Source organism: Hemiscyllium ocellatum, chromosome 26 (assembly GCF_020745735.1).
Source record: "Hemiscyllium ocellatum isolate sHemOce1 chromosome 26, sHemOce1.pat.X.cur, whole genome shotgun sequence".
NCBI lineage: Eukaryota > Metazoa > Chordata > Chondrichthyes > Orectolobiformes > Hemiscylliidae > Hemiscyllium > Hemiscyllium ocellatum.
In genome coordinates this window covers 22,610,489-22,682,577 of record NC_083426.1, presented here as the reverse complement: position 1 = coordinate 22,682,577, position 72,089 = coordinate 22,610,489, and the positions used below count along the sequence as shown (strand labels likewise).

The following is a 72,089-nucleotide window of genomic DNA, read 5'->3' as shown; positions in this document are numbered from 1 at the left end:
TTTCCTGTCAGTTTTGCCCAATGCACTTGACCTCAAGTAACTTCAATTGCATCTTTTTCTTGTTCAGCTTCCAGCTCAGCTGACAAACATGCTCTTTTAGGAGATTCTGTTCATGATCTACAATGATGTATTCTATTGTGTCGACCGGTAGATTATCTGCACTAATTTCTACTCCTGCAAAGTCACTGGTTACCCCATTCTGCCTCTGGAGCAGTGTAAATACAAAATAGTATGTACAACTACATACACCTTCCAAATGGCATCCAACATCAAGCTAGAAAACTGTTACTTTCCAAGCTCCACGTACCAATGACAATCCTCCACATTTAAGCTGAGTAAAGACCTTTGCTTTGACAAATTGAAGCAAAATTTCTTCAGTAGTTGATATGGGGTAGTGTGCCATCTTAAAAGATCAAGTGAAATCCTTTAGGATCAATGTACACACTGTTTTCCAAGTTTTTTTCACTGCTACCATGCTTCAAATTCAGTCTGCAGGAGTTGCAACTTTCTTGATCACTGCTTTTTTCAGCTTTTCTATGCTGTTTTTCAGGTTGGATTTAAGGGTAGCAGGAACTCCCTTTGACAGATGCTGTATTAGTGTTGTATTTTCATTTATTTCAAGATGGTATTCACTAAAAATACAATCTCATACCAGAAAAGATTTTTCTAATCTTCTAAGGTCTGTTTGGCAGTCAGTGATTTAGCAGATTGTGAATTGCTGCAAATATCTTCTGCCAAGTTTAGATTTAATAGTCCAAGGTTCAGATTTTCTTTAGCTGAGATGAGTGGATCTTGCTTAATGTCTATTATCTGTAATGTCAGATCTTCATTTAAACAAATATTTCTACCTTTCTCCCAGTATGGTATTCCCATTTGGCCTGGAATATGTGTCTTAGTAATGCAAAAGCTTGCCCTTCTATTAATACACTCCAGCTAATAAATGACAATCCAGCAAATATCAATGGCTCCTTTGAGAGTAGTTGTCTCCTCTCTCAGCTGACATACTTTCACAGCAGTATCTTTTTAAAATTTAATTCTATTTACAATTATATCATCTTTCATTTGTCCAAAATCTTAGAATTTAACCAGATATATCAATGTAGTCACATATTTCTCATTAGTCTCCCTCAAAGCACTGATTAGCTTAGAATACCAATAGTGTGGAAACAGGCCATTCGGCCCAGCAAGTGCACACTGACCCTCTGAAAAGAAACCCACCCAGATCCATTTCCTTCTGACTAAAGCACCTAACACTATGGGCAATTTAGAATGGCCAATTCACCTGACCTATGCAGCTTTAGACTGTGGGAGGAAACTGGAGCAAACCCACACAGACATGGGGAGAATGTGCAAACTCCACACAGTCACCCAAGGCTGGAATCGAATCAGGGACCCTGGTGCTGTGAGGCAGCAGTGCTAATCACTGAGTCACCATACCACCCGTGCTGCCTGTGATCTTGACTAAATTCTTTGACCTCTTTTTAATGTCACTTAAATGTGTTTTCAAAGCTTGCAAGATCTCTCCTGTCTGTTTACTTTTTCTGGTCGGTAAGGTCTAGGCTGCAATATAGTTTGTAGCATTCTTTCCCCAGCACTGATACCACTAATTCTTATGCTCAGAATTCTAAATTAGTTCTGTTGCTATTTTTAGTCCTACCACAGAGTGGGGGAAAACAAAACTAATTTTGCCTTGCTTCACCTTTCATTTCCACAACAGCAGAGAATAGAAAGTGTAATATTTTGACTTGTCAGTAATGCAACATTGAAAGCTTTTTTTTTACAACTTTCTGTTTCTTTCAGCATCTGGCTCTCTTACAACTCTGAAGACACTACACTTCATCTGTACCACTCTGACTCCATGTTTCAAGTGTTGTGTGTTTGATGACTATCCTTCAACTGCACTCAAAGGTCCATGCAAAACAGAGAGAGATCACATCACTACAACAAGCTAGCCAATGCACTAAGTACAATTGCATTTCTCCAAACACAAACCTTTCTGAAGAACAGCTTTTGTCAATTTTCCTATTCCGAGCAGGTGGAAGAACTACATTTTTTGCTGTAGTCCAATTGGACGTTTTAGTGTTGGAAGGATAGGTTGAAGTCAGTACATCTCCAACATAAAAGCAACCAGAATATGAGGAAAGGACACTCCACTACTTAACATGCAATGCCAAAAAAAAAATTGTGCATTCAGTGAGATATTGCTCCAGTTATAACAAACACTCAATGTACAGGGAAAAATGCCAAGGAGAACTATTAGTTTCTTAAAATAGCATGATCATCTCCTTTGGGTCACCAGATGTGTGACTCAGTTAAATGCTGCCACAAGATGGTGCTATTGATGTTTCCAGATGACTAAATGCTTTTCATCAGGTTCATATATTCAGATTATTGAGATTATGTTAATGTTCTTTGAATTTTATTCAGATGAAAAGCTACACAATATTTAAAGGCTGCATGTATATTTTACATTATTATGCAGGTGACTGCATCACAAAATAAATTACCGGACAATGTAAGAATTTTTTTAAATCAACCTATTCGATATTGTATCCTTTAAAAATAGAATGATAGACTTATATATCAAAGTGATATTGCGGGGGAAGCCTCTACCCACCATGATATTGATGTAACACTTTGTATTTCAGACAATGATTTACCAAATTCACCTCAGGGCCAAAATGCAATGGCGTTTCCTACTTTGATGTTACAATTAAAACCTGTTACTTTTAGTATCTGCTCCACTTTGTAACATAAATATAATTTCTTTTGCAGTTTAAGTCAGAAATACCATTAAGCCCTTTGCTGCCATTTAAAAACATCGCAGCTTCTCACGCAGCTATTTAATGACAAGTTCAGTTGTCTCAGCAGTGAAACTTTCAATTGATTTTTCAGAGGTTCTACTTATGAACTAGTGTCGATGTTCTTTTTACAAAAAGTCTCCTATTTCTGCAGCTATTGATGTTCATTTCAATCCTTTCTCCTTTCGATCTCCATTCAGAACAGACCTATTTTCCAATTTTATATAATTTCTCTTGTACTGAAGTACAGTTCCCAGAAGCATTGACAAGCCTTCAGTATCTAAAGCACTTCTCCTTTGTGAACAGTACAAGGAGGATTACTTGCAGAAAAAGCGCACCACAAACAAGCCCTCATGTCTACACTTTAGCACTTTCTAGCAAATCATACAATTGGAAAATAGTGTAGGAGACCTGAATGATCACAGTATCACCTAATCAGTGTGCGAGAAATACTGGAATGTGTAATAGTTACCCTGGTGAAAGACAGCACAGATCAACCTTTATCCATGATACTTAGTGCTACGTTAGTTGGAGTTTTTATCCACTGAATCATTGCACAAGTCCATATTAAGATGTTGATGCAAATTCCTGTTTTTAGTCTTCCATTTTTATCATACATATTCTGTACATATTTTGATTTCCATTTTTTTTATAGACTGACCCTCTCTGATTTTTATCCCTTCCAAAACGTTTGGAGTGGTTAGTGTACTTTGGCCTTTGGCCAGTCAAGTATTTAATGGGTGCAGAGCCATTGACAGTTGCCTGGCTGAAATCCTACTGTAGGCACACATTTTCTGTTCTGAATGTGGATCGTCATAATTTGAACTTGCTTGGAGAAGCTAGGATCCAGCAAATTCAGCAAGTCCTGATTAGACAGAATCTTCATGGAGCAGTCTATGTGCACTCTTCCCGCTGTTATAACCACCTCTTTGTATCTGTTGCCCTTCCACATCATACTATCTCTGTTCAACTGTATATTATCCTCTGGAGAAACAGTCTCTAGCACCTCCTAAAACTTGTGAATCCTAGAAGTAAAGTGATAGCAAATGGGTAGAAATACCATTATCTCAGCCCTTCAAGCCACACACCATCCTAACTTGGAAATATATTACCCTTTTTCATTGTGCTTGGATCAAAATTCTGGAACTTCCTTCCTAACAACATTGTAGGACTGTCTTCATCGCATGGACTGCAGCAGTTTAAGAAGACAATGTAGTGATTGTAATGAGATCAGCCAGGCAGACATCATAAAAAATGAGTTCCTAGATTGTGGCTGTTAACCTGGTCCAATCAGAGAGTCCTGGCTGACAGATATAAACATGTGTGTCCCCTCCCCTTCACTGTTTGATCATACAGCATTGCCCATTGATGTGAAGGGCACTGCTTGTCACTGGCCACTTGGGTGTTTCTTTTCTTCCCGGTGATGGAAATTGAATCAAGGTTTGTGCACCTTGTGTCTTTCACTGTGTCCCACACCTGCACACACACAACATGCGTGCTGGGGAAAAAAAAATATACACAACCACAGTTAGGCGGTAGTGTGGGGGTAATTTAAAAAATGGAAAAAAAACTGGAGTGTTTAAAACAAAACAGGAGTGTCAGCCATCCTGTTCACTCTGACAGCTGGCTCTGAGGGAGCTGGATCAGTGTCAAGGACTTTCCATGCGTCAATCAAGGGTGACTTGGTGACAGGATACCGGCTTTTGTGGAGTTAAAAAAGAACAGGTGTGTCAGAGGTTCTGTTCATTCTGAAAGCTTGCTCTGAGGGAGATGGATCAGTGTTAAGTACTATCCATGTGTAAGTAAACGATAAGTGGTGACAGGATACCGGGCTCTGTGGCTCTATTTCAGACATTTTATTACCACCTTCCCTGAAGGATGGGATACAATTCAAGATGGGAAATGGATCATGTGATCTTCACATCCCATGAATAACCTTATTAAAAACAAAAGCAAAATCACCCACGTTTTGTGCTGAATTTTTTGAAGCCCAATTTCCTTATCTAGTATATGCACCTACAAAATTAATCAGATTAGACAAACAACCTCCAAAGTTTCATTGGACATAATGTATGCTGCACCAAGTCTAGTTCACCTTTCCACAGTGTCCCAAACTTAGAGTCCTTGCTTCTCTATCAAAGTCCATCCAAGATCTTGTCCCTCATTGATTCTTTTTATTTCTAGCTCATCCGCTTGTCATTTGTAGGGAATGTGACTCGAGCTTTGGTGCATTGGGAAAGGCTGTGCTTTCACCTGCCTGTGTCTTGCTCGACAAGTAGTAAAAGAAGGTGTAGGGGTGATTGGGGAAAAATAAAGGCATTTCCACAGAGAGTGAGGGGCATAGTGAGGTTTGAAACAAATACTTTGTATCTATCTTTACCAAGGAGGTGAATGCAATTCAGGGCAAGGTGACAGAGAAGGAAATTCTGTCTCTGGAAGGATTCAAAAGTAATGGGCAAGAAGTATTGAATAAGCTGTTGGTATTTAAAGATGGTGAGGCACTCAGACTGATGAAATGCATCTAAAGATATTGAAAGAGGGGAAATTGCAGGAGCACTGGCCATAAACCCTTTCAGTCTTCTCTTGACTGGGGGTGGGGTGGGGGTGCTAGAGGACTGAAAAAATTCTTGTTCAAGAAAGGTGTAAGTACAAGCTCAGCAATTACTGGCCAATCATTTTCCATGTTGCAGAGACCTCTTTAACCAATTATTTGTGACAGAATTAATAGTCACATGTAAAAATGTGAGTTGTTTGGGAAAAGCCAGCATGAATTTTAAAAGGGGAAATCATGTACAAATAAATTTTTGTGCATATTGATTTTGAAGAGGTTACAGAAGGAGTTGATCAGGGTCATGCCATTGATATGATGTATGTGAGCTAAATGGTATTTGATCCAGAAAAATTGTCAGAAAAGTTATCGGTCATAAAATAAAAGGGATGGTAGCAATATACACACAAATTTGGCTGAGGGGTAAGAAACAGAGTAAAGGTCAGTAGATATTCCTTTGACTGGAGGAATGTTTATAGTGGAGCTTGCCAGGAGTTGCTATTTATATTCTTGCTTTTCCAGATGTATATTAATGATCTAGATCTGGGTGAGAAGGGAGACAAATTCAATGTTTGTGGATGATACTAAACTTGGAACAATGAACAAAGGATATTACAGCACAGGAACAGGCCTTTCAGCCTTCCAACCTTGCAGCAGCATATTTTGCCCTTCCATACTAAAACTGTCTTCACTTACAAGATATGTATCCCTCTATTCCCTTCCTATTCACATATCCGCCCAGATATTTCTGGAATGCTGCTATTGTGCCTGCTTCCACCATCTCCTCTGGCAGTATGTTCCAGGCACTCACCACCCTTTGTGTGAAAAACCTGCCTCACACATCGCTTTTACATTTCCTGTGTGTCTTGTAGTAATTGACCCTCCATGCTGGGAAAAAGCCTCATATTTTCCCCTGTATCCATGCCATTCACAATCTTATAAAATTCTATCAGGTCGCCCCTCAACCTCCTGCGTTCCAGCAGAAAAAAAACAGTCTACCCAATCTCTCGTCATAAGTAAAATCTCCCATACGAGGCAACTATCTTGGTAAATCCTAAAGCAATGGAAGTGTTGTAAAAAGTGAGAAGGATAATGTAGAACTCAAACAGGGTTTACGCAAATTGGTGTAGTTGGCATATTAAGTTCAAAGCAGAGAAGTGTGAGGTAATGCACTTTGGTATAAAGAACATGAAAAGACAATATAAAATAAGGGGTACCATTCTAAAGAGGCTGCAGGGGCAGAGGGACGTGTGGTGGAGGCAGGTTCAATTGCAGCATTCAAGAGAGCATCAAATGATAGCTTTATTTATATAGTACGGCAAGTTTCAGGGAAAGAGTGCCAAGTCATATTGCTCATTCAGAGACGTTTTTCAGACAAGATGGACTGAATGGCCTTCCCCTGTTCGATAATATTTCCATGATTCTGTGATAAGTCCAACTGCTTCTGGAACTCTTCTACTTTCTTTTCAGATCTTCTTAAAACTCACCTTTTTGAAAATTTTGCCCCCCATCTGAACTTTTTTGCTTAATGTCCAGCATTTTTATTTTGTAACGTGGATTATTATTTTTCTATGAGACAGCTGTGATACAAAAATACGTCGTAAAATTGAACAAGTAATTCAAAATTAAAATCTTAATATATTATGGAGGGACATAATCGTATAGATTAATTATACAAATGGAATAGAGCCATTCAGCCCATAAATTCAATGCTATCTTTTACAAGTGTAACTTAGTTCATTCCATCAAATACATATATAATTTCCTCTTGTAACTAAAAGTTACACTGATAGAAAGTCAATTATCATGAGATTTTTGGAAATGCAGATAACTAACACAATATTCATTATTTTTAACTGCATTTGCCATTTTGTCCCTGATGTTTGCTATCAGGAGATTCTCATTAGTTTGTGCTGCTGGATTAATAATTTCTTAGACACAAAGCAATGGGAATAGGGAATGTATTCCTCACCCTCATTTCCATATTGCATTGAGATTTCTTGAGGACATTAAATGTGAATTTGCAGCAGCAAGCTTCTTTTGCAAATGAAATAAGCAAGAGGTTTAGGTGTCTTATCTCCTTATAAGGAGTGTCTTATTTCAAATTTGAGCATTTCATGGAATGCGCAAAAGAAATGGCCTTTAAGTGCTGAAGCCAGCTGCACTCAGTTCCTGGCTGCAAGCTTGTGATCAACTGGAAAAAGCTTTCTTCTTGAAGGCCAGGAGGACAAACAACTTGAGGCTGCCAATTTTGGGCTGCAGAACAAAAAGATCAATGTCAACAGCCATCATCGCCAGATTATTTCCACCTTCATTTCCAACTTCAAGGTTCAGGTTTCCCCCTCAGGAATGCTGATCTGGTTTATTTATAAAAAAAATTGAACTTGAGGTAGACTGGTTTGACTGTCCTTAGGTGGAGACAGGGAATGCAAAATTATGGACAATCATCGTTTGATGTTGTTCTGCTCCAGTTAATATTTTGTAAATCTTTCCATTTCTTTAAAAGTATTACTTTTATACATAGCTTGATAGGAATGAGAAACTTGCGAGAAAGTGAAGACTGCGGATGCTGGCGATCGGAGTCGAGAGTGTGGTGCTGGAAAAGCACAGCAGATCAGGCAGCATCCGAGGAGCAGGAGAATCATCGTTTAAGGGCTTATGCCTGAAACGCCAATTCTCCTGCTCCTCAGATGCTGCCTGACCTGCTGTGCTTTTCCAGCAACACACTCTGGAGGAATGAGAAATCTGTGTACTTTTAGTTTTAATCCTGTTATCAAGATCAATTGTATGATGTATTATAGGCATCTTGCTACAATCTGGAACCGATCAATTAAACTTCTGCCCATTGTAGAATCCCTACAGTGTGGAAGTCATCAAGTCCACCGAGAACTTCTAAAGGCCATCCTAGCCCATCCCTGTAGTCTTGCATCTCCCATGGCTAATCCATTTAGCCTGCCCATCTCAGGACACTGTGGGTAATTTAGCATGGCCAATCCACCCAAACTGCACATCTTTGGACTGTGGGAGAAAACAGGAGCATCTGGAGGAAACCCATGCAAATACAGAGAGAATGTGCAAACAGTTGCTTGAAGCTGGAATTGAGCCCAGGTCCCTGGCTGGGCCACCATTCTGCCCCACGGTGGACTGGGACTTTTTTGCTTGAGCAGTGGAGGTAGAGGGATGACTTACAGAATTTTATAAAATTATGAGGTACATAGGGTGAATTGCCAAGGTCTCTTTCCCGTGGGTTGGGGAGCCCACAATGAGAGGACATAGGTTTAAGGTGAAAGAGGAAAGATTTGAAAGTGATCTGAGGGGCAACATTTTCATATAGAGGACGGTGTGTGTATGGAACAAGTGCCAGAGGAAGTGTTGAGGCGGTGGCAACTACAACTTTTAAAAGACTTTTGAATAGGCTCATGGATAGGCAAGGTTTAGAGGGATACGGGGTAAACACAGGCAAATGGCACTAGTTCAGTTTAGGAAACCTGGTCAGCGTACACAAGTTGGGCCGAAAGGCTGTTTCTGTGCTAAATGACTCTATGACTTTACCAGTGCTATGTCTGTGTCAAATAAATTGTAAAAAATTGTTCTTATTGTACATCTTGTTTTTGGCTCTTTGTTACTGAATCCTAAAACAATACTTAAATGGTTAAATATTCAGTCCTTTTATTAATATCTCCAATTTTCTTGTGGATTTATATCAAGCTGTGCCACTTCATAAATGAGAGGAAAAAAATTATTTGGATAATCTGTGTAGTGAGTATTTTCATGAATAATTTATAGATACGGGAGGATGGTAGTTTTATTCTTTTTCTCTGGTTGTTAACATGATCAAGAATTATCACAAAGCTGTATTAGGTAGTTGTTCTACTGTGAGGCGCTCGACACTCAAGAAGTGATGACTTTATCTTCAACGTATGTCCATCAGCAACAAAGCGGACTGGGAGTGGCATATTACACATGAGAAACTTAGTACCATTCAAGACAGAGCACTCCACCTGTCTTACTTGTTACAATTGTTCTCAATGTTTACCTTTCAACCACTATCCCTGGAAATCATACAGTCCAGACAATGCTCTGCAACAACACACCAAGGTTACTTTGATAGAGCCTCCCTTATCCCTGTAAACCTTCATCTAGGTTTCTCCGCACAGCCATTCCAAGGCCCCACATGTGCCAATTGGCAGGCCGACATATTGACTTCCATTTGTTGCTGCATCTGTGAAGAAGAAAAACTAAATTAGTGGAAACGTAGCATTTCACAAGGAACAAAAACATGAATATTGTGGGAATGCAATCACCACAATTTTTCCTTCCCCTTTGCACAACATCCTTAATTGGACACACATCAACGATCCTTCATCATGTTGTTCCTTCATCGTTGACAAGGCTGGAATCCTGGAACTGCTATCTGGTCCCACTGTGGGAGTCCCAGCATCATGAGAACAGCAGCTCTTCAAGCAGGCACGCCACCATTGTCACAGTGGGAGCAAGCACGGGCACTGAATATAATCTCATCGGCATTATTGACACACCTACAGCAATAAAAAGTTGGAAATGCGTCTGCCTGCACCGAAGGATGTGAAAGATTTTCAAAGACAATCACTGAGTTGGCCTGGTATCTCTGTTAACACTGTTCCATCAGGCAGTACCACTGAGAGATTATGTAATAAGTAATTATGCAGCCTAGCTGTGTGTAAACTGGCTACTGTGTTTGTTTATAAAGCAGACGTGTTTGAAAATAATTTATTGGTTGTGAGCCACATTGGCACAACATAAATGAGAAAGGTGCTATATAAATATAGGCCTTTATTTTGAGTATTTATGTTCAATAACTGTAAGTAGCTACTGAAAGTTACCACTTAAGTGTTGTTCTTCCAGCTTATGCTGAGCTTCACTGGAACACTGCAGCAAGCCTGAGGTAGAGATGTTGGCCAGGGAACACAGTAGCTAGTTGAAATGGCAGGCAATTGGGAGCTCCGGGTCATTTTTGCAGACAGAACCTAGGGGTTCTGCAATGCAGTCACCCAGTCTGCACTTCATTTCCCCAATGTAGAGGAGACCACATTGTGAGCAGTGACTATAGTAGACGAGATTAAGTGAAGTGCAGGTAAATCACTGCTTCACCTGGAAGGTGTGTCTGGGGCCTTGGACAATCAGGAATGAGCAAATAAATGCACAGGTCTTACACCTTCTACGACCTCAAGGGAAGGTGCCGTGGAGATTTGGGGAGGTGTTGGGAGCGGAGGAGTATTAGACCAAGGTTTCCCAGGGAATGAACCTAATGGAAGACTGACAAGCGAAAGATGGGGAATATGTGTCTACTGGTGGCATCTTGCTGGATGTAGTAGAAATAGTGGTTGATGTATTTTTGATGCAGAGGATGGTGGGATGGAATGCGAGGACCTGGGGGTCCCAGTCGCTGGGAAGAGAAAGTGTCAGGGCTCTGCCAACCATGGTAGTGGGAAATCCACTGTTGAAGAAGAAGGTGGACAATTTGGACGCTCCCCTGCCGAAGCTGGAACCGTTAGAACAGATAGAGTCATAGGCATAGAGATGTACAGCGTGGAAACAGACCCTTTTGGTTCAACTTGTTCATGATGACCAGATATCCTAACATCATCGAAACCTATTTGCCAGAACTTGGCCCATATCAGTCTAAACATCTCCTATTCATACCCATCCAGATGCCTTTTAAATGCTGTAATTGTACAGTCTCCACCACTTCCTCTGGCAGCTCATTCCATAAACACACACAACTTTGTGTGAAAAAGTTGCCACTTAGGTCCCTTTATATCTTTCCCTTTTCACCCTAAATCTAGTTATGGACTTCCCTACCCCAGTGAAAAGATCTTGTCTACTTACCCTATCTATGCCCCTCATGATTTTATAAACCTCTATAACGTCACCCCTCAGCCTCCAATGTTACAGAGAAAGCAACCCCAGCCTATTCAGCCTCTCCCTATAGTTCAAATCTTCCTACCTTGGCAACATCCTTGTAAATCTTTTCTGTACTCAATGCTCTTAACAATAAAGGAAAGCACACCAAACACCTTCTTCACTAGTCTATCTACCTGTGACTCCAATTTCAAGGAACTATAAACCTGCGGTCTAAGGTCTCGTTGTTCAGCAACACTCCCCAAGACCTTATTATTAGATGTATAAGTCCTGCACTGATTTGCCTTTCCAAAATGCAGCACCTCAAATTTATCTAAATTAGAGCTGCAAAAACTGAGAGAATGGAGAGCAGGGTAGAAATTGGAAGCAAAATTGATAAACTTTTCCAATTCCAGACAAGAAAGTGAGCTGAAAGAACAGCACCTCATTTTCCACTTGGGAACTCTGCTGTCTTCAGGACTGAATATCAAGTTCATAATTTTAGGGCCTGAGCACCTTCTTCCATGTCCTTACCTGACCTGAACACTTCTGGCCTTTTCATCACATGTGCTGCCACCACTAAAAACCCATTATCAATGACTAATGGTCTGTATTAGGAGCTATTCATTCGCCTTAGTTAACCTTTATCCATCCTTTGTCTGCTCAACTTTTTTTTCTCTCTGTGGGCTCCATCTCCACCTATCGTTTACCTCTTACACCCCCTCACCCCACCATCAGCATTTTTGCCAACGTTTTCCTTGTTAAAATAGTTCTGAACAAGGAACCAAAACTTTAACTCTGCTTTCTCTCCACAGATGCTACCAGTCCTGCTGTGTTTTTTCAGCAAATTCTGTTTTTGTTTCTGATTTCCAGGATCCTCAGATTCTTTTCTTGTTTAGTGTAGAACATTCTGGAACAAATGTTCCACTGCCTAGACAGCTCAGAGGGTGATGTCCGACAATACTCACTGGAGCAAGATTCTAAATTCACAATGGGTTGCTGGATGCTACACAATCTGATTCTGATTGTACAGTCCTTACCACCAGGCCTTTGTAAAAGGCACTGGGAGGAGGAGGAGCAAGAAGCCTTCTGGATCCCCAGTGTTTCAGACCGACTGTCTATGGATGCTTACTGAGACTTTCCATTAGATGTTTCAAGGGAAGCATACTACTCAACAATTCTCCAATTCTTTGATAAAGAGCATCGCAACCTGCTTTGTCAAAGTCCTGAAGTAAAAGAGCTTCAGAAAAAAAATTCTATTACAACATTGTCCTACTAAACTTCCAATGTTACATACAAAACAGCGCTACTCAGTCTTCTGCATTCACCTTGGCTAGTGTAGTGGCATTTTTGCCTTGCTGCATCCTCTAATTCAGTAATGCAACAATGCTTATAGTAAAACTGATGGAAACTGCGAAGTGGGGAAATCACCAAATGGCCTTGGAGTAATCTTGAACAGCTATGGGTCCTTTCAGGTCTGACTTGGGGCTGCAACAAATCTACTTGTACAGCAGGAATAATAGTAAGGTAGTAGCAAAAGCTCTGGTGCAGTGCCAATGCAGTGGGGGTGATTGGGGTTGAAGGTTGTCATCCTCAGAGAGGACAAAAGGATGGTGCATTATGGAGGCATTTATGCTCCCTGGGCTGCACTTCAGCAATCTTAATAATCTACCAGAGCACAAATTCCTGGTCCACTGCATGTATAACACCCCCTCCCCACCTCCCCCGCCATCACACCCCCACCTCCGTTCCCCCACCATGGTATCCACAGCTCAGAAGACATCAATCTGACTGTGCCCGCAAGTCAGAAATCTTGGTTTCCATAGCTCTAAGCATAATCGTCAGCTGAGCTTTCACTGCAAAGTGCTGTCACCTCTGTGTGTGTATCAATGGATGCTGAGAAATTGGCCAGCAGAGTCATCACATCAGCTGTCATGGAGTAGGCCACACTGCAAGGATGGGCTTCAAGCTTAGTGTGAAACTCTGTTTTTACACTTTGTGTTGAGGCCACAATGCTTTATCAGGTGGAGGTGGCAACTGAGAGTGAAGTGGGTTAGGTTTGAAGTGAGTGGAAAGCGGGTGGGACAGTGACTTAGTGGTTAGCAATGCTGCCTCACAGCGCCGGAACCTGGGTTCCATTCCAGCCTCGAGCGATTGGCTGTACGGAGTTTGCATGTTCTCACTGTGTCTCCGCGGGTTTTCTCTGAGTGCTCCGATTTCCTCCCACAATCCAAACATGTGCAGGTTAGGTGAATTGGCCATAGGAAATTGCCCATAGTGTTCATGGTTATTTAGGTTAAGTGCATTAGTCAGGAATAAGTATAGGAAATAAAGTAGGGGAATGGGTCTGGGTGGGTTACTCTTCGGAGGGTCAGTGTGGACTTGTTGAGCCGAAAGGCCTGTTTCCAAATTGTAGGGATTCTATGATTCTAGGTCCATAATCACTCCATCAGTAGTTTGCATTTCATGTGAGGTGTGATGCTAAAAAGGGTGAATGTGCAAAAGATGAAATCATCCTGGGCGTTTTGGCAATGTCAGTTGTATCTTCCTCAGTTACAGCCAAACTTGCAATTCTCTATCACATGGCTCAGAAATACAGATCTGTCTGCCCCTCACTGTCCTGTAAAGACAGAGGAAGAGAATTGATGAACATAGTGCAAAATGTTTAGTAATATGTTACTATATTTGAGTGGATGGAATTGTTGGAACCTGAAAGATTGGGTATTAGACTGAGAGCTAATTATGTGAGAATGAGGTGAAGAATTTCAACATTAGGGTTGAATGCTGATTGAATGATGGGGATATGTACTTTTGTCAATGTGTTACGTTGGTTGTGCAATCAGTAGCAGGTGGCATTCAAAGATGCATTCATTGAGTTTTGACCAGTCACGTAAGGTCTTTGAAGTTTTTGCAACTGACTTTTGAAGCCAGAATCCTTGAAATGGTCTTTGAGTTTCCATTTCTTTGGCAGCATGTATGTGGATCATCGCCTGGTCTCCTCTCTCTTCTATCCATGCCATTGACTCAGGTCTCCAGTGCCATAACATGAACCTGGACAAGCTCACTCTGGCCTGTTGTTCCATTAGTATAGCTTCATCTTTGAAACACTTCCTTTACAACTTGAGTGCATCCCACTTCTCTTGGCAGCAATACAGGTTATCTTTAATTATGCTAGGTGGTACATACAGCTGGAGTCTCTGTTGAGCATGCAGTTAGCCAGCAGTGTAATCTGAATTGAACAACACAACACACTCCCTGAAATGGGCAGTGAAAGCAAATTCGTCACATTTTTAGTCATTTATACCTAAATTCAAATTACCCTCCCTCCTCTTTCCATTTTCTTTTATACCTTCAGTTCAAAGTTCTACTTGTCACTTTTAAACATCTCAATACCCAGTAAATGCATAAACATGAATTATGCACCAAAACAGACCACAGCCTGAAACATCTATCTGACAGTTTTTGAAAATACGTCGTGTGGTGGGGGAATGTGGGCAACTAAATGGTCTCAAATAATAGGGTCAAAGCTTAAGAGAGACGAGATCTGACAGTGTCACATATAGTTTAAAAAAATAGGACAAACGACTCTCGCAAAGGTTGCTTTTCAAATGATGATATTTGATCATTGATTGAAACGACTTTGACAGGGTAATTTAGTAGCTAATAACTCTAATAAGGTTTATTGGAAGGCATGTTAGTGTGAACCCAGGGAAGTAATGTCTCTGTATTGCCATGGCTGAGATCTTTAGACCCGTTGGATAGCATGCTGGCTACGATTATCATCAGCACGACTTTGATGTCATATGCGGTTGTGCTACTGCAAGACTATTTTAAATGAGCTGTCAAAGTTCTTAAGCAGTGCTCTGAGGCACCGAAGCAGAGAACTCAGAATGCAGTACAGAAGGCTTCAACCCAATGCTCCCATAGCAACACAGAAAATATCCATGAAGGAAAACCCAGAATCAGAATGGTGTGCTTCTCAGAACACTTACTCCCATTAATTCCAGAGCTTCACATGTCACTACAGTCTTAGTTTGAATGTCACATGCTGACTAATGTCACATCTACCCGGATCTCATTACAAATGCACTCAGTAATAATCAATCACAATTGGATTATTTTAGTTTTAATTTATCAAGGAGAGGATTGTCAGTGTTGGAGCAGGGTGAAGTCATCCTTTTTATTTTGGAATCTGTGTCCTCATCAAGTTCTCACAGATGATTTATAGTGTGGAGCCAAAGGCATTAATATTGTGTGAAATCATAACGGCCACCACAGCAGTCGAAATGCTAGGTAAGAACAAATGTTTAAGCAAACTTTATCGTTGTCATTTTATTTTGTAGTCTCTGCTCAATTAGTTTTTTTTTATTATCCTTGCCCAATTAAGACACTATTACTGGATATCAACATAATTCAATAACTTTGGCAACATGATACCTCAACATATTATATTTTCTATCATTCAGATTTTTATTTGGCATATTGAGATATGTTGACTTTGCATATAAGTATGTTCGTAATGGGTAAAGGGACTTAGTTACTGCTAAAGTCTGAAATTTGAAGAGTTCATTGCTTATTTTAATAAAGCAAAAACAACACCTGTTTTTAAATATGCTGACATTCATCACCATTATGTAAATCCCATCCCTTCGTACCATCTGTTGAGTTCTGAAAATCAGAAAAGGAAGAAAATTGTGGCAAAGAACAGACCATTGAATGAGTGTCAAAAAGGGTGCTACAAGCTCTGTACAGACCAAAGATTTTTAAAAAGGAGCATGAACTTTGCAGTGACTGATGGAAAACATGGCACAACAAGATTTCAGAGTTTATGCTTTTACTGTAATCGACACACATCAGCAGAGACTTAATTACTTTAACAAGCAACTAATATAAGGTACAGAAATTGTTCTTCCCATAAACTAATTGACATCATCAATATATCTCTCAAGTCATTTATTTGTTATCCCATGCTCCTCTTGTAGCATTTTGCTTAAGTCTTTCATTTCTCCTGGTCTTCTAGCAGATCCAATTTTCCTCATTGTACCAGGGACAATCTTTCAGTGTCTTTTTGAAACTTCCACCAATTTTTATTTCCTTTGCATTTTATTTAGTTTTCTTTCTTTCAAAACTTCCATCATAGCACATTATGAGTATCCTCAAACCAACTTCCAGCATCAAGGCTCACTCTGATGATTCCATGGTTCAAAGTTCAATAAGTTCATCGTGGTCTTTTTGGTCAGGAGACCATTACCCATCAGCATTCTGCACAGGGCTAACATATCTTCTTATTTGTCTCTGCAGCTCACAACTATAGGTGTCTTGGCTTCTTCACTAATATGGTTTCTTGCTCTCTGGTTCAGTTTGGCAGTCAGTGATTTGAGAGAACAGCTTGTCCTTTTTATACTAAGGTGTAAAAACAAGCCTTTTATTTTCTGTAGTCTTGGCCTGAATTTCCTACCCCCAAGGCAATCAAATCACATTGGTTTAGCTCTGAGCAGTGTACAATATCACCATCTTCCATTCCAAAAGATTATGTTTTACATTAAATTGAAAGAGGCAGTTTAAAACATGTCCATCTCATAAAGTCTCACTTTCATAGCAAACTATTCAACCTTGTCCCATATTTCAAGTTCCTCAGCTGTAGTCCTGTAGGTTCAAGTGCATTATCAATTCCTTTTGTTGAATATGATGAGGATTTCTGTCTCTACTATCCTTTCAGACTGTGAATTCCAAGCCTTCATATTCTGAGTGAAAAAGAAAAATTCATGGGCACTGTAATCCTCCTGCCATTACCCTTAAATTATTGGTTATGTTAAGAGGAATGAGATCGTTTAATCCTCTCTGTCCTGGGACCACAGTATTTTATACATCTTGAATAAATTTCCCCTCATCCTCATTATTTCTAGCAAAACAACTCTAACAATCCAACATTTCTCAAAGCAATAATTCTCTAGTCCAGGCAAATGCCCAATAATTGCTGTTTCACATTTTTATATTTTGACTTTTGTGATGCTAAAGCACTTTACAACCAATGTGGTAGCGAACTTATGAACAACAAATTCACACAAACAGATTTAAATATATGACTACGGCCAGTTCTCTTTGATTTTAGTTGAGGGATTGATTTTGACAAGGACACAGAGGGAGGTCACTTGCCTAACCATGAATTGTACAACGGGAGATTTTATATTCATGTGATTTGGCAAATCCTTGGTTAAAGGTCTCATCTTAAAGATGACATCTCCCACAGAGCAGTGTTACCTCTTACTGTAAGAAAGATAAGTCTAGATTATGTGTTCAAGTGTCGAGAGTGGAACATGAAGCTACAAACTACTGACTTTTTGAGTAAGGCTGTGACCATTTTCGTGAGATTTCATGAGATTCAAGATAGTGGTAGAGTAACTGGGCTGCGTGTGGGCTCTGGCCCAGGGCTCATCTGCTCCCACATGCTTTCTTTCTTTGTTTCCTTGCTTTTACTTCTGCTCCTTTTCTCTGTTTTTTTTTTATTTGCAGCTTTTTGCAGTGGGTTAGTCGGCGACATTGGCATAGTAGTTGGTGTTGGCCATGCACAGAATGGCAGCTTCTCCCGGCAGTCCACGGCAGTGGCAGCGGCAGGTATGGCTCCTCATGACAACTGCAGGTAGTGACCCTTGGTGAGATGGTGCAGCCAGGGACTCCTGGTGTTGGCAAGGTGGTGACAGCAGCAGCAGCAATGTGATATATGTCAGAGCTAGGACTCTTGGCATCATCGAGGCGACAATGGAGCCTAAGACTTCAGATTGCTGGGCGAATGTGGGTTCAGTACAGGATCTGGCATCAGCATTTGCAGCAAGGTGGACTCAGCAGTGAAGAGATGGCACCTAAAGAGAAGCGACTTCTACGTTGGGGGTTCCAGCGAAGGTGGCAATGAGGTAGTGGAGAGAAGTGGCAGCATAGATGTCATTGGTTAGCCAGCCAAGGTATCAGAACTCTCTTTCAATTATATCTTTTATCATTTTTATTCTTAAACTATTCAAAATTGTGCCAGATGATGGTGAATGTTGAAATTTTTCACCGTCTTATTCACAGTAAAATGCAAATGACAACAAATAAATGTCATTCATTCACTGAACCAAGTTGGCACCTGATATTCACATCAATAGAACATAGAACATTCCAGTGCAGTACAGGTTCTTTGGTCCTCGATGTTGCGCTGACCTGTGGAACCAATCTGAAGCCCACCTAACCTATCTTATTCCATTTTCATCCATATGTTAATCCTATGACCATTTAAATGCCCTCAATGTTGGTGAGTCTACTACTGTTGCAGGCAGGGCTTTCCATGCCCCTAATACTCTCTGAGTAAAGAAACTACCTCTGGCATCTGTCCTATATCTATCAGCCCTCAATTTAAAACTATGTACCCTCGTACTAACCATTACCATCCAAGGAAAAAGGCTCTCCCTGTCCCTCTCCCTATTTAACCCTCTGATTATCTTCTATGTCTCAATTAAGAAACCTCTCAACCTTCTTCTCTCTAATAAAAACAGCCTCAGGTCCCTCAGCCTTTCCTCATAAGACCTTCCCTCCATACCAGGCAACATCCTAGCAAATCTCCTCTGATCCCTTTCCACATTCTTCCTATCATGCAGTGATCAGAACTGTATGCAATACTCCAAGTGTGGCTGCACCAGAGTTTTGTACATTTGCGGCATGACCTTGTGGCTCCAAAATTCAATCCCTCTACCTATAAAAGCGTATGCCTTCTTACCAACCCTATCATCCTGGGTGGCAACTTTCAGGGATCTATGTACACGGACGCTGAGACTTCTCTGCTTATCTACACTACCAATAATCTTACCATTAGCCCAGTACTCTTTATTGTTATTGCTCCTTCCAAAGTGAATCACCTTACACTTTTCCGCATTAAACTCCATTTGCCACCTCTCAGACCAGTTCTGCAGTTTATCTATGTCCCACTGTAACCTGCAACATCCTTTGGCATTATCCACAACTCCACCAATCTTAGTGTCATACACAAAGTACTAACACATTCTTCTACGCCCTCAACCAGGTCATTTATAAAAATGACAAACAGCAGTACCCCAAAACAGATCCTCGTGATACACCATCAGTAACTGACTCCAGGATGAATATTTTCCATCAGCCACCACCCTCTGTCTTCTTTCAGCTAGCCAATTTCCGATCCAAACCGCTAAATCACAGTCAATTCTATGTCTCCGTATCTTCTGCAATAGCCTACCATGGGGAACCTTAATAAATACCTTACTGAAATCCATATACACCACATCAACCGCTTTACCCTCATCCACCTGCTTGGTCACCTTCTCAAAGAACTTGATAAGGTTTGTGAGGGATGACTCACCTTTCACAAAACCATGACTATCCCTAACAATTCTCGCACTTAAATATTGGACAGGTATTAAAAAGCTAATGACTTTTAGAATTATTTCAACCAGACAATAAACAGGAATTAATTCCTTATAATATCATAAATGTTTCTAAATCAACCCATTCAAGCTTGTAATGAGCTTGAGCATACCTCTGGAGCAGATGGGTTTTGATCTGGCATCATTCTGTCTCAGAAATGGCGATACTACTATTATGCCATAAGAACCTGAATGCTGATGTCATCTAACTTACCTAATTGATTCTTCAGAAACAATGTAATAATTCACAAACTAAATACATATGAAGAAGTTGAGTAACAATTAATATTTTTATTTGAAAAAAAGAAAGAGGTATAAAATTAGGGAGGTATTTCAAATAATGGGTGGCAATTGTTAAAATGGATGCTTAATAGCTTGTTTCTAACAAATGTAAAATGTAATATAAGAAGCAGTGTTTCAGAATCTAGGATAAAGAATTGAGCTGAGAAAATTCTCCTGACGAGGTTTGTAAAAAGAATGATCTGCTAAGGATATAGTTAAATGATTTTGTACTTATCACTTTAACAAGAGCTGGACATTTTTGTTGCACAATGGATTAAAGGAATGCACATATAAGATAAAATAAAGTAAATCAAATTTAAGATTTACTTTCAAATGGAATTACATGGTAATTGGAATACTGGTTCAGCTTGAATGAAGTAAAGCACTAAAATAGAAAAAAAATGTCAAGGATATTGATCAAAAGACTGGATTATTACAAAATAAGCTATATGAGTTAAATGGCCTTTTCTGTTTCTTTATTTCTTCATACCTTGTTTATGATCCAATCTGAAAACAAACTTACACATATGTAGTTCACATTTGTTTTCATTATATCATCAAGAAAACAGCTAGATTCATGTGGAAATCTCTTTAAAATATTATCTAAATTCACAATTTGCATTTGTTATTGATTGCAGATAAAAAGTAAACACCAAGGTGATTCACAGATACTGACTGTCTCCATTCGGGATTTATAAATAGCTGCTTTTATAAATGTTTTGTGTGGAGATCATAGAGTCATAGAGTCATAGAGATGTACAGCATGGAAACAGAGATCAATGGAGTCTTTTAAGAATTGAATACATACAACAGCCTTACTTAGCCTGCCACTATACTATCACTTCCTAGTCAATGGATGACTTTTGGTTTAATAGCAAAGGTAGTGTAGCCTCTTCCACTTTACAAATTCTTCTGTATAACTGAGAATCGAGTTGCACTTTGACCTAAGAACCAAGTCAGTTCTTGGTTGGTAGCTTGGCATTTCCTTAAATTACATGAACAGGGAACATGACATTGGTCAGGTGTAAGCCATGTTTTAGCAGCAGCTGGAAAAATGTGACTGTCAGAATGGCCACTTGATAAAATGATTGCATTGTTGCTACTGTCACGAAAGCAGTGATATCTCCACAATACTATCCACCACACTACCAGAATGTTAAAAAGATAGCCAATGAATGGAATTCTGTAAGTGTTTACTCTGCATTTATCTGTAAACTAGTTTACAGTTTAGCTTGTATAACTCAGCAAAATACAACTATTAATTAACTAATGTTACACCTTTTTGAAAGCACATTGGAATGCATACATGATTGTATCATCAGCAGTATGTTATCATGCAGCACTGGATGTGATAATAGAATTCTACATGTAACTGGTACCAGAATCCAGAACATGCATTGAATGGATTTTATTTCTGAATGCTTAGGTACAGATCGCAAAAGCCTGATATTCCTCAAAGCGTGGCAGAATTTTCCTAGCCCTTCAGTGGTGTGGCTAATGAGGAGAAATGTGCGAAAGTAAGGCAAGAATGAAAAACTCAATCTCAAATCCAATTATTTAAACAGTTAGATCAGAATCTTGTCAATAGTGGTCATTACCTTATTTCCATAACGTGCGTTTTCTTATTAATTAACCTAATGTTATCTGTATACATTTGCTGTTAAATACAAGCACCCAGTTCTTGACTTAAAGGTGAAAACTTTGTGCTTAACATAATAACAAGAGCTGGATATTTTTGTTGCAGACTGATTAGAGGAATGCACATACAGGATAAAATAAAGCAAATCAAATTTGCAGCTCATTGGCTGCTTATCTAGGCTTTCACCTTAAGGTCCTCTCACTAATGTCTCATTACATTCTCCATGGGCTGCAAACACAGAATTGAATTCCTACAGTTCTGAAAGAGGCCATTTGTCTGTATTCACCCTTTGAAGAGCATCCCATCCAGATCCATTCCTAGCCTCTCACTCTATTCTAGTAACCTTGCATTTACCATAGCTAATCCACCTGGCCTGCACACTATGCACAATTTAACATGGTCATAACTTAACTTGCACTTTTTTGGGCTATGGGGGTGGAGGAAGCCCATGCAGATAGTCATCCAAGGCAGGAATTGAACCTGGGTGCCTGGCACTGTGATACAGCAGTGCTAACTACAGTGCAACTGCATCAGCCCTTTCTCTAGCCTTAATTGATGGGAGTCAGCACATGCATGACAAATTTTCGATTAATTGATAACATACTTCAGCAATTCATGATTGCGCTTTGGAGCTCACAAATTCCTTACGTTGCAGTGCTCCTGTCAAGTTGTTCTACACACAGGGACACAAACCCATTTCATACATCAGCTGAGGGTGCATTTTATGACTTTTAGCTTGCTTTCTTAGTGCTTACTTGCTTTGCACCTACTTGAATGCTCTCAGCACCTTTGCCTTGTCTTACCTTTTAGCATGTTATTGCTTCAATAAATACTTGCAGACTCACAGCTTCTCAGGTTTGACTGGATTTTCAACATGGAAAGAAAGCCAAGCAGCTCGTCATGGTTATGTGCACTAAATAGTCAGGGGTATGCACACGTTGGTGAATGCCACAGGGATGCCTACAGGGATTCTGGGAATTTTAGGCAATAAATATCAGGAAGGTTTATTGGGGGTCAGTCCTTACAATGTAGCGTAAAGTGGGAAACTCGTGGGGATGGGCAGTCCACCTTGCTGTTGATCCCTTGTTTAGTTGTTTGTTATCAAGAGAAGGTATGAGAAAAGGCATTCTCAAAAATGGCTCTGGCAGGGGCAAATCAGCAGATGCATTGCCTAAAGTGCCTACTCCTGGCAGCCATGTTATCATCCTAACAGAAATGACAGCTGGCACCAGAGTGCGTGCACTGCATGGGTGCATTTGGAAGATGGAATGTCATAAAAATATGGATGCTACTCAGTTGAATTTCACAGTGTCTCTCTCCAAATAATGCATCAGAAATAAATCTATACCAGATGTCTCCACTTTCAGCACTTCTTATTTTTATTACTATTGAAGTTACAGTGTCTCGCTGATTATTTGCTTGCATTTTTAAAATTGTTTACCAAACAAAGAAAACATTTTTGAGATCTCTTCTGAAGGAAGTGGAAAATGTTCAGAAAACTAAACGTTCAGAAATATTGGATAAAGTGTCCTCACAACAGTGCAGAATTACAACCAGTAAGTCCAGCTGTTTGCAGACCTGTGCGGAGAAAATGTGAAACGATTCTGACATGGGAGGTTGTATGTTTCTATGTACCTGTATGTGAGAAATGTATAATAACAATGGATGAGGAATGACATTTAACCAATCTTAATTCATTCATCCAGGAAGAGCTCAAAGTGCTCCCCACTGTTGCATCAGATTTTTAAAAATGATTCCAGGGTTTCCAATCTCAGTACTTCATCTGGAAACCTATTCCAAATGTTGACCACTCTTTAGAAGAAATTTCTGATACCTATATCAAATTTGTTTTTTTAGCAGCTTAGGCCCCTCATCCTTTAATTTATTCTCATCGTTTACAGTGGCTATCCAGAGTTATTACTTGTTAATTCATCCATGAGATGAGATTATCACTGGTTAGGCCAGGATTTCTTGTGTATGCTCAATTATTCTTGAGCTGGTGGTCATATGCCACCTGTTGACTCACTGTTGTCCATATAGTTTAGAGACACACAAAGCTGTTCAGGAGGATATTTCAGGATTTTGAACAAGCATCAGTGGTGGATTGCTAAAGTGCTTCCAAATTAGGGTACTCATTTGCAGAGAAACTTGATATAAAGTTTGTGGGCGGCACGGTGGCACAGTGGTTAGCACTGCTGCCTCACAGCGCCTGAGACCCTGGTTCAATTCCCGACTCAGGCGACTGTGTGGAGTTTGCACGTTCTCCCCGTGTCTGTGTGGGTTTCCTCCGGGTGCTCCGGTTTCCTCCCACAGTCCAAAGATGTGCGGGTCAGGTGAATTGGCCATGCTAAATTGCCCGTAGTGTTAGGTAAGGGGTAAATGTAGGGGTATGGGTGAGTTTCGCTTCGGCGGGTCGGTGTGGACTTGTTGGGCTGAAGGGCCTATTTCCACACTGTAAGTAATCTAATAAATGTGAAGGACAGAATTTACTTTTAGAATTAAATAACAATAAAAAAGGTGCAATGTCACTAGCTAACGGGAAGGATGTAGAGGTGCAAATTTACATGGAAATTATGGAGAAGAGCAGGCATGATCGGGTATCTGTAGCTACAAAGTTAATTATCTAATTGACTGGGATAGTAGTGGTATAAAAGGCAGGGAGGTGAAAGAGTTACCAGAATATATTCAGGGAGGTTTTAAGTCTTCTTTCCATCGATGAAAGCCTGGAAATTGCAACAAATCCAAATGCCCTATCATTTCTTCATTTGAAACCTGATTGCACTTCTGAGGAAGGGTCACTCGATCTGAAACATTAACTCTGATGTCTCTCCACAGATGCTGCCAGGCTTGCTGAGCCTTTCTGACAATTTCTGTTCTTGTTTCTGATTTCCAGCATCCACAGTTCTTTCAGTTTTTTGTGCTGTTCCTGGTTGTCCCATTTTGTGCTGCTATGAAAGTTCACCTTTGGAAACACTTGATCAACAAACTGCCCAGGTAGCTTAAGACGCACCTTTTCTGGAAATTATCTTTGATTCCCTCTGTTCAAAGAATATTTCACTGACCTTTCAAACAAACCAAATGTCTCTTTAATTTTACTTTAGAATCCAAATTCCCATGTGATAATATATTATACATTTTCATTATAAGGCAAGTTATGTTTAACCAACTTGCTGGAAGTTTTTGAAGAGGTAAAACAGAGGTCTGATCAGGATAATGCTGTTGATGAGGTGTGCATAGACTCTGAAAAGCATTGGTGACAGTGCTGCACGTTCGATAGTGAGCAAAATTAGAGCTCGTGGAATATAAGGGACAGCAGTAATATGAATTCAAAATTGCATAAATGCCAAGAAACAGAAAGTAATGGTTAATGAATGCTTCTGGATTGGAGGAAAGTTTGTTGCAGAGTTCCCCAGGAGTCAATATTGCGACTCTTATCTTTCCCTGATATGTGTTAACAATATAGATGTTGGAGTGTAAGGCACAATTTCAAAATTGGCAGATGATAAGAAACTTGGAAGAGCTGTAAACTCTGAGGAGGATGGTGTAGAACTTCAAAGGAGTATAGACAGTTTGGTGGAGTGGGCGGATAGGTGGCAAATGAAGTTAATGCAAAGAAGTGAGAGGTGATGCATTTTAGTAGGAAGAAGATGGAGAGACAATATAAAATACAGAGTGCAACTATAAGAGAGCTGTGGGAGCAGACAGACCCACATATAAATGTTCATAAGTCATTACAGATGACAGGACAGTTGAGGGATCAGTTAATCAAGCAAGCAGCTTCCTGGGATTTATTCATCAGGGCACTGAATATAAGAGGAAGGAGCTTATGTAGAACTAATGTAAGATGTTAATTCAACCCCAACTCAAGTATTGTGTCCAATTGACAGTGCCTTGGAGGGAACATTGTAGAGAGGGCAGAAGACGTTTACGAGACCATTTCCTGGGATGAGAAATATTTCAGTCATGAAGATAAATTGCAGATGCTGTGACTGTTCTCCTCAGAGAAGACATTGGTGAGAGGAGATCTGGTTGAAATATTCAAGAAAGAATTCGACAGTTATGTGAAAGGAACAAGCTGAAAGATTACACGATGAAGCATGAGGACGTCTCTCGAGTAAATGCTCATTTACAGAGCCAGCACAGACTCAGTGAACTGAATGGTCTCCTCTACTGTAACAGTTTCAGATTCTAGGCCAGCCTGAAGCCTCTTCTTTGATCTTTTCCCAGTGTTTAGGAACACAAGGAGGAATTGTTCAGCTCCTCAGGTCTATTCTGCCATTAGGCGGTTACTTCTTTGAAGCAAGGAAAGTGATCTGATGAGATCTTTTTCATCTGAATCAAAACCTTTTTTAATTGTACAGATAATTCTTAACTTACTTCATAATGTATTCCATTACTTTGTATGGAATCAATTGAAGACTAACAAAACTGTAGCCCCTCATGTTTGTTTCAGTGTGTTTTTAAATGTAAGCGCTTTGCCTACTTCATACAGTCATAGAGTCATAGAGTCATACAGCACAGAAGCAGAGCCGTTAGTCCAACCGGTCCATATCAACCATAATCCCAAACTAAATTAGTCCCACCAACTTGGCCCATACCCCTACAAACATTTCTTATTGATGTACTTATCCAAATGTCTTTTAAATATTGTAACTGTACCCACATCCATCACGTCCTCTGGAAGTTCATCCCACACACGAACCACGAAAACTTGACCCATTGCCCCTCATATCTTTTTTGAAGCTTTCTGCTCTCATCTTAAAAAATATGCCCCCTAGTCTTGAACTCCCCCACTCCAGGGAAAAGATACTTGTCATTCACCTTACCTATACCCCTGATGATTTTATAAACCTCTATAAGATCACCCCGAACCTCCAACGCTCCCGTGTAAAAAGTCCCAGCCTATCTAGCCTCTCCCTATAACTCAAAGCCTGCAATTCCGACAACATCCTGGTAAATCTCCTCTGAACCCTCTCCAGTATAATAATATCCTTCCTATAACTGAGCGACCAGAACTGGACGCAGTATTCCAGGAAAAACCCATCAACCTCCTATACAACCTTAATATAGCATCCTAACTCTTAACCTCAAAGTATAAAAGCAAATTATTGCGGATGCTGGAATCTGAAACCAAAAGAGAAAATGCTAGAAAATCTCAGCATCTGTAAGGAGAGAAAAGAGCTGACATTTTGAGTCGAACTAACCCTTTGTCAAGATTAGATTAGATTAGACTTACAGTGTGGAAACAGGCCCTTCGGCCCAACAAGTCCACACCGACCCGCCGAAGCGCAACCCACCCATACCCCTACATTTACCCCTTACCTAACACTACGGGCAATTTAGCTTGGCCAATTCACCTGACCCGCACATCTTTGGACTGTGGGAGGAAACCGGAGCACCCGGAGGAAACCCACGCAGACACGGGGAGAACGTGCAAACTCCACACAGTCAGTCGCCTGAGTCGGGAATTGAACCCGGGTCTACAGGCGCTGTGAGGCAGCAGTGCTAACCACTGTGCCACCGTGCCGCCCTTAAAGCTAAAAAAAGGGAGAAATAGGGAGGTATTTTTTAGCTTTGACAAAATGTCAGTTAGACTCGAAACATCAGCTCTTTTCTCTCCTTACAGATGCTGCCAGACCTGCTGAGATTTTCCAGCATTTTTTCTTTTGTTTTTTTATACTCAGAGGTCAGAGTAATGAAGGCAAGCGTGCTAAATGCCTTCTTAACCACACTATCTACATGTGATGCAAACTTCAAAGAATTATATACCTGAACCCTGAGATCTACCCAAGGCCTTACTTTTAATTGTACAAGTCCTGCCCCTGTTTATTTTATAAAAATTCAATACGTCTCATTTATCCAAATAAACTCCAACCACTATTCCTCAACCCATTGACCCAATTGATCACGATCTCTTTGTAATCTTAGATAACATTCTTCACTGTCAACTATATCACCAATTTTGGTGACATCGCATTTGTTGTTGGCATGTTTACCGAGCTGGGAAGTTGGTTTGCAGATGTTTTGTCCCATTTCTAGGTGACGTCCTCAGTGCTGTGGAACCTCCTGTGACGCGCTGGTGTATCGTGTCATTTGGAATTTATTTGGTTTCGTTCCTGCTGTTTTCGATTGCCGATTCTGGTTGTTCGCTACAGGTGTCGGTATATTGGGTCTAGATCAATGTGTTATGTTGATGGAGTCCGTGGATGAGTGCCACACTTCTAGGAATTCTCTGGCTGTCCTCTGCTTTGCTTGTCTTATGTTGTTATGTTGTTCCAGTTGAATGTGTGATACTTGTTGTCTGTGTGTATCGATACTTAGGATAGCTGGTCATGGCATTTAATGGCTAGTTGATGTTCATGAATACAGATGGTTATTTGTCTGCCTGTTCACCCTATATAGTGTTCCATTCAGTGTCTGGGTGGAATCTTGTGCACCACATTTGCCCGGCACATGATAGGTATTGGGTCTTTTGTTATGGTGAGTTGTTGCCTGAGCATGGCTATTGTTTATGTGCTGTCATTAACAAAGCAATGAGGACATGCCATGACCCAACATGCTAACTACTCTACCCTATATAAAAATAATCTTGGATCTGACAGCCAGACTTCTCCAGCCACTTGGATTTAAGACAACACATAAACCGACAGCCATGCTCAGCAGCATTTCGCACAAGGCTTCACAGCACTGAGATGTCACCTAGAAAGGGGATGAAGTGTTTGCAAAGCAACTTCCCAGCTCAGCGAACATACCCACAACAACTGCAACCGGCAGCTGAGCTACAAATCTTTACGCAAATCTTGATAATATCTGCACACTTACTGTGCCTTCTTTAAGCTCATCTACATGATTTACATAAATGACAAACAAAAGTGGACCTAACACTGATCTCTGTGGAACACCACAGGGTAATGGGCCTCCAGTCCAAAAAAGAACTCTCCACCATCATCTCTGTTCCCTGCCGTAAAGCCAATTTTGTATCCAATTGGCAAAATCACCCTGAATCCCATGTGATCTAAGTTTACTGATTTGTCCACCATGTGATCAAAGCCTTTACTAAAGTCCAAACAAACAATGTCTACTGCTCTGCCCTCATCAATATGCTTGGTTACTTCCTCAAAAAACTCAATCAAGTTTTTGAGGCATGATTTCCCTCACACAAAACCGTGCTGACCATCCTTAATCATTCCTTGCCTCACACAAGTGCACATCATAGAGTCATAGAGATGTACAGCACGGAAACAGACCCTTCAGTCCAACTCATCCCTGCTGACCAGGTATCGCAACCTAATCTAGTCCCACTTACCAACAGCCGGCCCATACCTCTCCAAATCTTTCCTATTCATATATCCATCCAGATGCCTTTCAAATGTTGCAATTGTACTAGCCTCCACCACTTCCTCTGGCAACTCATTCCTTACACATATCATGAAAAAGGTGCCCCTTAGGTCTCTTTTATATCTTTCCCCTCTCATCCTAAACCTACACCCTCTAGTTCTGGACTCCACCACCTCAGGGAAAAGACTCTGTATATTTATCCTATCCATGCCCTCATGATTTTATAAACCTTTATAAAGTCACCCCTCAGTCTCTGACGCTCCAGGGAAAACAGCCCTAGCCTATTCAACCTCTCCGTATAGCTCAAATTAAAAAATAAATATCTTTCAGAATCACTTCCAACAACGCACCCGCTACCGAAATCAAGCTCAGAGGTCTACAGTTCCCAGGCTTCTCCTTACATCCCTTCTTAATCAAAGGCACAACATTAGCCACTCTCCAGTCTTTCAGCATATATGTACTTACGTCATACAGTTATCCTGTGACTCAACAATATGAATTCATTTTTCTGAAATCTCCTGTAGCAATTTTGAGCACTTTATCAGACATAAATATCCTCTAGCAAGAAAAGTTGTTTGGCCTGATACTTTTAACCTGTCTATATAATCTGGATAATTCATAACTAAAGTATCAATAGAGCATAGTACCGTATATACTCAAGTAATAGTCAAATTTTGTTGACTACTTTTTAAGGTTAAATTTATGGGGGTGACAATTACATTGATACTATTCTTGAAGGGCTGAAATTCATGCCCATCAAAATTCATGCCATATCATTAGCAGAACCCCAACTGATCTTTCCTATGTCTTATGGTCTTATCTCCAAACGAATAAAGAAAAAAATGAATTATGGTTCGAACACAAGAGCCAGCGGACTGGAAAACCAGGAGCGGAGCTGAATAACCAGCAGACCGGAAAGTTGGAGCGGGACGCGACAGCCGGTACGCTGACTCATAAACAATGATCTGTTATTTGTGAAGAACTAGCGACGAAGAACTAGGATTGACTTTTACATGGGATATGTAGAAAATGCCATGTTATTTGGCCACAAATAGGGGGTTACGTGAGATTGAATATTACTCAAGTATATATGGTAAAAGAACAGTACAGCACAGGAATTGGCCCTTTAGCCCACCATGTCTTGTGCTGATCAGCATGCCATTATAAATTAATCCCATCTGCCTGTACATGATCCATATCCCTCTATTCTCTGCTTGTTCATGTGTCTGTCTAAATGTCTCTTAAATATTTGTATCATCTCTGCAACTATCACCCACGTTGTAAAACATAATTCCTCACATTTCCTTAAATTGTTCCCCTCTCACGTTAAACCAATGCCCCCTTGTATTTAACACTTCCTTCCTGGGTAAAATACTCCAATCATCCAATCTCTCCTCATATCTAATGCACTCCCCATCCAGGAAACATCCGACTGAACCTCTTTTGCACTTTCTCCAAAGCCTCTACATCTTTCCCATAGTGTGGTGACCAGAGCTGCACTCAGAACTCCACATGGGGCCTAACTAAAGTTTTGTGCAACATGACTTGCGAACTTTTATATCCAATGCCATATACCTTCTTTGCCACCTTATCTACTTATGTTGCCATGTTCAGGGAGCTATGGCCTTGCACACCAAAGTCCCTCTGTGTATCAAAGTTCCTAAGGTTTCTGCGATTCACTGTATTCATTCCTCTTCATTTGACCTCCCAAAATGCATCATATCACACTTGTCTGGACAAAACTCCATCAGTCATTTCTCCATCCACCTTTCCATCTTGTCTATATCCTGCTGTATCCTTTCATAACCTTGCTTGCGATCCACAATGCCACCAACTTTTGTGTTATTTACAAATTTACTATTCAGGCCACCTATCTTGTTACCTAAAACATTCATATAAATTAAAGCAATAGAGGTCCCAGCACCGATCCTTGCACAACCACACTAGTCACAGACCTCCAGTCAAAAAAAAATCCATTCATGATTACTCTTTGTCGTCTATGACTAAGCCAATTTTGTATCCAGCTTGCCAATTATCATAGATACCATGTGACTTAATCCTCTGGACTAGGCTACCATGATAGACCTTATCAAATGTTTTAGTAAGGTCCCTGTAGAAAACATTCACTGCCTAACCTCATTAATCATCTTTATTAGTTCCTCAAAATACTCAATCAAGTCTGTGAGACAAGATCTCCCCCACACAAAGCCACTGCTGACTATCCCTAAGTCCATTCTTCTCCACTTGCAAGTGAATAAAGTCTATAAGAAACATCTCCAATAATTTCCCTATCGTTAATTTACGCAGAGTTCTTTACGCAGAGAGTTGTGAGAGCATGGAGTGCATTACCAGCAGCAGTTGTGGAAGCGAAGTCATTGGGGATATTAAAGAGACTGCTGGACATGCATATGGTCACAGAAATTTTGAGGGTTCGTACATTAGGTTTGCCTTACATGAGGATCAATGGTTGGCACAACATCGTGGGCTGAAGGGCCTGTTCTGTGCTGTACTGTTCTATGTTCTACATTCTATGTTCTATAAAATACCTGTATTTTCTTCAGGAAAGGCATATTTATTTTGTCCTTTGTAATAATTTGGCAAGACTAATCTGTCAGTTTTAATTGGCTCATTAAAGTAGCAGGAGAAATTTCAATTGAATTTGTTATCCGTATGTTTATATCCCATGGTACATGTTCAAATCCAAGTTGTCTTACTACGCTGAGGATAAGCTAAAATATTTCTAGGCTTGGTCCTAGGTCTTGAGAAATGTATTCTGTTTCAGTCAATAGAGGTTGGCAAAGAAATGAAGACATTCTTTGCAGCACTGAAATAAAGCTGCAGTTATGTTTCAATTTCAACTAATTGAACAGTAATTATTTCAGACCCAATTCTTAGCTTAATGTCTGCTTTCAAGCCACAAGCACTCTTTCAAAACCTGGAGCATCATAAAAAACAGATTTTGCTCAGTGCTGTCTAATTAAATTCATCAGATTAGGTCTGTCATGCAGCTGTGTGTGTTATTACACAGCCATTCCTCAATTTATTTCTCTTCCTGAGACACTGACTTGCAAGCTATTGTTCCAATAATTGAGAGGTCACCTACATTATTGTGAAATCCTATAGCAGTACAATCCAGATGTTTTTGCTTCTTTTATTCAATGATTTATTTTTGAGATTTTTCCATATGTTTATGAGCTGTGCCCAGCTAATTATTTTTTTAACAACAGACACTCATACAAGTGCTTGTGTTCAACTCTTCTGATTTACATACAACTGCACACCGCTGCACTCAATTGCAAAAACTGCTTGCTATTCGCTGCTGAAAACTTTGCAAACCTCACTTCCTGTCTCTTGCACACTAATAACAAGTATGAGGACTTCTTTATCACTATAATTGACATTATTTGATTAGCTGCATCTGTCACTTTTTTCCCCTCCCCAAGTCTCATTGTGCCAAACTTCCTTTAAAGTTCCCTCCAGCCAAATCATGAACTTATGTTATTCTCTCATTTCTCTCCTATTTCACCAGATGCGCTCTCTCATATCATGCTGCCCACGCAAATTGCTTACTGGTTCATCGGCCATGTTCCCATTAAATTGCTGACCACCCACATTCTCTTCCTGTTCCCACGTCAGCCAATATTGCAAAAAGTCCCATGTTGTTGGGTGATGTTCCTCGCTGCTTCATATCTGTTGTCACCACCTCTCTCTTCCAAAAGACCCAATCTTTGATCCTCTCGTCCTTTCATAGCACTGCTCTAACTCCAACCCTACACCTTTCTGGTTGTGCTGTCACTTCCCAAATCTTTACCTTTTTTTTGCGGGACTCCAATGACTGAATTTTATGATTCCATTAGGTAAGGAGAGCAGGCAGGGATTTGCAAAGGTGCTTGCCATAGTCACAATTCCTGGTATCTATCCATCCCCTCTCTCCTAAACTGGCTGCAATTTTACCAGTGAAGGAAGAGAAGAGGGGTTGGAGGTCTGTTTGTCCGACAGCCTAACCCTATTGAGGCCTTGTCCAGCTCCATTGCAGCTGTTTCTCCTCTAACAGGCTGTAGCCCTTACAGTGGTCATGGTTCTTACTGATGCTGTTCACAACAAAGACCTTCCAGCCATATGATTGGCCAGCAGTTTGCAGACATGAGATTTCCTGATGGGAGCAGAATTCCTGCCTGAAGCCAATTAACCAACCCAATGGTGGCTGAATGGTGGTCAGTCAAGTTAATCAAAGCAAAGCAAAATCTGCCAAACCTTTGTGCTGAGAACATGGTGACCATGATCACAATGTAAACTTCAGACCCAAAAGCTCTTGTGGTGCAGTGGTCGTGTCCACAATTCTGGGCCAGAAGACCCAGGTTCAACTTTTACCTCTAAGCAGGTTGAGTAAAAATATCTAAAATTCAACCCCATGCTTGAATCACCTCAATCAGGTCTCCACTCCTGCTGCAGCACTAAAGCAGTTCTGATCTAAGTGGAATCTTATGTGACTGGGACAAAGGTAAACTTTCCATCCGTTTCCTTGCTAATATTGTAAAGACTGTTTCCTTTTATCTTTCTACAGTTTTGATTTGGGATTGAAATGAGAAAAGAACTCTTTTAAAAGTCAAGGGCTGTTGAAGGAGTGGTGCACCACTCAAAAGCAAGAAACCTGAGACTCATTGTAAGTACAGTTTGCACAGTTGTTTGTTGAAGTAGTTATGGAAGCCTAGCTTGCAGATAAGTAGAAGCCAAGGGAAGGCTTCAACTGGCAACAAGTAGCTGATTGGTCTGTGGATTAATAATCAGTTATCGATAACAAAAACTTACTGCCTGCCAACAACAGTGTTTCTAGCTCCAGCTGTGAACAGCTTAGGGGTGCAAATATTTTGGCAGAAACCATTGGAGCTCTGGAGGAGAAGAATTTGTTTTTGCTCTGTGGCAAAAAAAGCATCGCCAGCCTGAAGAAAGCCAATTTATTTTTCCTTCAGCAATTGATTTACTGGTAGCGCTTAACCAGTAAATCAAATACTTTATAAGTGGGAAGCAGGCTTCTATGAGCATGTGTAATCATCTGGAGAGGGAGAGTCAAGCTGTACACATTTTGACAAGCCAAAAGACCAACCCAGGAGACCCCGTCAACAGGGACCGTTAGATTGCCTTCCCAGCCTTCACCTCTGCCAATAACACCATGTTTGGTTTTTCTTGTCTACATCTGTCATGTGTCTGGATTGAACATGTTTATAAGGGCACTAGAGCTTTAACAAGTAGTGCTGCATGTTTCTGGCTCATAACTGTTTCCCTGTAGTTAGAATCTACTTATTAGTAATGAACAGTCATTCTTGTTAAGTACATAAATCTGGTTCATGCTTTCTGACAACCCGAATCTGAAAGACAGGGGAACATTGCAGACTTTTTTGAAATCTTTAACTTTTGTGATGACTCCGGATATCAGGACATGATTTTTAGTGTGCTATCCTAGTGATGTGTAACAAAATGTCTACAACAGATAACACGGTTGAGGATGATATGCTCCTCCACTGTCATTTAGCTGGGGTGACACAGGAATTACCTGTGCGATGATGTTTTAATTGCAGCCTGAAAAATCCAATGACTTCTCTTCCAATTCCCACTCAATTGACTCTGATGCACTGAAAAGGTCGAACCTTTGTGGCCTCCTATTTTTGTAACTACATACAGTTGTTCAATGACATCATCTGAAAGCTCAGAGATCACTTCTAAATGTAGCAATAGGCTTTGTCAGCATACCTCACAACCATCTCGCTCTGACATCCAGCATATCCTCCAATTAAATAGTGGGAAGACTGAAACTGCCATGACTGGTTTTCTTTGCAAATTCTGTTCCCAAGCTATTGACTTATTGCCTGTCTGAAACTGATCCAGATGGTTTGCAATCTCAGTGTAACATTTGAACACATCTAAGCTTTTGACCACACATATATAGCATCATCATGAAGAACATCTGTTTCCAAACTTGCTGCATCACCTGATCTTCTTTTTCCTCAGCACATCTGCTGCTAAAACTCTTATTGATTCATTTGTTACCTCTAGACCTAACTATTTCAATGTCTCCCACCATCTATCTCTCATAAGCTTAAATTCATTCAAAACTCTCCTTCCCATCTCCTTAAGGGGCAACTTTTTCAGGCAGAGGGTGGTGCATGTATGAAATCAGCTGCCAGAGGAAGTGGTGGAGGCTGGTACAACTACAACATTTAAAAGGCATCTCAGTGGGTACACGAATAGGAAGGATTTAGAGGGATATGGGCCAAGTGCTGGCAAATGGGACTAGATTAATTTAGGATATCAGGTGGATAGATGGATTGGACAGAAGGGTCTGTTTCCATGTTGTACAGCTCTATGATTCTATGACTCTATAACTGGCAACAAGTCTCATTCACCTGCCCCACTGTAGTTGCTGACCTACATCAGTTCATCATTAACCAACGTCTTGATTTTAAAACTTTTATCCTTATTTTCAAATTCCTCCATGACCTCACCCCTTCTAGCTGTGCAATCACCTGAGATATCTATGCTTGTCTAATTCTGATCTCTTGTGTATCCCCTAATTTAATTGCTCTCCTATTGGCAGCTACCTGGAACCTAACCCGTGGATTTCTCTGCCCAGAATATCTCAGACTCTTCACATGGTCTTTGTGCCTTTAAAATGTTTATTAAAACCAATCTATTTCATCAAGCTTTTGGTCATCTCCCCATATGACTTGTTGTCAAAGTCTGTTTCAGAACGCTTTTGTGAATTACCTTGAAACATAAGATCTGATCAACATTCAGCCACCACCGAAACCGCTCTTTCTTCCTTTTTTCTACACTTTTGATATCAATAACTTGTGTTAGGGTCTAGTTCCAAATTCACTATCTCAATGTAGGGCAATTCATTATCATTGAATCTCTACAGTGCAAAAAAAGGGCCATTTGGCCCATCACATCTGCACTGACCCTCTGAAGAGCTGAAAATGTGTTGCTGGAAAAGCGCAGCAGGTCAGGAAGCATCCAAGGAGCAGGAGAATCGCAGCAGGTCAGGCAGCATCCAAGGAGCAGGAGAATCGACGTTTCAGGCATGAGCCCTTCTTCAGGAAAAGCCTGCTGCACCTTTCCAGAAACACATTTTCAGCTCTGATCTCCAGCATCTGCAGTCCTCACTTTCTCCTGACTAGAGCCTCCCACCCAGAACCAACTGCACTCAGGCGACATGGTGGCTCAGTAGTTAGCACTGCTACCTCAGAGCACCAGGGACCTGGATTTGATTCCACCTCGGGCGACTCTCTGTGCAGAGTTTGCACATTCTCCCTGTGTCTGTGTGGGTTTGCTTCGGGGGGTCCGGTTTCCTCCCACAATCCAAAGTTGTGTAGGTCAGGTGAATTAACCATAGTGTTAGGTGCATTAGTGAGGGGTAAATATGGGGAATGGATCTGGTGGGTTACTCTTTGGGGGTCGTGTGGACTTGTTGGGCCGAAGGGCCTGTTTCCATACTGCAGGGAATCTAACCTAATAATCCTATATTTTCCATGGCTTATTCACCTAATCTGCATATCTCTGGACACTATGGGCAATTTACCATGGCCAATTCACCGAAACAGAATATCTTTGAACTGGAGGAGGAAACCACAGCACCCAGCAGAAGCCCACATGGACACAGGGAGAGCATGCAAACTCCACACAGACAGTCACCCAACGGTGGAATTGAACCTGGGTTCCTTGGTGCTGTGAGGCAGTGGTGATAACCACTGAGCCACTGTGCTGTCCATGTAGTCTATATTAAGTGCTGGGGAATATTGAACACCACAGCCAAGCTTTCCACTTATCAGAAATAATCATTTCCAACTTGGGTAGAGTAGTTGGTGGGAATGCGCAATTGACAGTGACAAAATGGAACAGTGATGAATGGGGTGAAATTTGATAGAAACATTTTACTGAAAAGGCAGGCTATAGTTAGCGGGTGAATCTTATGAGTTGTATGGCTTGCATTTCAAGTCATTAGAAGAAGAAGGGGTTATTATAACAGAAGTCCTTGCTATGATCTCTCAATCCCCCTCGAGATGCGATAGAGATATCAAAGGATTTTATGGCATCAAATTTGCCACCCTTATTCAAGAAAGGGATGTAAAGTCATTTCTGATAACAATCGGCCTGTCCATTTTACATCAATAAATTAGTAAACATCAGTTGTTTTAGAGAAAAGAAAAACAGGCAAACCTCAATCAGCAGTTAGAGGATTTTGCATTAGTTGAGGAGATCCAGCACAAATTATACAATTTGGGAACATACCAATCGAATGACGTTTTTGATGAATTGTGTTTTTGAAGGGACGGTCGTGGATTTTGTCTAAGCATTTGCCAGGTTACCACAGAAAAGGCTGGTTAAAAAAGTGGTTCAGGAGAATGTGTCAGGTGGATAAACAAAAAAAAGGAACCCTTGCAGCTGATGTTGTTGTCCCTCCTCCCTAAGCCAAGGACATTGAAGCTCTCTGTAGCATCCCTACTGTTGCCCTGGCTGCTTCCAGTAAATACAGCACAGATCTATAGTCTAAGAAATAGATAGTAAATGTATTATAAACCTATGACAATATTTTTATTTTCTACTTTATTGTCTCAATTTTATTACTGGGGGCTTACTGAAGCTTATTTAGCAATCAAATTCTTCACAATCCTGGAGAGTTCAATTCAGTGGGATGTCAATGCAAATTTGTTGAATAATTTTCTGGAACCACATTTATGTCCTTTACAAACAAATGGGAGTCTGCTTTATGTAATGCAAACTTATGTGTACTGCTTATTATTCATTTTCATCTTTATTATTCTACAGAGCAAAGACATGTCTCCAAAGTTCCATTTGATAAATGTTCCTTTCTTAGTGCATGTTGAAAAGTTTTAATATATGATTTTCAAAAAAAAATCATTGGAGATCTTGAATATTAACCCCACTGGATTCTGATCTAAACTAATATGTTGAATTGATTTAATTATTACATAGAACAGAATAATATGTGAAAAGAGAAAAAAATTAAGTACAGCTAAGCATCTATTCCACATTACCTGCGGCGATATAAATTGTAGGTGATTTGAAGACTTCTTCTTAATTACTATTTCATTGCATCTGTGTAATAATGTAAATTGAATTTATTTGAATTGATTGCAGAGTGGGATTTTACAAATGTCTAGGTAGATATTCTCTCAAGCTTCAGCCTGACTGCAATATCCAAGTTCTTTCCCTCATGGATTTCAATTAGTTACTATTAATTTTATCTGTAGCAGAATTGAAGAATAAAATATCATGGCCCACGACATATTGGCGTATTACTGCATCTTCCCATTGAGTGACAGGATACAATTCATCTTTGCAATTCCCAGCCGCAGTTGACCTGCCACAGAAATATTTCCAGTGGGAGTTAGGCACTGCCTCAGCAGTAAGGCAGGAAAGCTACTCATCAGATGCCCCAGGTCATTTCCGCAAAGCTGACATTTCTTGGGCACAAAACACGGAGGCCCAAAAGCAAGTCTAAGCTCAGCCGAAGAATTAGGTATTACACAGAAAACCAAAAGGGATTTAAAATATAAGTTTAATTATGGTTGAAGAGAATGAAAATTAAAGTTATATCTATTGAGTTTTGATTCATCATTAAGTCTACATTTACCATTGAATAGACGTGTATTCTACAGTTTTCTGTTTTGCTTTCTTCCCCTTTTTTTTGTTCTTGATTCATGGGATGAAGATGTTGTCACTAGGGCAGCATTTACTGTCCTTCGTTCATTACCCAGAAAGGAGTTGAGAGCCAACCACATTGCTGTGGGTCTGGAGTCACAATACAGGCCAGATCAGATAAGGATGGCAGATTTCCTTCTCTAAATGACATTAGTGAACTAGACAGGTATTACTGACAATTGATTCGTGGTCATCATTAGATACTAAATTCCAGATTTGTTTTTCCTTTTGTTATTATTGAATTCAAAATCCACCATCTGCTGTAGTGGGATTTGAACCCAGGTCCCCAGACAGTCCAGTCAAATCCCCTTAGGCCATTGCCTTCTCACTTCTGATTTTGTGAATGCCTCAGCCAATAAGGCAGGATGTTACCGATGGTTTTCTTTTGTGTGTCAGCTTTTGTAAACAAGCAGATGCCTCCTGTGAACTAAAACCTGCCTTTCTACTTAGTATTTTGGACACTGCCTGCAAACAATAAATCTGATTACCAATAATAAGAAGAATGACCATGTGAAAACAAGAATCAGTGATGCATGTATTTGAACATTGTATTTAAATTTGTAACTCAGCCTCTTTGCAGCCAACAGAAAACAACATTTGAACAGCTTTCATCAAATTACTGACTAGATTTTATTAGAAAAATGAAATAATAGAAGCAAAATGGATCTGTAGAATACCAACGGTAGTTTGATTTTTTTTTACTAGCATTTTGAAACTGCTTCAAAACATTGGTGATTTCAAATCCTTTATGATCCTAGCTTTCTTCTATAGTTGGATTGTGAAGAAAAGGTTTTACACCAGAAGCTACCCACAGAGCTTCCCATTTGGTTCTATATATTTGGACAGCAAGAAGAAATCTGAGGACTCGGCAAGATGGCGATGATTCTGTAGAACTACTGAGGACAGCTCTGTCTAACAGCCAAGGCATACCGGTGTTTTTTGCCATCCCTGGCCAACTTGTATGGTGGAATTATTATTTTATAACCTTATAGATCACATATTTGTTAATATTTGGGAGTGGGAAAGATGCCAAAGGGGAAAGCAGCAAGCAAACAGCAGTATGGAGGACACTCCCCTGCGCACCTACCACACCAGAGACTGCAGCAGCAGCAGCCTCTCCTGAACCCCTTGGAGACCTGACAGACTCACAGGAATTGGCTGTGGCGATGGAGAGACTTACCTTGAAAGTTGGGGCTGCAATTGAGGAAATCCATGGGGAGATTCGTGCCCAGGTCCAACCTATTGCATCCATGAACAGGAGATACAGGGCCTCGGGGAGAGGCTGGAGGAGGTGGAGGGTTGAACTAAAACCTCGGAAGCTGCGATGGAGTCCTCCTCCAGTCAGATCCAGGTGCTGGAGCGAGAGGCGCAGGCCTTGCGAGACCATATCGACATCCTCGAAAATCGAGGTCGGAGGATAAATCTCCGAATTGTCGGGCTCCCTGAAGGTAAGGAAGGTGAGCAGTCAGTCAGCTTCTTTAAAACTGGCTGCCAAAGTTTTTGGGCCTTCACATTGAATCTAGATTGAACGAGTGTATCGGGTTGCAGTGCACAGATCAGGCCCAGTGCAGCACCCCCGCTCGGTCCTAGTGCACTTCCACTCATGTAAGGACAAGCAAAAGGTCATGGAAGCCTCCAGATCCTTGGGAAAAGATCCACAGGCACTGCTGTACAAGGGTCAAAAATCATGTTTTTCCAGGATTTCTCTGCAGCTGTAATTCGAAAGAGGAAGTCCTTTGATGAAGTTAGAAAGAGGCTGAGGAACTGGGCATCCAGTACTCCATGAGACACCCCGCAGTGCTCCATTTCAGCCACGAGGACTCAGTTTATACATTTGACTCAGTGGATAAAGTTAAAAACTTTGTGGACACTTTAAAACAGACTGGCCTGAAGAATACAGTTAATGTTTGTTCTCTTTTCTATCTTTCCCCATGTTTTTTCTTCCTTTTTTAAAAATTCCTTTCTTTCTCCCTAATAAGGAAAGGGGGGAAAAGACCTTGGAATAAGTTGTTCATTGTTTTTAAATAACTGGTTTTCTGATGGGAATTTTTGTGAATGTTCTTTGTTGTCTCTCCTCCCTTTTTTTGTTTGTTCTGTTTCACTTTTAGTCACAAGTAGGGGTGTCATGAAGCCAGGGATGGGTGGAGTGCTCATCCCGACTTTGTATTTTTTCTGTTGATTGAAGGATCATCTCCTTGTTTCTTTTTCTGGCCTAAGGCTGCGGCACAGTCCAGGTTTGAAGGAGTTGTGAAGGAGGGGAGGGGTAGGGTGAGTGTCCCCTATGGGCAGGGGGTACAGTCTTCCATTCAAGGTTTTATTGTTGGTTTTCTTTGTAGTTTTTTTGCTAGTAATAATGTTTATAGTTATGATAGAGTAGCTTTTGTATATATAGTTTTTTGATTCTATGAGTTTTTATTTACTTATGCTCAGTGCTTTGTAAGTAGGGTTCTTCCTCTGAGGGGTTCAAGGGTCTCTGAAAGGGGAAATGGCTAAGTTCCTTATTAAATGGTGTACCTGGAACATTAAGGGAAATCATTCGCCTTGTAAAAGGAAAAAAGAGCTTTCTAGCCTTAAGAGGGAAAGGGTTGATATTGCTTTGTTGCAGGAAACCTATCTCGATGATGGGGAACACCTGAAATTATAACAGTGGGGTTATGACCGAGTATTCTTTTCATCATTTACTACTAAAAGTAGGGGAGGGGTGGTACTTATCCAAAAAAATCTGCCGTACACATTATTAGAGCAGATGAAAGATGAGCAGGGATGGTTTGCGATATTTAAAGCCCTGATACATGGGGAGGAATATGGCATTTTAAACATCTACTGTCCTCCGGCACATCTGCTCAAATTTTTGATTAGTGCTTTCTCTAATCTGAGAGCTTTTGGAACACGGCACATTATTATAGGGGGGGGGGGGGGGGATTTTAATTGTCTTTTGGATCCGACAATGGACAGGATGCCTTGTGGGCCTCCAACTATTTCTTCGCAGGTCAAGCAGGTGGTTGACTTATGCGAGGAGTTGGGGCTGGTGGATAGTTGGAGATGTCTTCACCCTACCGGCAGGGACTTCACCTTTTTTTCAAACCTACATTAATGTCACATGAGGATTAACCTCTTTCTGGCTCGCTCGGCCAATCTGGATTTGATTATGGGTTGTAAAATTGGGAATATAGCTATCTCTGATCACGCGGCGGTATATTTGGAGGTTAAGGCCAAGAGTGAAGGGCTAGATTTGCAGCACTGGCATTTGGACCCTTTTCTCCTTAAGGAATCCAAATTTGTGGAATATGATTTGAAGGAGTTTCAGGAATTCTTGACTATCAACTCAGGCATGGCTAGTAGTCCATCTCTGCTATGGGAGACTGCTAAGGCCTTTGCTAGGGGATTAGCTATTTCCTATTTGGTTAGCCGGAAACGTCAGGAGGAGGAACAGCAGCGTCCACTTGAGACGTGGTTGAAAGCCGTCGAGGTGGCACATTTTGTGCGGCCTTCGGTGACTAAGCTACAGCGGATCACGACCCTCCGGGCTGCCTTGGATTCAGTACTGACACAAAACACAAAGAAAGAACTTGCTTTTGCAAGACAATGGCTGCTCGAATATGGAGATAGGCCAGGGAAGTATTTACCATACCTGACTAGGAAAAAGTGTGCTCCTCAATCCATTACTGCAATCAGAGATAGCACTGGGGTCCTTACATACAATGCTAAAAAGATTAATGAGGCTTTTCAGAGCTTTTACTCTGAATTATATCGGTCTGAAGGTTGTGAAGACAGGAGGGCTAAAATGGAAACCCTTTTTAAGAACCTGGACCACCCAGGGATAACCTTGGAACAGGCCTCTCTCTTTAATGGCCCCTTGACAGTTCAGGAAATACAGGACGCAGCTAGGCAACTTCAGAGTGGCAAAGCATCTGGCCCTGATGGTCTTCTGGATGAGTTTTATAAGGAGTTTATAGGGATTCTGTCAGGCCCGATGTTGGAGATGTACAATCACTCCTATATGCATGAACGCCTACCACCATCTTTGAGAGAAGCTAATATTTCCTTAATTCTTAAGAAGGGGAAGGTTCCTGAGGATTGTGCCTCATACAGACCCATTTCTCTATTGAATTCAGATTTCAAGATTCTGTCTAAGATCCTGGCGCTGAGATTGGAAAGGGTGTTGCCTCATATTATTAAAGAGGACCAGACAGGCTTTATAAGGGGCCGTAGGTCCTTTAATAATATTAGAAAGTTGCTGAATGTGGTCCAAGTTTGACAGCAACGATCGATTCAGGAGTTGGTGATTTCCTTAGATGCAGAGAAAGTATTTGACTGGGTGGAATGGCCGTATCTTTTTTATGTCTTTGAACAGTTTGGGTTGGGTGGAGTCTATGCTAGGTGGGTGGAGGTTTTATATCACCACCCTCTGGCCGCAGTCATCACCAACAGGGTGAAGTCTGGGAATTTTAGGATTGGTGGGGTAGTCAGCAAGGCTGCCCCTCTCACTGTTTTTGTTTACGTTGGTGATACAGCTGCTGGCAGTGGTCATTCGTCAGAACGTCCACATAACCCCTCTGGAAGTGGGATCGAGGGCACACAAGATTACACTGTATGCGAATGATATCCTTCTGTTTTTATTGAACCTGATGACCTCCGTACCCCATTTGATACAATGTATCAATTCATTTGGGGCTATTTCAGGATATAAGGTTAACTTTGCAAAATCGGAGGCTATGCCTTTGGTGAACCTTAAGGATGTGCCAGAAGTTGAAGGTAGCCCTAAGTTCCCTTTTAAGTGGTCACGGGCAAGGTTCCAATACCTAGGCATTTTTATTACCCCCAATTTTGATCTGTTATTTTGGACTAACTTTGCTCACTTGCTCGACAATATTAAGCGAGATCTCCAGAGATGGGAGGCTCTTCCTATTTCATGGCTGGGCCGAATATCTCTCATTAAGATGAATGTCCTTCCTCGGTTGCTTTATCCCATGCATATGCTCCCTATAATGTTTTCCAGGTCAATGCTGCGGAAGCTTATGGGGTGGTTTGGTTCCTTTATCTGGCATCGTGGGCGGCCCCTCATCAAACTTACTAAATTGCAGTTGCCTCAAGGAGGGGGAGGAGTTGATTTCCCAGACATCAGAAGGTATCAATTGAGTTCCCTGCTGTCCTTTGTCTGCGATTGGGGAGGTAACGATCCAAACTCAATATGGCTGGATATTGAGGCCTCCCAGGCAAAGTGCCCTCTTATTAACCTATTGTTCATGGATAAGATGAGGACAGTTATGGACCACTGCCGGAACCCCATTGTCATTAGTACAGTCAAGGCATGGAGGGCGATGCGTCAGAGTGAGGGTTGTTTATCCAAGACTTTGCCACTTACATCTTTAGTTCGCATGCCAGGGTTCCGACCAGGGATGATGGACTCAGGGTTCAAACTATGGGCAGCGAGAGGAGTTTCTGGTTTGGGAGACTTGTTTGAGTGGGAATTTTGATGTCTTTTGAGCAACTGAGCCGCTGATACAGTTGCCCAGCAGAGACCTTTTCCATTTTTTTTCAGGTTAGGGATTTCATCCAGAAGAAGATTATGCTTCTCACTAAGCCCGATAAGCCCAATACAGAGAGGTTGTTGCTACGTTCCACAAGCACCCTTTCGGTTAATGCCCTCTATTGCCTGCTGGGTGGCTGGGCCTGGCAGAAGATTAATCGGTTATGTGAGGTGTGGGAGCAAGAGCTAGGAGTGGAGATCTCTTTTGAAACATGGGAGAACATATGGGAGAATACTCGAAAGATCTCAATCTGTTTTTTATTGGTGTTGTTTTGCACAGTGTTAGGGTTTGTTATGTATTATAGGGTAGGTTAGCAGTTGGTAGACAGTAGTTGTATTGAAATTTGTGCTTTTTTTTATTTTTATGAGACTGATATTTGTTATTGATTATATTTTTCAATAATTTTATATGTTTGTAAAGTTAAAAAAATGCAAATAAATATGTTTACAAAAAAAAAGAAATCTGAATGCTACCAATCTCCCTTTTGTCTCAGAAGGAACAAGAAGAGAGATATTCCTCATAATTTACTAAAATCGGTTATTAAATAGATTTGTATCTCACACTGCAATAAAACGTATAAAACAGGGTCATAACATTTCCCAGCTGAGAAAACAGGCACATTATACTCTCTGAGTTAGGCCAGTCTCTTACATTCACCTGTTTCCTTCTCTGAAATAAATTCACTCCCTCATAACCTCACAATACTCAGGCCAATATCAGGAATTCACCTCTTTAAATAAATTAGTATCCTCTCACATAAGGGTGCAACATGTAAGTAGAACACTGCACTGCATTAGGAATAAAGATAGGAGAAAGATAAAGACCACATCGGCCATCCTTCAGAATAAACAATGAAATATTCAATGTGTGAGCGAATCAGCAATACTTCCCACGGGCCATGGGTAATATTAGACACAAAGTAGACTGGAGAAAATTTAACACAATTGTCCAATCCAGAAAGTACTGGGAAAACCTTAAAATAACATATTCCACATCCTCCAAAACTTAACTGGGGAGTTTGGTTTCAAGAGACACATTTATTGATTTTAAAAAAATACAACATCTATTGTGAGTTTTGAAAGCTATAAAACAGTGTTTATCAAAGATTAACTGAAGGAATATTGTGGTGAAGTGGTTTAAGTTAGTTTTCTTTCAGAACTGCTTTAATCAGCTCAGAAGAAGAATTATACTAGACTCAAACCATTACATCTGTCTGTCTCCTCAGATACTGCCAGACCTGTTGAGTTTCTCCAGCAATTCTCTGTGTTTGCTCCAGAAAAGAAGCATAAGATTCTTTCGGTACAGATTGAAGTAATTGATGTCAAGTCACAGGAGCTTTATGTCGTATATGGCCTTTAATTTGCTTGATGCAAACACTTAATGTCAGATGTGGAGAAGTGTTTCATTTTCCAGGGTTGATGCTATCATCTTGATAAATACAAAAGAAAAGCCTAATACTGTGCACTTTTCAAACCTTCAAATTTTTTATTTACAAATTCATCTCAAAATAATGAGATGATTCTTGACCCAGAACTGAATCAGTAAAGACAGTATTTTTGGGCAGTTTATCTCAGAAATTCTTAGACTGAAAAGGTTTTAATTTATGTAATTAACTTTGAAACAAGGAACAATATTGAGGTTTGTTGATGATTCCATATTAATGGGTATGTCAAACTGATATTAATAATGCAAGACGTTGCAAGAAAACAGAAAATTTAGTAGAGTTGGCAAGTAGGTAGTAAATGCAATTAAATGCTGAGAATATGGCATCACTTTTGTAGAAAAGGAACAACAAACAGAAGTAAATCCAAAATTGTAGGACCAGGAATTCCCACACATTTCCTGTTGATACAATTACACTGTAAATATGACACAATTCCTAAATACATGCATAGGTGTTGTTTGCAGTCAAGATTAGAGTGGTGTTAGAAAAGCACAGCAGGTCGGGCAGCATCCGAGGAGCAGGAAAATCGATGTTTCAGACAAAAGCCCTTCATCAGGAATGAGGCTGGGAACCTCAGGGGCGGAGAGGTAAATGAGAGGCGGGGTAGGCCTGGAAGGGGAAGATAGCTGAGAGCTACATTTATTGTATCCTTTGTTCCTGATGCGGTCTCCTCTACACTGGGGAGGCCAGCCGCCTATTTGCAGAGCGCTTCAGAGAACATCTCTGGGACACCCGCACCAACCAACCCCACTGCCCCGTGGCCAAATATTTCAACACCCCCTCCCACTCAGTCGAGGACATGCAGGTCCTGGGCCTCCTCCATCACTACTCCCTCATCGCCCGAGGTCAGGAGGAAGAATGCTTCATCTTCTGCCTCGGAACCCTTCAAAACTATGGATCAATGTGGACTTCACCAGTTTCCTCATTTCCCACTCCCACCACTCCCACCACTCCCCTCCCCCGATCCTACCCCAGTTCCAGCCCAGCATCACCCTCATGACCTGTCCCATCTGTCAATCTAACTTCCCACTATTTGCTCCACTCTCCTCTCTGACCTATCACCTTTACCCCACCTCTATCCACCGATTGCACTCTCAGCTACCTTCCCCTCAGCCCCACCTCCTCCCATTTATCTCTCCACCCTCATTCCTGATGAAGGGCTCCAGCCCAAAACGTCGTTTTTTCTGCTCCTCGGATGTTGCCTGACCTGCTGTGCTTTTCCAGCACCACTCTAATCTTGACTGTGATTTCCAGTGTCTACAGTCCCCACTTTCACTTGTTTGCAGCACATCTCCAAAAATGTTATGGTAACTGAGTGAGAGGAATTCTTGAGGAAAATCTTGGCTTAATGTTCTTAAGAGAGTAGAGGAACAGGGGAGATCTAGGGAATGGATGTAAAACTGTGAAAGTGATGTTGAAGTAGAAATACTTCATGTGATTCTGAGTTTAAAAAATTGGGCTAATTTTGCAAATGTTGCTGGCATTGGGGAACTTTGCCCATCAGCAGTGCTATTTAGGAAACTGCAAACAGCATATTATTGTTTTCTCTTACATTTCAATGGTTGACAAGGACAGATACAATGGGATGAATAGCCTCTGTTTGTAATGTCGTTTTATGCTCTTTGAAGATTTACTAGGATAAGGCCTGAGATATGAGGAAAACATTGACAGACCTTTTTGATTTTCCCTTGGGAAAGAGAAAGTTTAAATGGTCAGGGCTTAGAAGGCCTCAATTTGAAGGCTTGTTTTTGAAATAATAGAAGTTTTGAATGGGTAAGTGGTGAAATATGGCTTGCAAATCACTAAGAAGGGTTATTCACAAAATAGGAGGGGCTTGTGCCCGAGGCGTCGGGTCTCCTGTTCCTTGGATGCTGCCTGGCCTGCTGCGCTTCTCCAGCGGCACATTTTCGGCTTATTCACGAAATAATAAAGGGAAGTTAAAAGAGACAATGCTCCACAGTGTAATAACTGACTTTTTATTTTTGTGCTTTTTAAAGTTGTGAACTAAAGTGAAAAAAAACTGTTTAAACCAGGGGTTTAAAAGATGGCTGCATGTTTTGAAAGAAAGGAATTTAGTACCTATTGTGAAGTCTAGCTCTAGATTCCGGCAAAGTGCAGATGAACTGGAGCTGAAGAGTTAATCACAAGTGAAGCTAACTGATTTACGGACTTGGGGACCAATTATTAATGACAAGGTCCCTCTGCCTGCCAACAACTAGGCGATTTGTTGTTAGTTAGCTGAACAGCTTGGGTTGTATGCAAGGAAGAGAAAAGCTGGTCAGCCCAGAAGAGAAACAAGCAGAGATCTGCAAAGCCAAAAACGCTGTCTACTTCAGCTCTCTGCAATAAGATTTTAAACCTGAAGAAAACTTTTCTTTAGCAGAGGCTGCATGCTGTGAATTTGAATTGGCTTTCATAAGTGAAACAGCCACCCTACACCTTTTGCAAACCAGTGGAAGCTTGCAGGAAAGTGGTAGTCGAGGAGAAACCTTCAGATCAGCAAGAATCAAACCAACAGATCTTGTTAACAAGCTTATGTAACTTCTTTCTGGTTTTTCCTTTGCACATGTCCCTCCCCTGTTTCTTTTTTGCCTGTTTATGTATAAGAGTAAGTTTATAAAGGATTTTTAGCTTTAATTTGCAATTGTTTACCTATAGCTAGAATCTAAGGACTTGTAATCAACAGTGATTTCTTGTTAAGTTCAGAAATCTGCATTGTGCTTTCTGTCAACCTGGGCCTGAAAATCAGGTAGTTTTATGGACTTTGTATCTTTCTTTTAAAAATCTTAACATTTGTGAGAACTTCAGGAATAGTGGGGCTTGATTCCCAATACTACCCCAGGGAGTCATGACAATAGATCATTATTGGAGCATAGTAAGTTTTGTCAGCACCCATAAACCTAATCCAAACAATGATAGTTATAACTGTCCAGCTATATCTTGAGGCAGGCTATAATAAATGTCTGTGATGTCATTGCCCAACAATCATCACACAGATGTTCAGTCCATATTCATAAATGTTATTACTACTATTGCCCTAACCTTTTATCAGCGTGTATCAGTACAAATCAACTTTGCTACAATTTCTTATCCTGGTCATTCCATGTAAACTCTTACTTCTTTAGAGGAGTATTGAGTTTGTATTCTATGTAAGTTCTGTTTGTATTCATAGTAATTGATCTATTAATGTTTTTGGAATATATTATGTATCTTTTACTGCATTTTCTGCATATTTCCACAATAGATAAAACTCTACCATATGGTTTTCTAAATATATTATTTTATATGATTGATTGAATTATATTGTATTACTTAAAAGTCTTGTCCAAAAACCTTTTGTGTAAATGTTGAGTGTTGGATGGACCCTAAAATATTCCAGTGGTAACTCCTCTTGCACCCATCTGCCTATATTTTAGGACTGGGATTAGATATGAAGTTTTCAGGAGCATTTGGATGGCAAGATAATTGGCAACATGCTTGCTTTGTTGACTTCATATTCTCGGACACAGAAAAATTTAGTTGTGCACTGAAACCAAATTTTTGAGTTGAAGCTTATAACTTTAATTACCTTTCATTGCATAGACCGATGGTCATGATGGTGAAATTACAAAGCTTTGTTCAAACATGAAGGGAGATTGAATTAGACATTAGCTGTGTATTTCCTAGAGCTGTTCATTTTCTTTTGTGCAAGGTCTCTCTTTACTGTGTATATTACTCATATATATCTCCTTATATATACCCCACGGCATTGCCATAACCAATCCCATCACAAAACAAATCATCATGCTGCAACAGTCATCTTACTTGACAGTTCAACACTACAATCTGTGAACTCATCCAGATTGCGGCTCTTAATATTATCCAGAATTCTATTTAGATGCTTGTGCAAGTATCCCATTAAGTGCTATTTAGAAATGGACCCAAGGCCATTAGCAAGTTAATCAATATAGAGATCATACTGCACCCAGTAATACCTACAAGTGTAACAGCAAATCTATGCATTAAATTAGCCAATCCATATCCCATTCATCAATTTATCCACCCTATGATATTCAGTGGCTTGTTATGATACAATGCAGTGACTTGCTGAGCATTTCATTGTGATGCTTATCCAGTACACTATTCTGCAACACACCAAGTGTTAGTGCCATTGATTTTTTAGCAATTTTGAGATAATTGGAATAAAACAAAATAGAATTTCCCAGGAAGACAATGTGGGTTGAATTTTGCTGAGTAGTATTTAAGTCTTTATAATAAATAGAGTACCATGCTATCCATGTCAAAACGTCTTGGAGTTCAATCAGATTTGGAATACAATTGTAGTATCAGACTTGACTTGCACAGCAGTGCTCATGAAGTTTCTTTGTATCAATATCTGGGAGGCACAGTGCAAAGAAGTGAGATGAGCCATAAAATCAAAACCTAAAATCTGACAATTTCTAAATAACACATATTTAGAAATTTGGATACATATTCATGTATGTTGGAAATGATGAGGCAGCATTTTAGTTACATTAGGTGTATTTCAGGTGCTAGCCACGCATTATGTCAGAGTCAGGCATCCAATTTGTGGTTACGTTCCAATCAAGTATGGCAGGAGAGATCCTGAGGCAGAGGGACTAATAGGTCACCCAGCAATAAGAGGGCAGTAGCCCCAACAGCAAAGGGTAGCAGGTAGAGAGCATGAGGATGAGATACCCTCTGAAAGCCTTTAATATTTCTTCAATTAAAATCGATTACAGCTGCCAGAGCACCACTGTGGAAGGAAGTGCCTGAAGATTGCCTATGTCCTTGGCAGGATTCCAGCTACTGCATGGGGACTATTTGTCAACTGGCAGGAGAAGGGGTGTAACAGGCCAGTTATTGTATCCAAATGGCTTTTTGCCAGTTGCAAGCAGATAACTATTTCCCACCCAAATTGGCATGTTCCGAAATAGCTGTCAAATCAGCATGCCAATTTTTGTCAGGAATTGGTAGACCCAATTTTCTCTGGTCTGGCCTCTCCCAGAGTTTGAAAATTCTGCCCATGTCTTTTTCAGTTCTTCTAGTAATTTTATTGTATTGAAAGAACCTTTTTTAAAACTCTCTATTTGGTTATGATGAGATCAGTTCTACATGGATATCATATTGAAATAACTGCACAGAGGCTGGGTCCCATCACCTAGCCACCCTTTCTTTACTAGTGCATTGTACACTGACTGTGGCCAGCCAGCCCAGAGTCAGTCCTCAACTGAGGAGATTCCGAATTCCTAGTTTTATTCTTTTTGTATTCAAAGTCCCCAAAAGTCACACTTTCTCAAACAGGGCAGATGGCACCAGTTACAAGATGTCATGAGACAAAAAAAAACCTGCAGATGCTGGAATCCAAAGTAGACAAGCAGGAGGCTGGAAGACACAACAAGCCAGACAGCATCAGGAGTTGGAAAAGACAACATTGAAGCATTGACAAAAAAAAATCCTGTAGAAATACAACTCATTTTAAATAATAATGCAAAATGTCATATATAAACATACATTCAAAGTTGCAGTTTGTCAAACACAGCGCAAGGCAACAATCACAACACTTCAAAGCAAGTAACTGAAAAGTAAAAACATTGACATGGAAAATCCTGTTAAAAACACTGCCTATTTTGAACACTAATGCATAATATCATATATAAATAAATATTCATTCCATGGGCCATCAGTTGGCCTACACACAGAGCTGGGGGCACACGAAGACACAGCCCAGACACAAAAGCATGGTACAAATGTAAAGTTTCAGTTGAGGACCCACGTACTGAAACAGTAGGACAAAGGCTGAGTCCCATTACCAAACCATCTTTTTCCTTTTACAAGCATGACAGGACCATGACTGGCTCCGCCAGCTTAGAGTCAATTCTCAACTGATGAGATTCTAATCTCTTGGTTATATTATAACAGTTTCATGTACTTACTAATAAATACTTTCTGTTGTTAACTCCTACTGTACAAATTGTGAAGTCCATCTTCCGCAGCTACACTGGCACCACCCCCCACCTTTTCCTCCGCTACATCGATGACTGTATCGGTGCTATCTCGTGCTCCCACGAGGAGGTTGAATAGTTCATCCACTTTACTGACACCTTCCACCCTGACCTCAAATTTACCTGGACCGTCTCAGACTCCTCCCTCCCCTTCCTAGACCTCTCCATTTCCATCTCGGATGACCGACTCAACACTGACATTTACTATAAACCGACTGACTCCCACAGCTCCCCAGATTACACCTCCTCCCACCCTGCCCCCTGTAAAAACACCATTCCAAATTCTCAATTCCTTTACCTCAGCCGCATCTGCTCCCAGGAGGACCAATTCCAATACCGAACAACACAGATGGACTCCTTCTTCAGAGACGGCAATTTCCCCTCAGACGTGGTTGATGATGCTCTCCACCGCATCTCCTCCACTTCCCGCTCCTTCGCCCTTGAACCCTCCCCCTCCAACTGCCACCAGGACAGAACCCCACTGGTCCTCACCTACCACCCCACCAACCTCCAGATACATTGTATCATCCTTCGTCATTTCCTCCACCTCCAAACAGACCCCACAACCAGGGATATATTTCCCTCCCCTCCCCTATCAGCGTTCCGGAAAGACCACTCACTCCATGACTCACTCGTCAGGTCTACACCTCTCACCAATCCAACCTCCACTCCCGGCACCTTCCCCTGCAACCGCAAGAAATACAAAACTTGTGCCCACATACCCCCCCCCCCCTCCGCCCCACCTCACTTCCCTCCAAGGCCCCAACGTAACCTTCCATATCCATCACAAATTCACCTGCACCTCCACACACATCAATTACTGCATCCGCTGCACCCGATTTTGCCTCCTCTACATTGGGGAAACAGGCCGCCTACTTGCGGAACGTTTCAGAGAACACCTCTGGGACACCCGCACCAACCAACCCAACCGCCCTGTGGCTGAACACTTTAACCCCCCCCCTCCCACTCCGCCAAGGACATGCAGGTCCTTGGCCTCCTCCATTGCCAGACCATGGCAACACGACGCCTGGAGGAAGAGCGCCTCATCTTCTGCCTAGGATCCCTCCAACCACAAGGGATGAATGTAGATTTCTCCAGCTTCCTCATTTCCCCTCCCTCCACCTTATCTCAGTCCCAACTCTCGGACTCAGCACCATCTTCTTGACCTGCAATCTTTTTCCTGACCTCTCCGCCCCCACTCCCTCTCCGGCCTATCACCCTCACCTTAACCTCCTTCCACCTATCGCATTCCCAACGCCCCTCCCCCAAGTGCCTACTCCCTACCTTTTATCTTAGCCTGCTTGGCACACCCTCCTCATTCCTGAAGAAGGGCTTATGCCCGAAACATCGATTCTCCTGTTCCTTTGATGCTGCCTGACCTGCTGCGCTTTTCCACAACACATTTTTCAGCTCTGATCTCCAGCATTTGCAGTCCTCACTTTCTCCAAATTGTGAAGTTTGACAGGCACATTTGAATGAGGCAACAAGCTTCAACCAAAACCTTCAAGAGAACAAATTAAAATGTTATTACTGCACACTTTTCGGTCAACTTCCTCAATGGTTGGTCTAGCGGATCCTCTTCCAGGAACCTGACAATTGGATTGCAGACCCTCCCTTTTTCAGTCTTTGATGTCCATATTATTGTTTTTTAGCAATCTGGTTTACATCCAGTCAGCTACTAACCTCAATACATTCGTCCAAAATTTTCTGCTTACAGTTGTCACTTATTTGGCCCACACAAAGGGTTGGAGTCATTAGTTTGGCCTACACATGGGGCCGGCTCTACGGCTCTGCCTGCTCATGGCATTGGGGCTATCAGTCAGGCCTACACACAAGGCCGGGATATTTGTTGGGCCTACATAAGGGACCAGGGCTGTGGCTCAGTCTACACATGGGGCCAGGGCTATGGCTTGGCCCACACATAGGGCTGGGGCTATCTGTCGGCCCACACATAGGTCCAGGGCTATCGGTTGGGCCTGCACGTGAGGCCAGGATTATTGGTCGACCAACACATAGAGCCAGAGCTATCAGTCAGACTGCATACAGCATTTTCTTTTTACTTTTTTTGCACACAAAGATATTGGTCGGCCTACACACGGGGCTGGGGCTAACGGTTGCCCCAGACATGGAACTGGGGCTATTGGTCAGCCTATTCATGGCGCTGGGGTTATCAATTGGCCCAGACACGGGGCTGGGGCTATTGGTTGGCCTACACATGGGGCCAGGGATATCAGTAGACCTATACACAGTGTTATCGACCGATACATGGGGACATATAATGGCCTGGTACACAGAAAGACACAGTCATAATATCTTAGAAGGAGACCATTCAGCCCATTGTGTCTGTAACTAAACTGAACGGTACCAAAATCCTTGCAGGGAGGATTGTTTGTATGTGTTTGGAGTTAACAATTAGCAATTAGGTAGGGTCTTGGGATAAAGCAGGAGATTGGCATTAGGTAATGATGCTCATTTAACAAGCTGGTGAAGACACAATGGACTGAATGGTTTCCTTCTATGATTCTATGTGCCTAAAAACTACAAAATGCAGTATTAATCATTTCAGATTAGAGGAAGTTACTCAGAGTCCCTATAGGGCTACTCAGAGAACTTAAGGGAACTTAGTGGGCGGCATGGTGGCACAGTGGTTAGCACTGCTGCCTCACAGCGCCTGAGACCCGGGTTCAATTCCCGACTCAGGCGACTGACTGTGTGGAGTTTGCACGTTCCCCCCGTGTCTGCGTGGGTTTCCTCTGGGTGCTCCGGTTTCCTCCCACAGTCCAAAGATGTGCAGGTGAGGTGAATTGGCCATGCTAAATTGCCCGTAGTGTTAGGTAAGGGGCAAATGTAGGGGTATGGGTGGGTTGCGCTTCGGCGGGTCGGTGTGGACTTGTTGGGCCGAAGGGCCTGTTTCCACACTGTAAGTAATCTAATCTAAAAAAAACTCTGATGTTCATTTTCAGTAATTTGAGAGAGAAGCATGCTTCAAGGCTCAACATGCTAAAAAGGCCTTTGATGGAGTAACATGGACTAAGTGGTATTTCTAAGATGAAAAGTTGAGAGTAATGCAATTATCTTATAATAATGAATTGTTATTAATCCCACACCGGTGTGTTGGATACAGTTGGTGTAAATGAAGGGAGGTTAAGTTTTTAAAAAGTTTTTTTGAAGATAAAAGAATGAAAGGTGTTAAAAGATCATTTTAGCTTAAAAAACTTATCAGCCAGGCTCCTATTGGGGATTTGGCTTGTCTGGTATTAACCTCAACTGGACATTACTCTACGACCATTGAGGTCATTGGATCATAATAGCATTTTTCTTCCTATTCACTGTCTCAATCTAAAGCATGACCTTGCCCTTTTACCTCATCCTCCCAAAACAAACATCCATTTCAATCTCCAGCTTCTACCCTTATTTGAAAAGTTAAATCTGCATTCCATTCTCTGTCACCTCCAGACTTAATGAGCCCTCCTTTTTAATCCCCTCATTTTCCCGTTTCTTCAAACCTCCCAAAATTTTATTAGCTAATCGTAATCTACACTTACAGTCAGTTCTTCTATAACATGATGCTTGCATTCTTGTGCAACCCCGTGTTATAGAAAAATTGTGTTTTAGAAACAGTGCTTAAAGTAGTTTGCACAGTTGTCGTTTTAAAAGTTCGCACTTTAGAAACAGCGTCTCCAATTCATCAATCGCATTACAGTAAATTCATGTTAAAGAAACGTGCATTATAACAGAACAACCTGTACTCACTCACCATCCTCATTTTCCCTGCCCATGGATTTTAGTAACCCCATGCCTTAAAGTTGAAATGGTCATCTTCATGTTTAAATTTATTAATGGCCTCTTCCCTCGCTCTTTACCTCCTGCTTTGTTGCAATTCTAAGAGGTTGCTCTCTGTTCACTTCTCATATTATCTCAATCTGAGGTTTGGTTCAATTTTTTAAAAAAAGTTGCCAAATCTCTGAAATATTTTCAAAGTTTTCCCATTGTTAAAAGTGCAATATAAGTGCCAGCTGTTATTGTAGATAAGGAGTTCTCCATTAGTTTCACAGCTATAATGAATTAAGAGTATCAGATAGTGTGATGATTGATTTCAGGAGGTTGAGATGAAGGAGGAATAATAGTGTACGCTGAGTTTGCAATGTGCAGAGAAATGTAGTTTGCATCAATTTCCAAAAACTCAGTTCAGTTACCTCCTATTTCTGTTCAATGATCTTCACCAGGTCCATCACTTTAGGTGAGGTGGATTTATTTTCCAAATTTGTGCTGAATGGACAGCTTCAGGCTACAGCAGCTGTTTCTCCCACGCATATTGTGTTGAACACTTGGCACTTTGTCACAGATTTTAACGTTATTGAAGAGTAATTGGCATTTAAAAAAAACTAAACAATTCCAAGTACTTTTTAATAGTTTTTGGTCTGCATTAGCAATCTCTTTTTTATATTATTAGTTCTTGATATTAGGTTTACACCTTAGATGCCCTATAATTGCCTCCAAATTTAAGGAATACTCCAGCCTACTCCATATAAAGGAAATAAAAATGAAATAATAATGAAATTACATCTCTTCTCCCATATATCTTATTCTTTGTTTCATTACCAAAACATGCTTTCCAATCTGTAACACATATTCACTGTAGATAAGAGCTATCAGCATAAAGCTCCATGTCCAACTTATCTTCATAAAATGCCCACAGCAGAATATGCCGATGCCTTGTTTTAGAGTCCAATCTTATTATCAATCATTAATTAACTCAGAATCATACATTTCTCAATTCAATGTTCTTCTGACACTATCTGTAAAAATCTAACAGTTTTCAATTCAGCAAATGTGGAAAGAAAAAAAACCTAAAACAGAATGTTTCAGAAGAGCTATGGGGATTATATTGGCAAAAATGTTCTAATAAGACACACCTATTAGAAAAGCCTTTTTTTTTGGTACGCAATTTTAGACATGTCAGAAGTACTAAGTCAGAAACCTGCACAAAGCTGCTGATTAGATGCAATTCTCGTGGAGCAGGGTACCTGAACTTCAGTTATCCATTTCCTCTGTGGACATGGAGTGTCCAGGGTGAAAAACTATGGTAGGTTTCAGTATAGAGGCATGGACAAAGTTTCTTAGGTCTGTTCTTGGAGATTCCGGTGGACAAGGAATGTTCTCAATGGATAAGGAATAAGGAATCCAGCTTACCCTCATGTCCCACTTGTTCTCCCTGTCCAACAGCTACTGATACTGTTCTAGCTGCCCTATTGCCCTCTCTCATTCACTTTCATAACAATTCAGAAGGTATCCAAGATGCAATGGGGAAGCAGTTACTCTTTTAAGGTGAAATATTCAGAGAATTTTCAGAATAATTGTCAATGAAGTGTTGATAGCATCTTGGCAAACTGTTCTGTAATATCTTATGTGGTGTTCCAAACGTAATCTTTAAATGTTTTGCAGTAGGTGAACAGTAAAAGTTAACACACCTTTAGGAGATTCTTCAAATCCTCAACAACAAGCTATTTACAATTCTAGTCTCTGAGAGAAGTCAAGAAGCATCATTCACCAAAATACTTTGATGAGTACAAGCAGGAAATTTACCTTTCAATCAACCCCATAACAATCTTCTAGTTGGCTGTTTCTCATCTGTACATCAGCTCCTCTGTCAAGATGGTGTCGCCTGTTAATTTTCAACTAAATCAACATTGCAGCTTAGAACACCATTCTGGGTATCTGAAAGGATCTTTGGCATCTAAATTATCTGGGGAAATTAGCCACTTATAACTTTACTATTCCAATATTATCGCACATACAACTTTACCCTCTGGAATCTAAAACAATGGATAACAGAATTTAGCAAGTTTTGAGAAGATTGGCAGCTCAGGTTGAGGTTCTGGATGTAGGTTTGCTTAATGGGCTAGAAGGTTCATTTCCAGACGTTTCGTCACCCTACTAGGTAATATATCCAGTGGGCCTCCGAATGAAGCACTACTGATAATTCCTGCTTTCTATTTATATGTTTGGGCTTCTTTGGGTTGGTGATGTTATTTCTTGTGGTGATGCCAATTCCTGTGGTGATGTAATTTCCTGTTCTTTTTTCTCAGGGGGTGATAGATGGGGTCTAACTATCAGATGTTTGTTGATACATTTCCAGTTAGAATGGTAGAATTTCTGTGGGATTCTTTGCATTTCTCATCATGATATTGGCTCAATTTCAATGATTGCACTAGAATAAAAGAAATCACATTCCTGATAACTTCTTCACAAGTTAGCAATCCCAGGTCAGGTGTTTGATCAACACTTTAACAGCAATGCTGATGTTAAAAGAAGGTGGAGCAGGAGAAATAGGAAAAGGAATTCCCGGCACCAGCAGCTTCAGGGGTACAAGGGTCAAAGGATGCAAACAAACAGGGCCTGAGGAGCGGAACCAAAGTGTTTAGTGTCATCAACTCTTGTACCAAGAAGGGATGTACCTAAAGACATTGTAGATACCTACAGATAAGACTACCTCACCTACATCTACCACTTCGTGAAGTCAGATCTGTAGCCACACAGTTTGGGAGGCAGAGTTATTCTTATAACACTGGAAGCCATAGTAACATTGAATCTCCTGGCCATCGGCTTCTTTCAAATCTTTCCTGGGGGTGGGTATATTTGTCATCTTCCAATTGGTAGCCCATGAGTGCATTCCTGAGTTCACCAATTACAGGAAAAGCATGGAGTTTATCCATTTCACCATGGACACAGAGAGCTAAGGGACTGGAGCTGTTGGAATTGCAGCCATCAATGAATCCCTTCAAGTACAAGGTTCCATAGACTGCATGTGGCAATTGGAGTTCCCCAGACAACATTCTGTTGAATTAATGAACATGAAGAAGTTTTACTACCGCACTGTTACCGTTTGTTTTTGAGCACAGGAGACAATTGCTACAGATCAGCACTCACTATCCATGAAGCTGTCACAGCCCCTACATTATCCACAGATTCTTCAAACATTCACTCCCCTGTACAATTTTCCATGCTGTTTGGTAGATGACAAAATGTACCTAAAAAGCATGGTAATGATACCAATTCCCAACCCTCAAATTAATTCTGAACAGAGGTGCAATTCAGCTCATGAATCCACTATGGCCATCATTGAACAACTGGTCTCCAAAAGATGTGCTACCTTTACCCAGATCATAGAGGATGAAAACTCTAGCACTTGCTGAGCAGTGTTTCCATATTAGTTGTTGATTGTTACAGCTTACAGAATCTAGGTCAATGATGGGGTGACAACTTTGAGTGAGAGATGCACCTGCCTCTTATTCCCTCTGATAGGGTTCAGGTAGTCTGATGGAGAAGCTAAGGGTGCCCATATTGATGACAAGGATGTTGAGGAAGCTAGGACTGTAGTGAGATGAGGTAGGAGAACCAGACAAAACCTGAAGCAGCTATATTTGAGATGAACTTTGAATGAACAACTGTGAATACACAAAGCTATGAATCAATTATACTACCGATGTCCTCTTGATTTATTCCTTTAAAATGTTAAGATACCATTAATGGAAAACAACATAAGCTTTTTGAAAAATTCGTTCATTTATGGGATTTCAGCAGCACAGGCAATTCCAATACTGCTGAGACCTTATTATTTTATTGTCTGTTTTATTATTTTTGCTTTGGAGTTGTGAACTATGATTGAGAACTGAAGGTGACCTTTGGGCTGTGAGCAGGGGCTTATTATTTTTAAAGAAAAGTACAAACCAACTGATATTTGTTTATCAGCCCAGACCTGGAATTTAATTGCAGGTTGATTCTTGTTCAAAGGATGCTCTACAGATATTTCACTTCCAGAAATGCATTATGCTTGAACTGATGGCAGATTTTTGAATATTAACAGGGCCCTCAAAGAGAGATAATAAGTCGAATAAAGTTAAACCAGAGTTTGGCCAGTCTTTGAGCTGTATTTAGGTCAGAAAGATTTTGGCTGGCACAACTGCATGGTATACGTTTGCTTGCTCCCCGGTTGTCTTTGCTTTATCAATTTATTGAGAGTTCAGGGATTAGCATCTCAATTATAAGCATTAAGTGAATATTCTTTGGTGTCTTTGGAAGTTAAGCAAAATACAATCCCATGTGCCTGTGATTTTGTGGATCTTGGAGTCTGCTTCAGTGAACTGGCCAATTAAATCTCTTTTTTTCCCTTTTGATACATCTTTTAACTATATTTCTTTGTTTGTCTTTTAAGAGTGGGGATGAGAATCAAAGAAGATTAGTTTTATATCACAGACAAAAATTGGAATACCTTTTTGTTTAACTTTGCTCTGCTGAGTCCACAGTTTTAATACATTGTTAAATCTTTTGTTTAAGCTAAAAACCTGGTGTCTAGTATCAGTTATGCTCAAATTCTGGTGTTGGTTATTCAAAAATCTGGTTAGAAACTATTAGAAATACCAAAGGTTTTAATTTTGCTGTGTTATGAATACAAGGATAGGCAGGCTGATTTGATTTGGCTATCTGTCCTTGTGTTATAACAATATTTATTGCCCATCCCTAATTGTACTTAAGAAGGCATCATCCCAAATTCATCTTTTGTGGCTGTTCCCTTGTCTCATGCAAGCATTTCATCAAAAGGTATTCAATGTGTATGTTCTCCCAGCTCAGTGCATTAGTTGCTGAGTATTGCAGCTCCTATTCTCTTTCAAGTGTGAACCTTGTCAGATGTGTGAGAGGCAGTAGCATTGTCATTTCGGCAGTGCTACAATAATATGATAGATATTGACTACACATAAGCCGTCTAATAGATGGCTTTCATTGTCAACTCATAGTTTTAGGAACATGAAGTACGAAGTAGTGGTATGCACCCTGGTGGAGTCAACAGATCATTAATTTCTGGTGGCACAAGAGTAGCATTGAGCTAGCAATGGACACTAACATCCAGTCATCTGTATTTAGGCTACCTTTATCAGCCAGGCATACAGCCCTAGGGAAAAGAAGTCACTTTTACTCCTGGACAGCCTTCAGGAGAAAGTCTTTGGAGGTATCACTAAAGCATTTCATACACATGTTGTCTCATTTCTGATATCTCCAAAGCTGGCTGTCAGCAGAGGTTGAGTGATGGTCTGTCTGTTTCCCTTTTGAAAATGGAGCCTAGAAGGTCCTGGTTGGAAAATAGCTCTTCCTTCCTGCAGGTGTTCCCCCTGAGCTGCACAACTGCTGTAAGGGTCTGCACATAACAATTGGAATTCCTGTGCCTTTGACATCATTGTCTTCCAGTTCTGGATATTGCTGCTGTGCATGGATGAGAATTTAGCCAAATCATTGCTGCCTATCCATTCAATTTAGTGTTTTACCCATGCATGCGCATCCAATAAGCTGAGAAGGATGTAACTGTAAGGGAAAATCTGACCAAGCCCAGAGAAGAAGCATCACCCCCTTTTAAATCCATCACCACACTTTATCTCAAAAATACAAAATTCTGTCCCATGGCTCCACAAACATCCCCAAGCTGGTCTGTTAATGTTAGAGATTCGGATCACATGGTGCAGCAGACGAATGTGGTGGAATGAAGATGGTCACGGGGTATATTACAAATACAGAAATATATTGAATAGGCACCCTGACAAGCATCGAGTGCTCAGTCACAGCTAGATCTAAAATATTGCAGCAAAGAACAACTATACATTAAAGATGGGATTATCTTTTATAGCACTGGAAAGCCTAGATCAGGAAAGGAATGTTTCTAACCAATTACCATACGTTTTGCAGAGCCAAGAAATATCCTTGAAATAAAAGATGCAAGATTTGACTGATTTGATCTGGTCTTTCAGATATAAAATGTGCTGAAACAATACGTTAAAAAAAAACTAATTTCTGGGATTGCATAGAAATGTTAATAAATGCCTCAGAGAATCAGTAACAGGACATTTAATTGAGTTGAAAGTTATGAATTATAATATTTATGCTCTAAATGAAAGAAAACCATGGCTTGTTTGAATATCTTGGGAAATTAGGTACCTATCACTATGGATACCAACACTGAAATGTAATTTTGAAGAATATTAAAAATGAAGAAAAAATTTTCTCTCCCCATGCCAGAGAACAAATTAACTTATAGAAATCTTAATAATGTTCTGACTGGAAGGCTAAGGTTTGGTAGAAAACAGCTCAGAGTTTATATTTTCCCCATTCTCTGGTGCCCCATTACTGTCGATTGATTACTTGCAACCTTTTGTGAATCACCCATTAACATTTAATGCGCTAAAATGAATGTGGTTAATAAACTTTCTCTGCGGCAGCACAAGGAACAGTCAGGTTTGATTAAGTATGCCTTTTAAAACTTACACTGGGTAGAGTGTTACTGTGGCTTGCTTTCCTTTATTAGCGTGTATACAGTTCCCCTCTATCCCCCTGCCATGTGTGAACTGGTGGGAGGTCTTCACAATTTACACTTTGCAGTTTTGCTTATAAACAGAAACATGTGCAGACAGCTCACTCTCTGATTTATTATTTTAGGACTGATTAAGAAGAGGAAAGGATGCCAAGAATGGGAAATTGAACTTTCATAGAAGTCACATTTGGATTCAATAATTAAGTAGCTTTAAAGACGAACAAAGCTTTCAAATTTGTCATTTTCTATGATGTGACATTCACTGTAGTATATGTTCTTGCTTTTATTAATAAATAGAAGATGGAAACTTTTGCTGTCATTGTGTGGCCCTTTGTATTCCATATTTCTTTAGAACAAAAATGAAAGCATGATCAAATGAAAAAAGATATGATAAATACAGTAAAAGAATAAATAGATCCATTCCTATATATGTGCTAATCAGGATAAAATATATATAAAGGCTTAACTCTTAACTCTTTGATCTTTCCAACCCTACAGTTTTATGTCATTCACCCTTTCTTCCACCTTAAGGCACTTTGTGAAATGTATCTTGTTGGCCAAACCTTTGATCACATGTCCTTATGTCTCCTTCTTTAGCTCAGTGTGGATATTTTTCCAATTACATTCCTGTGAAGCACCTTAGAGATTTAACTGAGTTAGAACGGTTGTATGGATAAAATTTATTGTGGTGCTCTTCAGGTAGTTATAATAAAGTTCCCAGAATTGCTTTAATGACAACTCTTGATTCCCCTGGCTAGCCATCACCATTACCTCATACCTGCATAGCAGTACCCCTTTAGGGAATCCTTACTGGAATGTAAAAGACCTCTGTAACTGTGAACACCAGGAAGCTTGGCAACAAACTGATCCAAAACAAGCCAAGATTTGGTCAGATGACCAGTTGAAAAAACTGTGGCACACCCCGTTTGTTTCTGATTAATGTAATCACATCATCCAGGAGCTCATTTGCAGTACAGGACAAGAGGTGGGGATTTTTTTTAGAGGGTTTCGACTTTTTTGAAACCTAAACGCCAGAGGGTTGTGTGAAGGCTTGGACTTTTCAAGCCAGAGATTGATAGTGAGGCACAGGGGAAAAAGCTGGACTAGTTGATGTTACAGATTGAAAGGTAGAGTAGGTAATGGAGGAGATATATCCTTGTGATGCAAAATTATTTTTGACAATGCCATGTACAATAAATAATGTCAAATCCATGATACATATGTACAGCCATTATTGTATTGCATTGATGATGGAAATGATGTGATAAAATATCTCCTAAAGGAATATACAAGCCCTAAAGTTGTTTTGAAGCTCATATTACTCAAATTTCATTTGACTGAGTGGGTTGAGCATGAATATGATGTAGTCTATTTTGTCTCTGATTTATAGAGGAGGACTTAGAATGGTAAGAGTGAGAGTTGCTATGGTTACAGTTGTGATTGCTGCTATTGAAAGCCTGCTTTCAACAGTTTAATTTTTTTAAGTGTGCTTTGTTGTTAATGGCTTGTGAAAAGTTATTTTGTTTTTTGTTGTCTCTCGATAACCAACATAAATGTTCATATTAAAATGTTCATGTTATCAGCAAAGCATAATGTAAAGCAGGAAATGACCTGAGATCATATACAATACTTCTAATTGAATTTAGTTTTTGCCTCATGATCTAAGGCTGTAGTCATGATGTGTTTGTTACCTGTGATGAGCAAAGAGCTCAGGTGATTTGTTAATAGAGCTCAGCAACCTTTTTTTAGAATTAAGCAAAGAGTTGATCTAATTTCTACTATAAAGCAACTGTTCAAAATGTAATTTTGCTTGGTTGGTGAAGAAAATGTGACTTTGCACCTCATTGAAGTTAAAGAGCTGACAGTGTGACCTTAACAGTACAACACCCTGATCTGGAGTACAATGGACCTCCATGTCTTCAAACCAGTATTAAAGCAATTGAATGGCCTTGTCTGTATTGGATTCTCACATCAGCCATTACTAAGAAACTGTGCCATACACTTAATTGGTTGATTCTAGCTAATAAATCAAAGTACCATTTATTTCCTGTTGTTTACAAGTGTAAAAATAACATGCCTTTTGCCTACTTAATTGGAAAGCTTACAGACACATCCACAATGCACACAACTCCTGTTGAGGGAAATGACTGCACTCCTGTTATTAGTATAATTGACTTCCACAATTTTGTCTTCATGTATCTGGGGTTTATATTGATCAATTACAAATAATTATGTTATTAACTTGTTTACAAAATCCCTTAAAGCTTAAAGAGCTTGTACTAGTAGATTCCATCAGATACTCAGAGGGGAGGTATTGAGTTGGCCAGATTAAATGAACATTAAACAGTTTAGCATTATAAAGTTGAAAATTGGAAGTACCATCATTGTTTAAATTCAGGCTGTTCATGTAATAATTCCGTAGAAATAATGAGGAATAAATTGGGCATCACTCTTCGAAATGTATAGGATATTTTACTTTTCCTTAATGCCTTTTCAAAGTAAGATTCAGCAGCTGTTTCAGGTCCAAAATTCTGTTCTGTTCTGTTCTTCCACTCCCCACAACAGGCACCATTTTGGAATGGCATTAGAATGGGCACTGGGCAGGTGCAGTAGAAGCATTTAGTTGAAATGGACTGTGATACCATCTGCTATTTGATATTGAGTTGACCCTCACAAAGGCATGTTTTTCAGACTGAGTGCTCCATCTAACACTCTAACTACCTAACTCTGTGGCCCAGAAGATGACAAAATATCTTAGAAAATCAGAGGACCCTTCCTCAAATGCATCACTTTCGATTTTCATGGAGGATGATTTGGGGACTCCTTGGGCTTCACACATGATGTTAATTTATTCAATACTGTCACATGCACTGAGATACAGTGAAAAGTATTGTTTTGCCTGCTAACCAGACAAGTCATACCTTAAATAAGTACATCTGGGTTACAGAACAGCATACAGAAAAGAGTGTTACAGCTACAGAGAATATGCAGAGAAAGATCAACTCTGATATATGAGAGTTCCATTCATCAGTCTGATAACAGTAGAAAAGAAGCTGTTCTTAAATTTTTTGGTATGGGTTTTCAAACGTTTGCAATTTCTGCCCGATTGAAAGGATTTTGATTATGCTGGCTGCTTTCCCAAGGCAACAGGAAGTTTAAATGGAGTCAATGGAAGGCAGGCTGTGTTTTGTGATTGTCTGCTGTGTTTGCAACTCTCTGTAATTTCTTGTGGTCTTGGGTGGAGCAGTTGTCATACAAATCTGTGATGCATTGGGTAGGATGCTTTCTACGATGCATCTATAAGAATTGAGTCATTGTGTACATGTCGAATTTCATTCGCTTTCTGAGGAAGTAGAAGCATTGATGTGTTTTCCTGACTGGTGTGTTGACATGGATGGACTAGGACAGATTATTGGTGATATTTACACCTCAGAACTTGAAGCTGTCAACCACCTCCACCTCAATTCCATTCATACAGATAACGGTGTGTTCTCCACATCGTTTCCTGAAGTCAATGATCAACTCCTTCATTTTACTGGCATTGAGGGACAGATTGTTCTCTTTACACCATGACAATAAGCTCTCTATCTCTTTCCTGTACTCTGTCTTGTCATTGTTTGAGATCTGACCTACTATGGTGGTGCCATCAGCAAATTTGTAAATGCAGTTAGAGCTGAATTTGGCCACACAGTTGTGAATATATAAGGAGTATAACGAGGGAGTTAACACATAGCATTGCAGGGCACCAGTATTGAGGATTATTGTGGCAAAGGTATTGTTGTGTATCCTTACTGATTGTAGTCTGCAGGTCAGGAAATCGAGGATCTAGTTACAGGGATGGGAACAGAGACCTTGATCTTGAAGTCTGGAGATGAGTTTTGCTGGAATTGAAAGTAGTGCTAAAGTCAATAAATAGGAGCTTGACATAAGTATCTTTTTATGCAGATGTTCCAGGGATAGATATCAAGCCAGGGAGGTGGCATTTGTTATGGACCTATTGTGGCGGTAGGCGAATTGTAGTAGATCAAGGCAATCTGAGAGGCTGGAGTTGATGTGTGCTGTTACTATCCTCTCGAAGCACTTCATGATGATGGATATCAGAGCCACCGGGTGGCAGTCCCCTTTGTTGCTGAGATGATAGTGGTCTTCATGATACAGATGGGAAGCTCACTTTGTGATAACGAGAGATTGAAGATATCTGAAAATCCTCCTGTTTGCTTGTCCATGCAAGATCTGAGTGCACAGCCAGGGACTCCATCTGGGCCTGAAGTGTCACCTGACAAAGGAGTAGCACTGTGATAGCTTGTGATTTCAAATTAACTTGTGGACTGTAACCTCATGTCATGTGACTTTTGACTTTGCCCCACCCCGTCCAACACCGACATCAACACGTCATCTGTACCTTGAAGTATTCTTGTGTCTTTCTAAGCTCAAACTCAATTCTGGAGTGACTTCCACAACCTTCTCCAGCCACAGTGCACTGCCCTTATAAAAGAGGCTGGTTCACACATGTAGCAATGGCCAGCTTGCTAGCATCTCATTATTTTGCACTCCTGCCTTATGAGTGCAGCTACTCATCAGCATACATAATACTGGCTGTAAATGGAAGTAAGCAGGAAGCAGGAGATTTACATGCTGTCAGCATCAGAGGAATTGATGAACATATATTGCAACTCCCATACCCCTTTTTATGGCATCATTTAATTTTACAGCTTTGCTACTATTTGCACTCTCAAATCTTCATTATTAGCATTCACTACTGTCAACTGCGCAAACCTATATAGGCATCCTATCTACATAAATGTCTGTATAAAATTGGTAAGAGCATCTGTCCCACTTCAGACATCACAACTTAAAGTATTACCATAACAAGAAAGCAAACCAGTCACTTAATACTGTTCCAACTGTCATAGAGTTGAAAGTTGACAAGCATGCTCCAATCCATAAACTTCACTCACCAAACAATCATTTAATCTCTTAGGTCTTAGACTGTGTTTACTTTAGGAATTGGATTGTTGGCTTAAAGGTCAATTTAAACACCTGGCAACCAAGTAATGCAGGGTGGCATTCATAGTATGGCATTTCGGTTTCTGTAAAGGTTCCTGTGGTGTTACAGTAAATCTCTAATGAGTAGGGCCACTGTTTGGAATCCTGACTCAAAATGAGGGAGAAATGTCAGATCAATAAAGATCTGATCCTTTAAAAAGAAAAGCAATTGGAACTTTATGAAAAGGGTAGGTTATTCAAGCAGAATCTGAATGTCAACTTTGTTAAGTTTCAGCAATTTTAATCATGGTATGCAGCTACAATTAGCAGGGTGCCACTTAACATTCCGTTAACTGAGTGAATTTAGGAAACTGCACCAACAAATTTTTCATGCTGGAAGTGATAAATGCTGTTTTATTTCGAAAATTGGTAGCTATTGGAATGGTTTACCAAGTTCTGTGAAGATTTAGAATATTACATTTTTACATTTCAGAGACAGTCCATCTGCGTGGAGTGAAACTTCTTGGAGACCTAAACATATGAGAGGTGACTCAAAAACTAGGATATTCATTTCTGTAGAGAAGCACAGCAGGCCAGGCAGCATCCAAGGAGCAGGAAAATCGATGTTTCGGGCAGAGGCCCTTCATCAGTCAACTTTCCTGCTCCTCGGATGCTGCCTGGCCTGCTATGCTTTTCTAGCACCAGTCTAATCCAGACTCTGATTTCCAGCATCTGCAGTCCTTACTTTTGCCTTATTCATTTCTGTACCCATTAGATAAAAGCTTATGGCTGAAACTAGATTGAACTCTTGTGGGGCTATTGCCTACAATCTAAAAACTAATCAATAAACAAATACAAGCAAACGTGTTCACCTTTGTCATTATTCCTGACATTTTCCTTCTACCACCTTGTGAGAAAGCAGCATACAGTTTGAAAATGAAGTTATTGCATTATGTGTGCTTAGAATCTTGGACATCTTTTCAAAGCAATTGACTCTGCATGCAATGTAAATCAACTGTTTAGATTGGTTATTATTTGCCTTGAGCTCCATTTGTATTAATTAAGATTTAATGACACTCATTCCCAGTAAATTAGCCTCCCCTGTAGGCATGGCTTCAATGAATGCACAGTTCCAAGAAAATTATTCCAGTCAGAGAAGTTATAATGGAAGAAAATGAGTGGAATTTCTGCTTTTGTAGACAGCTGGACTGAAGAATCAACATATTGTAAAATTCAGCTGTTTCACAGGAATTTGCATCAGGCTAGAACTTAATAGTTCAGTACCTGAAAGTTTTGCTGTTGAACATCTGTCAGAATGTTTTTTTCTGACTATTTTTATTTTGAATATCATTAAGTAACATCAACAAAATATATTAAAAAACAGTGTTGCTATTATTAAATAAGAATAAATCGAATGAATCTAATGTAAGGATCCTTCATATCCATTGTATAGTTCAGTCACATTGGACAAAATCTTCTGCTCTCACTGTTGGTGATCTTGGAGGTGGGAATGACATTTAATTTTGTGGGCGGCACGGTGGCACAGTGGTTAGCACTGCTGCCTCACAGCACCTGAGACCCGGGTTCAATTCCCGACTCAGGTGACTGACTGTGTGGAGTTTGCACGTTCTCCCCGTGTCTGCGTGGGTTTCCTCCGGGTGCTCCGGTTTCCTCCCACAGTCCAAAGATGTGCAGGTGAGGTGAATTGGCCATGCTAAATTGCCCGTAGTGTTAGGTAAGGGGTAAATGTAGGGGTATGGGTGGGTTTCGCTTCGGCGGGTCGGTGTGGACTTGTTGGGCCGAAGGGCCTGTTTCCACACTGTAAGTCTAATCTAATCAGTTAATTAGGCAGAATTGGGGTTTCCCGAACCTCTGCGCCATCACAAGTAAAACACTTCTTTGGGGAGAAAGCCTGTAGTCAACTTTTCTAGCTCTCCCCCCCCACCCCCTACCACCACCCAAACAATTAAGAAATTTAATGGCCAACAAAGGAACATTTGAGGGCACATCCACCACCTCTGGAATAACCCAACCATAGCCAGGCCTGTTATTGTACAACATAGATGACAAGTGAAATTGTGCAGGCTACTTATCACCCCAGGAGGCTGGTCTGAGGGTCCTCAATCAAAGTTGCTCAGTGCCTGATTGAGGAAGTCAACACTGGGGAGAGAAAGGGATCTGGGTAGGGTCAATCTCTGGCCTTGCTTATTACCTTTAGCCCTCACACACCATGAGCCCTCCCTGCCAACCTGGATAATCCATGTTCATGACACTGTGAGGGTGATTTTTCAGGAGCAGCCAATGGCCTCCCCAGTCGACTGGGTAAGCATAAACAATGCCAACCTTTGATTGATCAGACATTCTTGCTAAGCAGATATCTGCTCCCATGGGTCTTACTTCAAGGGGAACACTTGCTAACTGCTTCACTACTGACTGATTGGCATAGGATGCAACAGACCATCCTAGAAAGTAGCATGGCAATCTCTCATCAACTCATCAGCTAATAGGTGATGTCTCCAATGCTACAAGAGATTCTATCGTTTATTTCTGAAAAGTACTAGCTCACCAATGGTTATATCCATTGTTGGATGAGAGTGACATATCCAGAGAGTTCCCTTTTATGCTTTTATTTAATCACTTGTTAGCAGAATAATCAAATTAACATTTAAGTTAAATTGATCATTTTAGCCAAGTCTCTGAATAATCACTTGAGAAGTGTAATAATATCACTCTGCAGCCAAGTAATTACTCAAGAGTGATGCTACCACTTTAAGAGAAAACAACGCAAAATTCAGAATATTCCCAGAATAGCTTACAAAGCTGCAAATCAGGCCAGAAAGAGCCCCATTTCTTCCCAAATATGAGGCAAATTTACAGCACAGTGGGTGAGTAGCCAGCATCTGTACTGCTTTGAGGAAATTCAGCTTACTTGCCTCACTGACATTGGTACAAGATACAATTCCTGGCAGTGGGAGGAAGGAAAATGTTGGGGTCTAGATTACAGTGGTGCTGGAAAAGCACAGCAGTTCAGGAATCCTGATGCAAGGCTTTTGCCCGAAATGTTGATTTTCCTGCTCCTCGGATACTGCTTGACCTGCTGTGCTTTTCCAGCACCACTCTAATCTAAACTCTGACCTCCAGCATCTGCAACCCTCACTTTTGTCTGGAAGGAAAATGTGTCAGCCAGTAGATGGCTTGGACCAATATTGAGCATTCGAACATTGCCCCTGATATGGGCCCCATTATATCGAGTCAAGGAAGTTCAGTTTTACTAGTACAGATTTTACATTTATTTTGCTATAACAATTCTTATCGATCTTCAAACGATTAAAAGTGTCTAATATTTTTTGTTTATCCCAATCTTATTCATCTCTATTCACTGTTGTAAAGAGATGGTCTGGGAATTTTACCTAATTCTGAAGTCTGTGCAAATAATAGTGCTGAAATGCATTGCAAAATTGACTAATAATTTTTAACAAGAATGAGACGATTTTAAAGATATATACATTTGCTGTAGCTCGGTCTCAAAGTTTTAAACTGAGCAGAAGTGAAGACATTGGTAACAAGAATGGTGTGGTTTAACCTGAGTTGAAGACTGGAGCTATGGTTCAAAGCTCAGAAAATAGCAGCAATTTGGTCGTTTTTTTGTGTCTTTATGTTGTGAACATGTTTATAGAAAACATTTTTCATCTCAGCACGTGAACTTTGTAGAACAACTCAAATGCTACATTAGAGTTGCAGCTCTATTTTTTACTTTCATGATGAAAAGAAATATTAGTTTAAGTATGAGAAGTTGAAGCTATTCATCAGCACCAGTATCAATGTTACAATTAGGCAACTTAGATTAGATTAGATTAGATTAGATTCCCTACAGTGTGGAAACAGGCCCTTCGGCCCAACAAGTTCACACCAACCCTCCGAAGCGAAACCCACCCAGACCCATTCTCCTACATTTACCCCTTCACCTAACACTATGGGCAATTGAGCATGGCCAATTCACCTGACCTGCACATTTTTGGATTGTGGGAGGAAACCGGAGCACCCGGAGGAAACCCACGCAGACACGGGGAGAATGTGTAAGCTCCACACAGAGAGTCATGTGAGGCAGCATTGCTAACCACTGTGCCACCGTGCCGCCCACACTGATTAACTCTAAACTGAATAGGACTGGTCTGCAAAATTGTTCTTAAGTAAGTATGTAAATTAAAGTATTTAAACTGTAATTAGTTTAACAGTTTTAAAACAAGATTATTAGGAAGCTGGACAACAATTTAAAAATACACATCTTATCCCTGAATTTAAAGGCCTACATAAAAGGCATTGACAAGTGAGCTAAAGCATTTGTTGAAGTAACTGCCTATTGACCTTCTTTATTGAGAAAGATTATATTTACAGTGGGGAATTCTTACAATCCTGAGATCTTAGCCACATTGTATCCCCTGTTTTCCATTTGCTTATTTTGTTAGTGATTAATTTATTTAAACTAGGTTAACCAATGACAAGACTTTTAAATCAGTCACAGGACAGAGCAATATACAATGTTTTAAAATTCTGGATTAGTGGTGCTGGAAAAGTTCCTCCCTGACCTATCACCTTCATCCCCTCCCCCACTCACCTATTGTACTCTATGCTACTTTCTCCCCACCCCAATCCTCTTCTCATTTATCTCTCTACCCTTCAGGCACTCTGCCTGTATTCCTGATGAAGGGCTTTTACTGCTCCTTGGATGCTGCTTGAACCACTGTGCTTTTCCAGCACCACTAATCCAGAATCTGATTTCCAGCATCTGCAGTCATTGTTTTTACCTAATATTTTAAAATTAGCTGGACTATTTTGTTTGACAAGCTACAAATATTTAGACTGAAATATATTCCACTGGCTGCCAATTTGAATGATTTCATAGAGTTCTGTGAGGTGAGCAATCATTGGAATTGTTATCAGAGGGCCAGATTGAACTTGGCTTTTTATTTCTATTTGACCTGAGCTAACACGAGCGCAATAGACTTGAAACCAAATACAAACAACTGAAACCAAATCAATGTCAAAAGTACAGTGAAACTTTGATTTCATGCCAGATTATTTTCTTTTTATGCGAGATGAGAGGGTTCACATTTCTTGAAGAATACAAA

The 72,089-nt window shown here is 40.5% G+C and overlaps 2 long non-coding RNA genes across 2 annotated transcripts; both read left to right on the top strand.

Annotated features, from left to right (window-relative positions):
* The first annotated feature begins 21,381 nt into the window (after window positions 1-21,381).
* On the top strand, window positions 21,382-24,573 carry LOC132828206 (uncharacterized). The gene is made up of 2 exons (XR_009646086.1): window positions 21,382-21,457; window positions 24,473-24,573. It is a non-coding gene; the product is annotated as an uncharacterized LOC132828206 (long non-coding RNA).
* A 5,186-nt stretch (window positions 24,574-29,759) lies between these two features.
* On the top strand, window positions 29,760-62,136 carry LOC132828178 (uncharacterized). Its single transcript, XR_009646083.1, has 3 exons — window positions 29,760-29,858; window positions 33,482-33,580; window positions 62,100-62,136. It is a non-coding gene; the product is annotated as an uncharacterized LOC132828178 (long non-coding RNA).
* Window positions 62,137-72,089: the final 9,953 nt, after the last annotated feature.